The sequence below is a fragment of the Eptesicus fuscus genome, chromosome 4 (genome assembly GCF_027574615.1).
Source record: "Eptesicus fuscus isolate TK198812 chromosome 4, DD_ASM_mEF_20220401, whole genome shotgun sequence".
Classification (NCBI taxonomy): domain Eukaryota; kingdom Metazoa; phylum Chordata; class Mammalia; order Chiroptera; family Vespertilionidae; genus Eptesicus; species Eptesicus fuscus.
In genome coordinates this window covers 8,075,325-8,126,828 of record NC_072476.1, presented here as the reverse complement: position 1 = coordinate 8,126,828, position 51,504 = coordinate 8,075,325, and the positions used below count along the sequence as shown (strand labels likewise).

The window sequence follows — 51,504 nt, the reverse complement described above, 5'->3', positions numbered from 1 at the left end:
ATTTTTTTAAACTTAGACTTTTTTGTTCTCCCCAAAATTGAGGCAGAAAACAGAGTTCTCATATACCCACAACTCTCCCTCAACAATATTCTTTTTTCATGTTTTTTTTTTAATTTTTAATTATTCTTTTACAGGGTCCTTGGAGAATAGGAAAGGATGCTGAAAACACACAAGGACCCCAGTTTGTTAAAACAAGGTTTAGCGGAAGAGTCGGGAAGTATGTAAATAAAAACTACATTTCCCAAGGGGCAGCGCGGCACGTCACATAAAATGGACGGCGCACGCGTAAAGGGGTCCTCCTCGTTGCGACTCGGCTCTTAAAAGGGTAAAAGCATGGTTCTCGAGGTGCCGCGAATCTTCGAACGCAAGCGAGTTATTATCTAGACTTTGAAAAGCATTCGAGGGACGCGCCTACACCCGCCCTCGCAATTTCCAGCGCGCCGTGCTTGTTCCGCCCGCGGATCGGTAGGTGCGGATGGGACCCGAGCTGAGACCCGGGGAGAGTGGCGGGAACGTAGGGCTGGGGTCCTCCCACTGCCTCCCCATTTCCCGGCCTCGCTGAGGCGGCTCCCGAGAGGCGGTGCGCACGCGCCTGGTCTCCCTGGGGAAGGCGGGGCCCGGGAGTGGGGGGGCCCGCGCGGGTTTGTGGAGTCTGCGCGTGCGCCCGCTGGTCCCGCGAAGATGGGCAGCCGCAGTGGGCGGAGTTTGGTGCGGAGGCCGGCCGAGGTGGGGTACTCCGCCCTGGGGCGAGAAGACGACGGCTGAGGATGGGCTCCGAACTCGGGCAGTTTTGTTATATTCTCAAGATGCGCCCCTCTTAACAAAACAGCCTCATTCGCCCCCAGCAGACCTCCAGTTGCCTTCTCTCAACTGCCTCCGTTTGCAGCCACAACTTCAGTCCTGACTAGCAGCGCCCCCGTCAGGCCGCACCACTCCACTGAAATAGCTCTTCCTCAAGGCCACCGGCGACCCATGGGTCCCCCAGTGCGTTGGTCTCAGCCCCAGCGCAGTATTTGATGCAGCTGATCACTGCCCCTTCGTGAATCACCTTCTGCATTTGGTGAGGGGAGCATTCTCGTCCTTGGCCTCAGCGCTCGGGCCTCTCCTCTGCTGATGCTTGCCCCTCTTCCTATAACGCTGGTCTACGGCCTCATCCTAATCTCTTCCCTGCTTTCACTTCCGAGGAGTTACCCGTTTTCAAGGCTTTAACTATGAATGCCACCTGTTGTGACAGCTCTCAGGTGTCTTCAAACCCAGTGCTCCACCCTGAACTCCAGGTTTCCATTCAGCTCTCACGGGGCATCTCTTAAATATCTGAAATTTTGAGTTTTGCCCTTCACCTTCCCCAGTCTTCCCCTCCTTCCAGTTCCCCATGCCAAACACCTTGAGTTATTCTTGATGTCTTTTGCTTCTCCTCTCTCCTCCTCCATCAACCTGCTAGCACATATTTATCCTTGAGGCTTTGAAAGTTCACTGCTGGGTATTTGATTGTAGATATTCTCTTTGGCACTTGGTTGGTTCTTTCTGCCTGAAAATTGTGTGTTTTCAGCTCTCTGATATTCTCTGTCATTATTGAGATTTATCTACTTAACTGTACTCTGCTGTAGATGTCCCTTTTAGAACACTTATTTCACGTACAGGGAAGTATATGGAACTATTTGTTGAATGTCTGTTTGTCTCTCTCACTGTTATATAGCCCACATGCCTGGCACAGAGTTAGGTGCTTGATAAATATTGTTAAATGAATGAATTTATAAAAGGGACGTACCTCTTCTCCATGGGTGGAAAGTAGACAATCCCTCTTAGAGTATGTTGGTAGCAACTCCTTTTTTCTGCAGTCGAGAAGATCCTGAATAGCCCAGCTTCAGAATTGCTGCTGTTTATAACTTGAAAGACCGTTTTAAGAGGTTGCCAGGATTCAGTTCAGCAATCTTTTTGAGGACTTAGTAGCTGCCAGCCCCTGTGTTTGTTGCTGGGAATAGAGAGTGAATAAAATTGCATCCCATTCTGCTGAGAGCTCATGGTTTGGCAGGAGAGACAAGTAAGTGGGACAGTTAGTCTTTCCGTGTATATGTGACAAGAGCAAGAATGAAAGTTTGCGTGTGGTGCGTGGACGTTTGATTGCGCTTGGTGTTGGGGCATATGAGAGGGCCTGGGGCGGCCAGATCCCCCTGCCAGCATTTCTGGCTGGGAGCAGCTTTGTTCTTTACCCCAGGATGCCGTACAAATATTACCATGTTCTCCGTGCGCCGCGGTGTGGAGAAGGTTGGCCAGTACTGCTGTAAAAGTGTTAACGTTGCTGCCCTTTGATTTGGACTCTGGATGACGAGTAAATTTTCGAGATCCAGCGGAGAAGGAAGAATTAAAGGGCATTTCAGGAAAGCATAATGTCTGGGCAGGCATAACGGAAGTATGGAAGTCTGTGCTTGTCTGGGATGGGGGCGCTGGAATTGTTCGGTGTGGGTGTTGCAGGGTAGGGTCAATAGGACAGGTAGATCTGTTTGAGAAGTGCTGTCCAGGGTAAGAAGCATGGTCTTGAAAGTGTTTAATAGACCACAGTGTCCACTTTATAAATACCTGACCCAACCACAAGGCACCCTGTTCTCAGTGGGTGGGTCCATCACAGTCCATAGTTTTTAGTGACCAACTTTCTGGAGTAGAAGCAGAGACATAGTAAGTGACAAGCCTTTGTTTTCTTTTTCTTATTTCTAAATTTGTATACAAAGATTCTTACAAAGGTTTTAAACGTGCTTCTCATTTAGATTTTTGACGAATTGTCTGCAGGATTTGTGGTCACTATATCCTTGGAGTGGAAGGTGGTTTGGTGAACATGAACCACTGGGAGTTGGGCATTGGTGATAATAAGGGCTGTTTGAGGCCTTAAGGCTTAGGTTTAGAGTCAGACACATCTGGATTTAAATCCCACTTTTTATTTGCATGACCTGGATAAAGTCACTTATTTCTCCACAGTACTAAATGAATAGTACTTTCTTTGCAGGATTGTTAGGAGGGTTAAATAGGACAATCTATAGAAACATGCTTAGCACATGGTAGATACTCAATAAGGAATAACTGTCATTATTTTTCTACCTTTTTTTTCAGATGCCACAGTACATCACCATCAGTATAATCATAATAACTAATCTAACAGATGATTGGCAGTTTACAGTGGCAGATGCTTCTATTTCCATGATCTCTTTTGCTATGGAATATGTGACGTTGTGACAAAACGGAATTGGAAGGAAGAGCATAGATTTTAGAGTTTTCAGTCTTGGAATCCCAGCTTAATTGCCAGTATTTTCCTGACTGAGTTACCTAGTACAGTGGTCGGCAAACTCATTAGTCAGCAGAGCCAAATATCAACAGTACAACGATTGAAATTTCTTTTGAGAGCCAAATTTTTTAAACTTAAACTATATAGGTAGGTACATTGTTATTAACTTAATTAGGGTACGCCTAAAAACTCAAGGGGTCAAAGAGTCGCATGTGGCTCGCAAGCCGCAGTTTTCCGACCACTGACCTAGTATAACTTAACCTCTCTGAATTTCAGTTTCCCCAGATAGAAAGAGGCTGTGTGTATAGGATTGCCATAAGGTTAAAATGAGAATCACCTGTTTAAGCTCCATTTCAGAAGGTCCTGCGGGGGGAGGTGGGGTGCAGGGAAAGGAGGGGGAATGTTATTTTCTCCTTAACTTTAAAAAAAAGCCAATTAACGAATGCACATTCTTATTGATGGTGGCTGGATTGAGGGTATGGGGTCTGAGTGTAGGGTTTTAGGTACCTTTCTTCCCTTTGATTCAGAACAAAGCTTGTATTGTCTTAAGCCCTAAGGGATTAATTTTAGAGTGGTTTACATAAAGGAGGTTTGGATTTGTATGAGACCTTGGCTGCTAGCAGAGGGCCAGCGTGTTGTTTTAGGCTGGGCGTTTAGCAGTTAATAATATGCTTCCTTTCTGCAACCTTTGTACCTAAGTGTTAGCTCTTAGGTCCACTTAGTGTGGCCAGACTTCTCAGTTGCAGGTAAGAAAAGGCTAACCCAAACACCAGCCCAGGCGGAAAAGGGAACTTATTACTCTTAACTGAAGAGTCCTGGTGTACCAGCTTCAGGCACAGCTATATCCAGACAACTAAACTATGTCACCAGTATTTTCTGCTTTCCTCCATGTTGGTTTCTCTCTCAGGCAGGCAAAAGCCTTATCAGTTCCAGGCGTCCATGCTATTCTCTTATCCAACAACTGAAAGGTGGTATCTCTTTGCACATAGCTCCAGCAAAAGATCTGAAATTGATTTTTGTCCAGACTTGGCTCACAGATTTCTTCCTAACCAGTCATGGTGGTCAGGGAGAATGTAATATTTTCATTGGCCCAGGCAGGATACGCATCCTTGGAGCCAAGGTGAGAGACAGTTTCCCAAAAAGAAATTGTAGAAAAGGTCCCAGGCAAGACACTGTCATGGTATTAGGCCAGCTTTCCTGCAAATAATGAATTAAACTCTTCACAAGATAATGGAAAAAGAAAAAAAAAAAACCTATTTGAGGGTCCTGGGGAGTAACCAGAAGCAGGCAGTAACTGGATAGGAGTTGGGTACCCAGAAGAAAGGAATGAGACTGGTGAGTTTCCTATTTGTTTGTTGTTGTATTTAATGCCTTGTGGGCATTATAACAAAAGTGCATCTTGGGAAGAAGATAGCCACAGAGAAGGAGTTCCAAATCCTACCTAATAAAAGAGTAATATGCAAATTGACCATACCTTCGCTACAGCCACCAGCCAATCAGAGCGATTATGCAAATAAACCCAACCAAGATGGCTACAGCCACAGAGAGCAGGAGGGAGGCTTGGGTTTCCCAGGCAATGGAGCAAGCCAAGCTTTCCGCCTGCCCTTGCCGGCCTAAGCCTCCACTCAAGGCTACAAAGTTTCAATTATAGAAGGTAAACAAATCCAAAGGCTGGAGAGAGCAGGCTAGGGTTGCCCCCGGCAACGTATGAAGCCAAGCTTTCCACCTGCCCTGGCCGGCCTAGGCCTCCACTCCAGGCTACAAAGTTTCAATTATAGAAGGTGAATTAACCCCAACAGAAATGGCTGCTGCCACAGAGCGAGCAGAAGGTTTGGCTCCGCTCCAGGCTACAAAGTTTCAATTGTAGAAGATAAATGTATCCCAGATACCAGGGCCTCCACTTGGGTCGACCGGGGGGGCATGGCTGGCCTGCAAACCCCACAGGTCCCTTGCTCAGGCCACCCCACTCCCCAAGGAAACCCCACCCTGATCTGGGACACCCTTCAGGGCAAACCAGCTGGCCCCCACCTGTGCACCAAGCCTCTATCTTATCTAATAAAAGAGTAATATGCAGATTGACCATCACTCCAACACACAATATGGCTGCCCCCATGTGGACACAAGATGGCCCCCATGTGGACACAAGATGACCTGCAGGGGAGGGCAGTTGGGAGGCACCAGACCTGCAAGGGAGGGCAGTTGAGAGGGAACAGGCCTGCAAGGGAGGGCAGTTGGAGGCGATCAACCCTGCAGGGGAGGGTAGTTAGGGGTGACCAGGCCGGCAGAAGAGGGAAGTTGGGGGCAAACAGGCTGGCAGGGGAGCAGTTAGGCATCAATCAGGCAGGCAGCGGAGTGGTTAGGGGGTAATCAGGCTGGCAGGCAGAAGCGGTTAGGGGCAATCAGGAAGGCAGGCAGGTGAGCATTTGGGAGCCAGTAGTCCTGGATTGTGAGAGGGATGTCCGACTGCCCGTTTAGGCCCGATCCCGGTGGGCCTAAACGGGCAGTCGGACATCCCTTGAGGGGTCCCAGATTGGAGAGGGTGCAGGCTGGGCTAAGGGACACCCCCCCTTCCTGCATGAATTTCGTGCACGAGGCCTCTAGTCTACATATAAAAAATCGTTTTTGAGCCCTGGCTGGTGTGATTCACTTGGTTGCGCATCGTCCTGTGCACTGAAAGGTCACCAGTTCAATTCCTGGTCAGAGCACATGCCCTGATTGCAGGTTCAGTCCCCAGGTGGGGTGCAGTGCGTACAGGAAGCACTGGTCAATGTTTCTCTCACATCAATGCGTTGTTGTTTTTCCTCTCTCTCCCTCCCCCTCTCCCTCTTCCTGTAAAATCAATTTTAAAAAATATCTTAAAAAGTAGTTTTTTGGGGTGGTAAACACACAATACAGTGTACAGATGAGGTGTTGTAGAATTGTGCACCTGAAACCTGTATAATCTGGTTGACCAGTGTCACCCCAGTAAACTCAGTAAAAAGTAAAAACAACCACAAAAAGTAGTTTTACCCAAATGTCCATCAGCTGATGAATAGATGAACAAAATGAGGTCTATCCATACAGTGGAATATTATTCAGCCATAAAAGAAATGAAGTACTGATACATTCTACAACATGGATGAACCATGAAAACATTCTGCTAAGTGAAAGAAGCCAGTCATAAAAGGCTGCATAGTGTATGATTCTCTTATATGAACTGTCCAAAAATGGGCAAATCCATAAAGACAGAAATAGCATAATGGTTTCCAGTGACTGAGGGGAGGAGGGAATGGGGAGTGACTGCTGGTGGGTAAAAGTTTCTCATTGGGGAGATGAAAATATCCTAAGATAGTGGTAATGGTTACACAGTTTTGTGAATATACTAAAAAACACACAACAACACTGAATTAAACCCTTTGAAAGAGTGAATTAATTATATCTAAATTAAACTGTTCTTTTTAAAAATCTGCCAGATTTCTGAACTAGGCAAGCATGGGCACACCCCGAGCAGCTCAGCTAACGCTGAAAGCGCTGTACAGATTTCAACTGATACCTACCTCAGGGAAGGCGTTGGGAGTTTGAGTTCAGTTATGTTTAAAAATACCAGAATAGTGGTTCCCTCTGTGGGTAGAACTGGATGGTGTGGCCTTCTAAGTCACTGGAAAGAAGAGAGAGTGCTAGGAGCCAAAAAGTTCAGAGCACTGACCTGCGTCTGTGATGCCTGAAACCTTGCAGGACTTGCCAGTCTCATGGTTCAAGAACAGGGATAAAATCACCTGGAACTCTGCACTCTGTTAGCAGGCAGCTGGGAGCTGGTGGCCTCAGTCAGGTGCACATAGGTCGCGTGTAGTTCCAGTCCCCGGTACCTCGTTCCTGCTTGCTTTGCACCAGTAGGCATGGCATTCTCATCGTAGTGAGCCTGAGAAACCTTTGCCTCTGCTTAGAGTGTTTTCTGAGAAGATTCAAGTTCATAACTGACCAGATCTGGAGGTAGCAGTAGTTTGTTGTGAAATCATAAGCGAGGTGGTTCTCCGAGGCAAGGCCCTTCCCAGCAGGCCCAGTGACCCTCCGGAATCCTGCCGCTCCTCTCAGCACTTCAAAATTCTTTCCTGTGGGTGGAAATGAGGTGACATGGAGCATGTTAAGTCACAAGTCACCGTTTATATGTGTGTGGAGCCCGATAATTGGTGGAGGGACTGCGTGTTGGAGGGCCTCCTTTCCCGCTGCTGCCTGTAGTTGTAGGGTTAGGCCCTGCCTGGGTCGGTATATGACCTGCTCCTTCCCCTCCAGGCCATGTGGGCAGCTTTTTCATTTTGGTTTGCTGAACATTTCAGCCTCATCTCGTGTGTCTATCTGTCTCAGCAACCACCGTTTATAAAAGGTTTTAAGAAATACACACTTTTTACCGTGTGTGTGTGTGTGTGTGACACACACACACACACACACACACACACACACACATATTAGTGTGGGGTGTGGGGGTGTACCTCAGCCCAGCCTGCACCTTCTCCAAACTGGGACCCCTCAAGGGATGTCCGACTGCCTGTTTAGGCCCGATCCCACCTACCGGGATCGGGCCTTAACGGGCAGTCGGACATCCCTCTCACAATCCAGGACTGCTGGCTCCCAACTGCTCACCTGCCTGCCTTCCTGATTGCCCCTAACCACTTCTGCCTCCCAGCCTGATCACCCCCTAACCACTCCCCTGCCAGCCTGATTGATGCCTAACTGCTCCCCTGCCAGCCTGATTGCCCTTAACTGCCCTCCCCTGAAGGCCTGGTCCCTCCCAACTGCTCTCCCCTGCAGGCCTGGGTCCCCCACAACTGCCCTTCCCTGCAGGCCCAGTCACCCCCAACTTCCCTCTGCTGCCAGCCTGATCACCTCTAACTGCCCTCCCCTGCAGGCTGATCGCCCCCAACTGCCCTCCCTTGCAGGCCTGGTCCCTCCCAACTGCCCTCTCCTGATGGCCATCTTGTGGCGGCCATCTTGTGGCAGCCATCTTGTGTCCATATGGGGGCAGCCATCTTGTGTGTTGGAGTGATGGTCAATTTACATATTACTCTTATTAGATAGGATAGAGGCTTGGTGCACGGGTGGGGGCCGGCTGGTTTGCCCTGAAGGGTGTCCTGGGTCAGGGTGGGGGTTCCCTTAAGGCGTGGGGTGGCCTGGGCAAGGGGCCTGTGGTGGTTTGCAGGCTGGCCACGCCCCTCCACCCCCCACCCCGGCGACCCAAGCAGAGGCCCTGGTATCTGGGATTTATTTATCTTCTCTAATTGAAACTTTGTAGCCTTGAGCGGAGGCCAGGGCCTGCGGAAAGCTTGGCTTTCTCCATCGCCAGGGAAACCCAAGCCTCCTGCTCGCTCCATGGCTGCAGCCATCTTGGTTGGGTTGATTTGCATATTTGCTCCTGATTGGCTGGTGGGTGTGGCTTATGGGTGTAGCAGAGGTATGGTCAATTTGCATATTACTCTTTTATTAGATAGGATGTGGTATCACTGGAGAAGTAAATACCCAAAAAAACAATAGTGATTGCCTCTAGGGGTGGGAGGTATTGTACTTCTTGAGTTGTGTGAATATTTTTTACCATCTATATATGTTATCTACTCAAAGGGTTTTCCCCTTTGAACCAGGCTTTGTGTCCAGCCACCGTGAGACAGAGATGGGATGATATTGTGATGATATGAGGAGAACCTAAGCTGAGACAGTGGCAGGTGTGGAAGAGAGGGGCTAGGTTTGAGATAAATTTCTGAGGCAAATAGTATTTGAATGGAGACTGATCACAGAGACTGGTGGCTGGAGATGAACAAGAAGGAGGAATCCGTGACTCCAGGATTTCCAGAGTGGGAAGCTGGCTGGACAAGGATGGATGTCTTTAACCCGCATCTGGAAGGCAGAGCAGTGCCAGACAGGAAGAGAGGTGTCTGAGGGGGCCTCTTGGTAGAGCTATTCGGCTGGCAGCTGAGTTTTGCAGCCTGGAGAGAGGTCAGGGCTGTAGATATTGACTTGGAAGTTTCAGAATATGGGGGCTTAAAGCCAATGAGCATGCTCGTGCTTGGAGAACGGAAGAGGATCCCAGGGTGAGCTTACACTGGGCCGAAGGAGGAGGGCAGCAGGAAGGCTATGAAGGTGGTTAGAGAAATAGGGGAGATTGGAGGCCTGGGAACCCAAAGAGCAGAGTTCTGGGAAGCAGTGTGGTCAGGTGCTCGGTGCGGTGGGAAGTTCCAGGCGCTGGCAGGTCACTGAGGACTGGGGGAGAGCCAGCTGTGATGGGGTGAGGATGAATGGGAGTAGAAGGAAGGATGATGGGTTCTGTGTGGCAGCTCTGTGCTAGGTACAGCACATAAAGTGACCCTTGTCCTCAGGAGATTGGACAGGCTAGAGGAGACGGCAAATACAAAGAGAATTTTAAATATATTTTATTGATTTTTTACAGAGAGGAAGAGAGAGGGATAGACAGTTAGAAACATCGATGAGAGAGAAACATCGATCAGCTGCCTCCTGCACACCCCGCACTGGGGATGTGCCCGCAACCAATGTATATGCCCCCGACTGGAATCGAACCTGGGACCCTTGAGTCCGCAGGCCGACGCTCTATCCACTGAGCCAAACCGGTTTCAGCACAAAGAGAATTTTAATATGACTTGGTAGGCACTGTGGTGGAGAGAGGCTCAGGGTATTAAGGGAAAGCAGAGAAGGTAATTTAACCCAGACTCGGATTAGTGGAGCAGGTGACTTGGTAGTAAGCCAGGCCTTAGAGAATAAGTCATTAAAATAGAGGATTAGGGGTGGTCTGGTTGTGGGAAAGACATCCCAGATGGAGGGAACAGTATTGCTGGGATGTAAAATATGAGGCAGACAATGATGAGGTGACGGAGTTGGGCAGAGACGGATGGAAGCCTCTTCGTGGCCCTGCAGCCTCGCTATCTAACCTTGTTATTAGCTCTAACAGTTGTTTAGTGGGTGTAGTGGGATAGGATTTTCTATTACAAGGTCATGTCATCTGCAAATAGAGATAGTTCTACCTGTTCCCTCCCAATCTGGATTGTTTTATTTCACTTTACTGCCCATTTGCCCTAGCTAGAACCTGCTGAACAAGTTTGGCTTGTCCCTGATCTGGGGGAAGCGTTCAGTCTTTCACACTCAGTGTGATATTAGCTGTGGCTGTTCATACATGCCTCTACCAGGCTGGGGAGTCCCCTCTGTTCCTAGTGTGAATATTACTTTTTTAATAAACAGAAGCAGAGATTTTAAGAAGATGTGACTATTTAAGTACATGGAGTTTACAATTTATTACTCAGTGTGAATCTGATCTTTGTGGATATGATAACTTATTCTTTTTGTTACCTTTTATTGTCTTTTATTCTCTTTCTAATTACCTTTTAGTGCATTTTATTTTCATCAATACATTTGTCTTTCCTTAAGTCAGATTTTTTTAGTAATTTCTCTTCCCTCTATCATAAAAAAAAAAGTAGCAGTGCTTTATGACATGGAAATTGTCTTTATATAAAATCTTACTAGAATCCCCCTTTTACAGAATTTTTTAAATGGAGACCAGAATACTGAAATCATTTGTCAGCAGAGCTGGGGCCTGGGCTGCTGCTTTGGGAAGTGACTCAATAAGTGCTCCTTATAACTCGGCTCGACATATGGGATGCAGACATCACTGGCTTCGGGTAGAATTTCAGGGTTACTTGCCACTGCATTCGTTTCCTAGGGCTGCCGTAACATTATCACAGGCTGGGCTGGCTTAACACAGCAGGCATGTATTCTCTCACAGTTCTAGAATTCCAAAATCCAGGGGCTGGCTTGGTTTCACAATCAAGGGTGGGTTTCTTCATGGGTGCTCAGAAGGACAGTCTGTTCCTTGCCTCTCTCCCAGCATCCAGTGGTGGCCAACAGTCCTTGGCAATAATCCTTGGTTTGCAGCTGCCTAAATCTAGTCTCTGCCTCTGTCACATGGCCGCCTTCTCTGTGTGCGTCTCTCCCCCGGGCTGTGTGTGTGTGTGTGTGTGTGTGTGTGTGTGTGTGTCCTCTTCTTATAAGGACACCAGTCATGTTGGATTAAGGGCCCACCTCTACTCTAGTATGACTTGATCTTAACGTACATCTTAATTACACCTACAAAGACCCTGTTGCTAAGTAAGGTCACATTCACAGGTGTCAGGGGTTAGGACTTCAACATATCTTTTATTTTTTTTTTTTTTAATTGACTTCAGAGAGAAGGGAGAGGGAGAGATAGAAACATCAACGATGAGGGAGAAGGAGAGAGAGACAGAGACAGAAACATCAACAATGAGGGAGAGAGAATCATTGATTGGCTGCCTCCTGCATGCCCCACACTGGGGATCGAGCCTGCAACTCGGGCATGTGTCCTTGCCGGGAATTGAACTGTGGTCTCCTGTTCATAGGTCACGATCAACCACTCAGCCACGCCAGCCCGGCAACTATCCTTTCTGAGGGAGTAGTTTAACCCATAATAACACTAACAAGGTTCTCTTCTGTTCCCCCTCCGCCCAGGCGCCATATGTACCATGGCCCTCGTGTCGGCTGATTCCCGCATCGCAGAACTTCTCACCGAGCTCCATCAGCTGATCAAACAAACGCAGGTAAAAGGCCACAGCCCGCCATTCCTGCAGGGGAACGTGGGCTGTGCTGCTGAGCTGTGGAGCAGGGGGTGGGGTTGTGTTGAGAGAGATTGGACGGGCAGGACCCAAGGTGATGTCATGAAGGTGAGAGGAGGGCAGGACTACCATTCCTGTTGGATTATCCATCGTGTGAGATATTAATTCACATGCCTTACAATTCACCCATTTAAAGTCTATGATTCATTTGTTTTTAGTATATTCAAAGAGCTGTGCAACCATCACCATGACAACATTTCACTGCTTGACATATCCAATAGCAGTTATTCCTTTCTCCTTCCACCCTGACCCAGGTAAATAAAGATACTCTTTTGAGGCAAGAATGTCCAAGGGTTTTGAGGTTCTCTCTCAGAAGTTGGTCAAAGGCCAAACCTTTTTTGGAATGTGCGGCGTTTGAAAACCCAGGCTTGCTGAGTTAATCATTTACTGCGTACACCACCCGCTGGCCCTTGGCCTAGGCTCTCCTGCAGCAAAACGATCAAGTTTGAGCATCTGTTTTTAGTATAGCATTTATATCAGAGATACAGCAATAATAGCGGCATGGAGGAGCCTGCGGGGTAGAGATAAACTTAGAGAAATAACTAATCTGTACTTAGAGCCACTGCATCCATTTTCTTTTTTCATATATTTAAATATATTTTTATTGACTTCAGAGAGGAAGGGAGAGAGAGAGAAACATCAATGATGAGAGAGAATGTTAATTGGCTGTCTCCTGCATGCTTCCTACTGGGGATCGAGCCCGCAACCTGGACACGTGTCCTTGACCGGAATTGAACCCAGAACCCTTCAGTCCACGGGCCGATGCTCTATCCACTGAGCCAAACCGGCTAGGATGCATCCATTTTCTTATTGTTGAACTAATTTGATTACTCATTTTCCCCTTCACCTACCACTACTTGTACATTATGATAAATTTGTGTAGAAATATTTAGCACAGAAATGAGCTGGTGGTTAGCAAAATTTAGTTCTTCCTCAGGCCCCTCATTTTCTGTGAGTAAAACACTGAGACTTTGGCTCAGTCTCCCAATTCAGTTGCTCATCAATATCAGTGTTACCATAACACTTACTTACATAAGTAGTTGATCCTTACCAGCAGTGCCCTGTGTTACACCACAGTGAAGTAAGGTCACGGTAAAACTCATTACGGAACGAGTCAGTAAATCATAGGCTCTTCATTATGTCTTCCCAACAGAATTGGCCCTGCCCGTTTACCAGATATTGCTATGGGCAGGCTTTATTACAGTGGCCCTGATTCCGTTATTTTTGGGGTCTAAGACAGCTGGGGATAAGGCCAGTCACCCGTCTCAGCTCAGAGGCTTGCACTGAGCCTGGTTCCCTATGTGTGCTCTCGTACCCCAGCGCCCACCTCCCTCCTAAGGGGAGGACAGGTGGTATTCAGAGTACAAGTCCCAGCTCTGCTAGCTGTTCTTTAGCATATGCCTTATTTTGATCAGCTCTTGGGTCGGGATAGTCATGGTGCATCGTTATAACTTACAGGTGCCCCAGAGGGCTTCCGTAGGTGTGGAGGTCAGAGCATCCCATAGTGGTGCCCCTTGGGGCTCAGCAGACAGCATGGAGAGCCTGTGTCCGTGACTACAGTAGCCTCCATCTGGATTAAAATAGTCAGGAGGCCTGGCAGGTCAGGGTGCGAGCCCTTTCCCAGCAACAGATGGGTCCTGGAATCATCAGCATCGTGTGTGGAGTTGGCCAAACCCATTCACTGAAGCTTTGTCATCCTTCCAGGCTGACTCTCGTCCCTCCCTCCCTCTGGAAAGAGAACTCACTTGTATCTCATACAGCCTTTCAGAAGCTTCCTGGCTCGGGGTGGGCTGTTCCCCAGGGCACTTTGGACCCTGCATGTGGTGCCTAGTGCTTTAATCCTATCGAAACCCATTCCCCCTACTCTTTTTCATAGCTTTTCATTCACAAAACGAGGGCGATGTGTGTCTGTGCACAGCATGCCGCGGCCTGGCGGGCTGCACTGCCCATTGGGCCCGTTGTCCCTTTGTCGGCATTCCATGAGGATGGAGCAGTTCCTAGAAATCCCTTCCCAAACCGTGTCCTCTGTAGCGGCTGTAACCTGAAAACTAAGTCAGGAGATCCTGGCACACACGGTCCTCAGTGAAAGGCCACAGGCTGTGTGATCCCCCCCAGCTGACGTCCCGGAAGAGCCAAAATGAGAGAGTAAAACGATACGGGGCTCGGAGGAGGGAGGCATGAGTAGGGGAGCAGGGGGTTTTTAGGGAGTCGAAGCTATTCTTTATGATACCGTGATGGTGGGTTCCTGACCTGTGCGTTTGTCAAAACCCATGGAATGCACAACACAGAAAGTGAATCTTAATGTCATCTATGGGCTCTAGTTAATAATTATCGGTTTGGTTCATTAACTGTAACACGTGTACCCCACTAATGCAAGAGGTTCATTAGGGAAACTGCAGGGGAAAGCAAGTATCTGGGAACTCTACTACCGGCTCAGCTTCCCTGTAACCCTAAAACTGCTCTAAAGGTGGTTCGTTAATAAAATATTAAAGCTAAAGCATTAACATTAAAGTAGAATTGCTGGAATTCCATTCGGGCTTCAGCACCTAGTCCAGTTTATCTTCAGGTCCTCGGACCAGAGTGCCTCTCAGAGGGCTGCGCCCAGGAGCGAAGGCTCCGTTTGACTTCCTCGGTTCTAAAAGCAGGCGTGCTCTCGGCACATAGATGGCTTCACCCTTTTGGCATCGGGCGCAACTGAGCCAATAGTATCCTCTCCCTCTGAGTCTGTCTGGAGGCGTTAATATAATACTGAATTTACAACATGGCGTAACCCACTCTTATCCTCAGCTACTATTTCTCCTCCTCTCCATGTGTCATTGATTTTTACCCAGACTTTTCCGCCCTTGGAAGGATGTTAGGTTCAGCCACTGTGCCGGTCCAGATTGCAGGCAGCAGTGCCAGTCGAGCAGGTGTCATGTCCTGTCTCCTCCCCCGCCCCCCCTCCTTGGTCATGCCCACTTGGTAGGGTGTGGTTATATAGTACAGAACTAGCGGGCTGTTTACACCACGGGGCAGTATAGCCGCATTCACCACTAACTCCATGTTGCCGAGTATTTGGGAATTCTGACTAAGAATCATCCATGCATCTGGCACCCTCAGTTGCAGCTGTGATCGCAGGCCCACTGATGTGGGGAAGACTTGTACCAGCATCCTTCCCCATCCCCTCTTCCCAGGTGAACTGATCATAGATGTATGTGTTAATTTCTGGACTCCCAGTTCTAGTCCATTGTTCTGTACGCCAGCATCACAGCATTTGACGGCTGTAGCTTTGTCATAAAATTGGAAATCAGGAAATGTGAGTCCTCCAATGTTTTTGTTTTCCTCTTTCAAGATTGTATTGGCTATTCTGAGTTACTTGAATTTCCATATGAATTTTAGATAAGCTTGTCAATCTCTACAAAGAAGTCAGCTGGAATTTTGTTGGGGATTGTATTGAATCTGTAGGTCAGTTTGTCTTTCCTGATCAAGGAGAGCCATAAATCTAGTTTGTGATTTCACTTTAATGCCTTTCGTAATGCTTTCGCAGTAGTGGGGGAGGGGAGTCCTTTTAAACTGGTCCTGAATTCAGATCTAGTAAATGAGGGCCATATGGATGGGCCTGTGGCCTGGGTGCAGGGTGCCCCAGCGGGATGGGGGGCCTCGCTCCTGTCCTGCTGACCTCCTCCTTGCAGGAAGAGCGTTCGCGGAGTGAGCACAACTTGGTGAACATCCAGAAGACCCACGAGCGGATGCAGACCGAGAACAAGAGTGAGTAGCTGGGCTCTGGAGAGAAAGGGGATGAGAAGCGGATGTGGCCAAGATTGCTGTCGTTTCAAAAGGGGCTTTTGCGTGTATCTGCCATCATCCAAGATGAGCTGCTCCTTAGGCCAGAGGGACAGTTTTCCCTTAGGCTGGGTGGCCCAGGGTGACCTAGGAGACAGATACCAGACTGCCTAGCCCTAAGGAACCTTCAAATCCCCCAACTCTAGGGACTAGAAAGTCAGTGAAATGAGGCTGCATCTAGGGAAACACCTTGGAGGGCACAGGCACCCCGGTTAGCGGTGTTTTCTAGGGCGCTTCCCTCCCGGGGTGCACCGAGGGCCCAGCTGGCCAGGCTCCTGGCCTTGGGCTTTCCGGCTCTGAGCAGCTTGAGATCGCTTTCTGTTTTCCCATGTGCTGAGAAGTACCTCCTGTGTGTAGCATGCTGTGGCAAAGGTAAGAAAGTCCTCCCTTGGATGCAGTGATGGCATTTGTACCAAATGAAAATGTGAGCGCGCTGTACATGCGGTTCAGGTCCTCGGGGAGCACTCTGAGCCAGGAGAGCTCATGCCTCGGTCCGTGGCTTCTCTGCCTCCCAAGGCCTGATTCCGATATACGGGAAGCAGTGCCGCAGGACTGCCACTGCGCTCGCCCACGCCCGTCTCCCTGTGCTTCCTCTGCAGTCTCTCCCTATTACCGGACAAAGCTGCGCGGCCTCTATACAACCGCCAAAGCCGATGCAGAGGCCGAGTGCAAGTGAGTACCAGCCCGCTGCCTGCCATCGCCGCCCTGCCGCGCCCAGGTGCTGGGCTGCAGGGACCTGTGGACCATGGCCCCAGGCTGCCTTCCTGGCACAAATGAGCCCCTCCCTAGAACCCACTTCTAAACTGCTCCCCGCTCCCTAGCAGCAGGGCAGGGATCAGGTCCCAGCACTGCCATTTACCTGTCACATGACTTTGGGCAATCACTTCAGCTGAGACTCAGTTGTTCCATCATTAAAATAGGAAACCTGCCCTAACCGGTTTGGCTCAGTGGATAGAGCGTCGGCCTAGCGGACTGAAGGGTCCCAGGTTCGATTCCGGTCAAGGGCATGTACCTTGGTTGCGGGCACATCCCCAGTAGGAGGTGTGCAGGAGGCAGCTGAATCGATGTTTCTCTCTCATCGATGTTTCTAACTCTCTATCCCTCTCCTTTCCTCTCTGTAAAAAATCAATAAAATATAAATAAAATAAAATAAAATAAAATAGGAAACCTATAGAATTGTCAACATAAATGAGATAATGCATATAAAGTGCCTAAGACTAGTGTTTTACAAACTCGTGACCATTACTCACATTAGGAAGTGCATTCTCTATTGTGGTGGCAATAACAGTAACAGTAACAGCTCTTTGTGGCCTTACTCTGTGCCAGGTGCTGGTACAGTGGTTTCTATAGTTACCTCATTTAACCCTCAGAGCAACTCTAAGATGGGATTACCGCCATTTAACAGATGAGGAAACTGAAATACCAGAGGGTTGTGTAATCTGCCGAAAGACACAACTAGTAAGTGGGGGAGCCCAAATTGAAACCCAAAGCCCCTATTCTTTAATGTTTTCTTACTGATTTTTAGAGAGAGGAAGGGAGAGGGAGAGATAGAAACATGATGAGAGAGAATCATTGATGGGCTGCCTCCTGCACAACCCACACTGGGATCAAGCCTGCAACCCGGGCATGTGCCCTGACTGGGAATCGAGCCATAACTCCTGGTTCATAGGTCAATGCTCAGCCACTGAGCCATGCCGCCCAGGCTCACGTCTCTTTTTTAAAAGGCCTTGAGGTCTCCCACCTGCAGCAGGAGTCACAGGGCAGCAAGCTCAAAGACCTCCCTTTTCCATATTCGGGGAGGACAGGTGGCGTTCCCAGGTGGGACCCAGGTACTGACTGACCTCAGTGCAAAGGCATTTCTCCAGGGGCAGCTCGGTAAGGGCGCAGTGAGCAGCATGGGGTGGTGGGCTGCTCCTTTGACTGGAGATAGCGGGTAACTCAGCCCCAGACACTCAGAGTGCCAGCGAGGTGGGGTAAGCCAGCGCACGTGGAGGTCGGTTAGCTCTCCAAGGGCCGGAGGACTCAGCCTAAATGTCACGTCCCTGGAGGAGAGAACGGATGCCTGGGGCCTGGGCCGCAGAACACTTGCTGGTGGGCACCTGCGACATGGCTGTTGGTCCATATTGCTGACCAGAGGGGTGCTCTGGTCTTGACACATCTCAGGAGCGTCTGCTCTCCCTGCTCACCCCTGACACGACACAACGATGGCACAGAAGCCAAGTGCCTGAGGAGCTAACGTTTAGGACCTCGGTCCTCCTACTGCAGCACCTCCCCATGCAGCTCCGCTGGGCGGCCGGGGAGCAGCTGGGCTGCCCCACGTTCCTCCTGCCGTAGGTGGGCAGAGGCGAGGGGCGTGGGGAGGCGGCTGGTTTCACCTGGATAGTGCCCTGGCTTAGCTGCTTTGTGCCCAGCTTTGCGAGCACAACTCCCAGAGAAGAAGACCCAAAAGGAATTAATTTTCTCTTTTGCCTTTTTACAATGTCACCCTGATCAAATAATTACACTGAATCTGTATGCAGCAGTATTAGAGGATTTTAAAGGGCCCTTCCTCCTGGCCAACAGGGAGGTGCTGAGGTCGACGGGAGGATGGTTAGGGCTCAGGGCCCTTGGCTGAATTCCAGCAGAATGTCAGCCAGAAGGAATCCCTCCGCCGCTGGCGCAGGTGAAGCGGCCTCTTGGGGTGGCCTCTCTGCGCGTCGCTGCCAGGCTGGCTGGCTGGCTGCCTGTTGGGGTAGGACCATGCTTTACCTGGCAGGTGACGTGAAGCTTTTATGGTTCTGAGATGGAGAAGTTTCAGTTCCAGAAAACTACTTTTTAAATAGTAACTGATCTTAAAACATTGTTACCTCAAATCTCTGCAGTGGATCTGCAATAACTGTAGAACAGCAGTCGCCAGCTGGTGGTCCGTGAGGTCTGAAAGGTTGGCGACCGCTGGTTTAAGGAAACCTTTGGAGCAGCGGTCACCACGCAGTGGTCCGCGGACCATTGGGGGTCCGTGAGTCCAAAAGGCCGGCGATCCCTGCTTCAGGACACGGAATTACATTCCTCTCCTAGAGATTCATAATACACATTATCAAAGGCTCTGCTAGTTCTGCAAAGAAGTTTTTGAAATATGTTTTTATTGATGTCAGAAGGGAGAGGGAGAGATAGAAACATCAATTATGAGAGAGAATTATTGATCCACTGCCTCCTGCATGCCCCCTACCAGGGATCGAGCCTGCAACCCAGGCATGTGTCCTGACCGGGAATCAAACCATGATCTCCTGGTTCATAGGTTGGTGCTCAACCACGGAGCCACACTGGTCGGGCTGTCTTACCAGCTTTTGTATGCTTTTAAGACTAAAGCCACCTATGTGGGGTTCATAGTTTTCACGAGGTTTGTCTGCGTTCTTGACCAGAAGAGGAAGTCCATGCTTTGTGCCTCATCCAGACCTCTTCTTTCCCTCCTCCCACCCTCAGCATCCTCCGGAAAGCCCTGGATAAGATTGCGGAAATCAAGTCTCTGTTGGAAGAGAGGCGGATCGGTGAGTTAGAGACGACAGTGAGCTCGGTGTTCCTTGACCAGGTGGAGTGAGGGTTCCTGAGAGCAGCAGTCATGTCTTCCTGCGGGGAGCCTGTAACCTCAGCCTGGTGTGGTCGATTGGCCACGGCTGTGACAGGGAGGGCACCAGGGCAGCCTGGGACTGGGGAGGGGTTGGAGGTCAGTCCCAGGGTCAGAGACAAGGCCTCCCCGTTCTCCCTCTGCAAACCACGCTGATTGGCCCCAATCCCTCAGGTTTCTCCAGTCCTCTCCTGCCTGGGGCGGTCACCTGCTACCCCAGGCCCATTTCTTGCTGAAGTGAGAGCCTGGCTGTTAGAGAGCCACAGCGGGATGTCTTGAAGCCAGCCTTTCATGTGGGGCTTACACGGGGTGCTGGCTTCCATATCGCTTCAGACTGCTGCCCCACCTCTCCTCACCCTTCCAGTGAGCCCGGGGGGCAGACTCCGCCCATGAAATGGTCACACTGCCAGTGGGTTGAAGTTGACTGGGTGTATTGAGCCATGCCCGAGGAGGTAAGGGCTCTGTCCACATCTGATAGTTCTTTTAACTTGATGCTTAATTATATTAATAGAAAATACATGTAAGTATACACACAGCTCAGTAAAATTTTCACTAACTTAACAAGTGGATGTAACCAGCACCCAAATAAGAGACAAGACCAGCGCCCCAGAATCCCCCTTTTGCCCTCTTTGGTTCTTTCCCAAAAGGCACCCACTACCCGTCTCTCCAGGTCAGTGTGGCCTGGCGGCCTCTCTCAGGCCAGGGAGCACACCTGGACCCTTGGTGCTAACTCCACGAGAGTGGGGGCGGGGGGCAGGCAGCCCATCCCTGGTGCCTCAGGGCTCACTTCCTTCCCGCAGCGGCCAAGATCGCGGGGCTGTACAATGACTCGGAGCCCCCGCGGAAGACCATGCGCAGGGGCGTGCTGATGACCCTGCTGCAGCAGTCGGCCATGACCCTGCCGCTGTGGATCGGGAAGCCTGGTGACAAGTGAGGGCAGGCCCGGGGAGGGGGAGGGGGCAGGGGAGGGGCTGGGACTGACACGTCATCCCCCCTCAGGCCGCCCCCACTCTGCGGGGCCATTCCGGCCTCTGGGGACTACGTGGCCAAACCTGGAGACAAGGTGGCTGCCCGGGTCAAGGCCGTGGATGGGGATGAGCAGTGGATCCTGGCCGAGGTGGTCAGTTACAGCCATGCCACCAACAAGTGAGTGGACGCCCAGCCCTGTGGGAACTGGGACGCGTGTGAAGAGCCGGCTCCTTGGGCGACTTCCCTCCTCACCCTCCTCGTCAGCCCCGACGGGGTGTGCACCGCCCTGCATCCCCTGCTCTCCTCTCGTTCGCCCGCAGGTACGAGGTCGATGACATTGATGAAGAAGGCAAAGAGTGAGTGTGCTGGCCAGGGCGGGCGAGGGAAGCCGGGGACAGCCCTGCTGCTGGGAAGGAGCCCCCGCCGGCCATGGGTTTGACCTCAGCGCCCCTCCAGGAGACACACCCTGAGCCGGCGGCGCATCATCCCACTGCCCCAGTGGAAGGCCAACCCCGAGACGGACCCCGAAGCCTTATTCCAGAAGGAGCAGCTCGTGCTGGCCCTGTATCCCCAGACCACCTGCTTCTACCGGGCCCTGATCCACACACCCCCACAACGGGTAAGACGGCCCCGGGGGAGAGAGGACACCAGGACCACCCGGCTGGCCAGACTGGTCATGGGGTCGGTCACCTTCTTTCCTTCCTCTTGTCCTGTGGCCTCTTTGAGCTGGGAGGGTCCTGAGCTGTAACCCTCCAGCCTGTCCTCCAGGCAGTGCCAGCCGCCCTGCGGAGCCTTAGCCCCGGTGTGTCCTCTAGTCTAGTTTGCTTTCGCATTGAGGTGGGGAGCCTGAGCCCCGAGATGGAAGCGCCTTGCTCAGGGCCAGTCTTCACCCCCGACCCCTGCACTCTAATCACCCATCACTGATGGCAGTTTAAAGGCTAGTCTCCCTCTTCCCCCAGGACCCCTGCCTGCTGCCCTCTGGTTATCCTAGCTCCCCTTAACATAGGGTCCCCTTCCGTTGTGGCCGCCTGTGTAGCTAGCGAGTCTTTTTCCTTGCTATCCATCCCCGTCCTTGGCCCTGGGTTGCTGAGGGGCTCCGTGGCAGGGAGTAGGTTCAGACATCTAGACTCTTGAGTGAAGGTGACACAGGAAAGGCCAGGAGCCCACACACCAGAGGTTCCTATGGGTCTAGGCTTGGGGGGAAGGGGGACGCCGGCCTGGGGCTTTCTGACCAGCTCCTCCTGTCTTCCTCCTGCCGCAGCCCCAGGATGACTACTCGGTCCTGTTTGAAGACACTTCCTATGCAGATGGTTACTCCCCTCCCCTCAATGTGGCCCAGAGGTACGTGGTGGCTTGTAAGGAGCCCAAGAAAAAGTGATGCAGGCTGGCAGTCTCCTGCCACCTCGAGGGGGCATGCCACAAGACACTCTGTGATGAAATAAATGTTCTTCCCCTTTGCCACGTCTCCTGGGTTCTTACCCCTCCCCGCGCAGGGCAAGTTGGGGAACTGGGCCCTCATTTGGTCCCAGTGGCATTTACTCTTTCTTTCGGCTCAGGTTTGTTTTTCTTCCAATAGACACACTCCACGCAACACAAACTGTACTTTATTCCTGAGGCCCGTGCCGGGCACTCCCACACACACCCTGGGGAGCGGTCCCATGAGCACCGCTCACAGCTCTGATTGGAACTTGAGGTTGCAGCCTGCCATCTTCTCAGCGTAGTGGGCATCAAAGCGCTCATTCTGGGCCACAGTGAACATGGTTTTCCAGTCCCCCGTGATGCCTGGTGCGGGAGGAAGGGAGGAAGGGGGAGGGGGGAGGGAGGGAAACTTGAGGTCCTGGCCGAAGCAGAGGCCCCAAGTGGCTCAGGGTCAGCTCTAGCCGCTACTCCTGCCCTCGCCTCCCCAGCGCCCCTGCTGGTGGGCACTCACCTTTCCTCATGAAGGCGGAAATGCTGTGGTCCATGAACTCCACGGGAAAGGTGCTGTAGTTAGCCATGGGGTTCTTCTTCATCTCCTTGAACGACGTGTGCCGCACAATGTGATCCACGGTCTCCTCTGGCAGGGAGCGTCCCACGAACTCCAGAATCTTCAGAATCTCCCTTTTGGGGTTCTGGAGCAGCAGGGGGGCTCTTCAGTGGAGGCTTGGCTTGTGCATTGGACAACAAAAGGGAGGCCCCACCCGAACCGCATGGCCACTTCCGACCCTGCGCCGTGACCCTGGTCCTGTACTCTGGCCTCCTGGGCAGAGTGAGTTGCCTTCTGCCCTGTGACCTGTTAAGAAGCTGTATCTGGCTCCTTATGGGTGAGGGCAGGGACAGCCCTCTGTCATACTGGGGCCCCGGGAGAAGCAGTAGCAGTAAATGGATGATCGATGACTGCACTTGGCACTGACTCAGGCGCTAGGAGATAAGAGCTGTACGGAGTGTGCTGCCCAAGGGGCAGGGAAGGTGAGGTGGTCTAGAGGACCAGTGTAGGGTCTGCCATAGAGAAGCAGGGCTTAGAAGGTCTGGGCAGTTCCCCATGAGACTCCTGCACCCCTTGTGCAACATGGAGGGAAGTGGTAGCAGTGTCTCACCTCCTGCATGTCCTCGTAGAAGAGGTAGAGAACTGGGTGGGTGCGCCCCAGCTCCCACCACTCCTGCACGTGCTGGTACCAGGACCCATAGGACACTGGGGAGAAGGGCAGGGGGCAGGAACAGGTTGGTTGGTATTCATTCCAGCTGGCTGCCCCTCAGCCCACCCCCTCCTTCCTCCGAGACAGGCCCACCTTCCCCAGCCATGAACTTCTCCAGGAAGCTGTCCCAGGTGCCGGGGTCAGGGTGCACCTTGGCCATGCGGTAAAAGTGGAAATAGGAGACAGCCACATCCTTTGCGTTCCGGGCCACATAGATCACCTGGAGAGGCAGAAGACACACCCCCACCCCGCACCGCACCATCACCGCACAGCACAGCAGGCGTTCTTCTAAGCATCACACTCCACCCTGCAAGGGAGGTTCTCTCTTGGTCTGGCCAAGAGGGAAACAGGCTTAGAGGCTGACTTGGGTGTGACTGAGCTGGGATTTGAAGCCTGCTCTGATGCCAGAGTCCTAGCTGGTTCCAGGAACTGTATTTTACACTAATCCAATCTTCTCAATGCCACTGTGCCGATTTGGAACAAGGCGTGCAGAATTCCTGCCAGCCCCTCCTCCACAGGCCTGTGAGCACCCAGGCCCTGTAGTCTTACTGTCACTGTCCGTCTGTCCCACCAGAGCATGAGGTTGAGGACTCCTCCCCCTTTAAGATGAGACCAGGCTTGGGGAAGTGAGAAGACCTTCCTAGAAGATAGGGCCAAAGCTGGGTTGGTTCTCTAGCTTCCTCTGCCACTCACCTTGACCTTCTGGTCCAGCAGGGCCTGTGGGAGCAGAGCCAGGGGCAAGTGTGTCTTGAGGAGCCGTGGGGCAGGTGTATCTTTCAGAACCTCCATACCTGAGCCATGAGTAGGGAAGGTCCAGTGAGCTGGAGCCCTGGTCCTCCCTCCCTCCACCTCACTGGCCTCCAGCACTCCACCACACACCTGTGGGACACCCTGGACCCTTGAACTCAAGGAAGGGCACCCGGGTTAAGATGGGAGCCCTCTGACACTTCTCCAAGTCGCCACCCTGGTAGATCATGTCCAGAATCTCACTCACCCAGGTGGTGCCTGGAGAGGAAAAGGAGGTAAGCAAGGCTCAGGGCCCACCCCGCTGGCCCAAGGGGGGACTGCAGCCCAGGAGAGGGGTGGGTGGTCCTCATCACCTACCAGATTTGGGGTAGGTGCTGATGAGCAGGTCATCGGGCAAGGGTTGTAAGCTCTGCAGTGGCCCAAGTGCCTCTGCAAAGTACTTGATGAGAGGGACCCCCTTCACGTACTTCAGTGGCGGGCGGGAGGTGTCCTGGACCAGCTCCATGCTGCTGAGTCAGGGGCTGGAGTGGGACCGACCTCCCTTAACATCACAAACAACGTCTTCTGTTTAATTGTTTTGTTTTAAGGTAAGAAACAGGCCGAGCAACTTGCCTACACTCAGAGCCAGTGAGTGCTGGGCTGGATTCCGAGGGATCTAACACATTGGGGCCACACTCTGGAGGCACCCTGGATTTACCCGCAGAACTTTTAAAAATCCCAATGCCTGCCCAGCTAGACTGGCTCCAGGAGGTCAAGGCACATGCCTGCGTTGCCAGCTCGATCCCCAGTAGGGGGAGTGCAGGAGGCACTCAATGATTTTCTCATCATTGATGTTTCCCTCTCTGTCCTCTCTCTGAAATCAATTTTTAAAATATTTATTTTTAAAATCCCAGTGCCTGGGCCACACCCCAAGCCAATTAGATTGCTCTGGTGGTGGGACCCAGGCGCCTGGTCTTTGGAAGCTGACCAGGAGATTCCAGTGTGCACACGAGAAAACTCCTCTGGGGCCTGCCAAGTGTCTTCTTTCCGTACTTCCTGCTGCAGCCCTCCATCTGATCCCAACGGGCTCCTCCCCATCCTTCCCTCCTTGAGCTCCCTAAGCTCCTCACATGCAGAAACCTCCCCAAAGCCAGCTGGGCCTGAGACACAACTTGCTCAGCCACACTCCATCTTGGCTCAGAGATAAACAGCCAACTGAGCAGCTGAGCTTGTTTTGGAAGCCATTCTGGTGTGATGAGCAAAACATGCCTCAGCGGAAGAGGGAAGAGGAACAGGGGTTTCAGGCCAGACTGCAGTTGGTATCGGACTGAGCTGGGATTTCCCTGGGGAAAGGGCAAGGTCAGATTGAGCTGGGATTTCAGGGGAAAGGGCAGGGTCAGTAGAGGCAGGAATAGATCAAGCAGTGGGAGGTCTGGCCCAGCCCACCCTATCCTAGCACTCACCTGACCTCTCCAGACCTTGGCCTGTGGCTCTCTGTTGTGCTGTCACGTAGCGTGAGTGCAGAACTGCAGAGAGCTGCAAGTTTTATAGGTTCAAAGTGGGAGGGACTTGGAGCCAGCGCTGAGCCTTGGCTGTCCTCCAGGAATGGGTGGGGTTTGGGGTGGGAGGGCCCCCTCTCTGCTACCCTCATTAGCACCCCAGCTGACACCAAGATTAGACTGGCCTTAAAACCCAAGATGTGGGTTTAGTGTGAAGAAAATAAGACAGAATCAACACAAAAGGGCCTAATAGCTTTTTTGTGTGTGTTTTTGAGCTGTAATCCCGGCTTCTGGCTTGCCCTCCAAACTCCAGCTCTGCAAGAGCCAACAGCTTTTTCTAATAAACCTGGTCTCCAGAGGACAGAGGAGTGGAGGGGAAAGGTGGCCCCAGGCCAGTCTGAGGACAGAGGTTCAGGTCAGGGGCAGCCCACAGGCCCCCCGACAGCCCAGGCTGGAGTGATGTGGGTGGGCGGGAGACGGGGTTTGGGGCAGGGCACTGCTCAGCAGGCTCTTTGAGGCAGCATAGGATGGGAAAGAGCAAGAACGCTGGGGGCTCGTAATCCTGGGAGTGAGCCCATTCCGCGGTTCCCATGGGCCCTCACCTGGATGGTGGGAGAGCAGCCCCAGAAGGTGCTTTTCTTTCCCTGGGTTAGAAGGGGGCTTGGCCTTTGTCCTTACTGTTTGGATTAAAGTCCAAAGTCCTCTGGGCACTGGAGGCGGGTGAGCTCTGAGTCAAGGGTATGAGTCTCCAAGCCCTCAAGAACTGTGACCTCAGCCAAAACCGGTTTGGCTCAGTGGATAGAGCGTCGGCCTGCAGACTGAGGGGTCCCGGGTTCGATTCCGGTCAAGGGCATGTACCTTAGTTGCGGGCACATCCCCAGTGGGGGGTGTGCAAGAGGCAGCTGATCGATGTTTCTCTCTCATCGATGTTTCTAACTCTCTACCCCTCTCTCTTCCTCAAAAAAATAAAAAAATAAAAAATAAAAGAACTGTGACCTCAGCCCAGCCGGTGTGGCTCAGTGGTTGAGCGTCAACCCAAGAACCAGATCAGGGTTCGATTCCCAGTCGGGGCAGATGCCTGGGTTGTGGACTCAATCCCCAGTAGGGGCCATGAAGGAGGCAGCCGATTAATGATTCTCTCTCATCATTGCTGTTTCTCTCTCCCTTCTCTGAAATCAACAGAAATATATTTAAATAAAATAAAAAGGAACTGTGATCTCAGAGGCAGGCCAGGGGAAAGCTGAGGCAGAAGGGCCTCCAGCAGAGGAGAGGCTGGTCCATCTGGGGTCAGTGGCCCCTCCCCCTTCCTCTGTTCTTCTCGGGCTCCAGTGACTGGCAGGGCCTTTGCCTCCTAACTCCACACACACCCCAGCAAATACCGGAAGATACCCTTAACTCAGACTTTTTATTGTACTCAAGTAAAATTTGCCCAGACCCAAAGGCAGTGGCACAGAAAAGGAATGGGTGGAGGGCTGGGGTGCTGAGGGTCAGATCTCCAGCATGTCTGTCCAGTGTTCCTGTGGAGACAAGAAGGGTGGTCAGAGGCGGCCCAGGGGGTAGGATGGAGCAGGGTCCAAATCCACCTCTCACCTCTTCTAATTCCAAGTTCTCCTCTTCCTCCTCGGAGCCCGTCCGGCACAGCCAGATCAGGTCTCCCCACAGCAGCGAGTTCTTGCAGCTACCAAGGGGTGCAGGTGGTAGGAGACAGAGAGTCAGGGTCACAAGCCTCCTTCAGGCTAGACCCTGGGTGCCAAGATGAGGACTCAGATGCCCTGGGCCGAGGCACTGTCTTCAGAGGTAAACCAGGCTGGGGGGGGGATGGACTTACCCAGGGCATCGGCCCTCCAGGGGCAGAAGCTGCCCTGGCTCCTCCTGCAGGAACTCCTCTGCCAGGCAGGTCATGTGGGCCCTTAGGGAGCAGCCAGGGTGGGGGCAACACAGGGGGCCTTCTTCATCCTGTCGGAGGGTGCGGGCAGGGAAGGGACAAGATGGGGAGTAGTGATGTAACCAACACCCAGAGAATGTCTATGGACCAGACACTGTTCCAGGGGCTTTATGTCACCCATGAGGCACATACTACTCTTACATTATATTGTAGATGAGGAAACAGGATGGAGGAGTTATAATACTTGCCCATAGCGACTAAGCTGGCCAGTTTTCTCTGAGTATTAGCAGTGATTCTACAGCACGGCCACTGCAGCTAGACCTAGAGTTCCTTACAGCTAAGTGATCTCAATGGCTAACCTCTGAATGGCAAGCATGTCACGTGCCGAATCAACCATTGGGTCAAGGACCCACATATGTGATGGAGGTATTCATACAGCCTAGATGTGTAGTAGGCTATACCATCTAGGTGTAAGTGCACTCTATGATGTTCGCACCGTGAAATTGCCTAAGGACACGTTTCTCAGAATGCATTCCCCTAGTTGAGCGGCATGTGAGGTATGCAGTTTACTTACATTTAATGTGAGTGAAAGTCAGACCTGTCATCTCAGTTAATATACTAAATATTTGCTACCTGCTCTGTACCACAGCTTTCTACAGTACTAAATAAAAACTACCCTTGTGGAGTTTAGTATGGGGTGGGAGATGTGTGAGACTGATAATAAAATATAGTTGACCCCTGAAGAACATAGGTTTGAACTGGGGTGGTCCATTTATACAGATTTCTCCCTCCCCCTCCACCTCCCCCGCCAAATACCCAGGGGGCCCTCCATATCCCTGGGTTTTGCATCTGCAGATTCAACCAACCACAATTTAAAAAACAGTATTTTTGAGGTTTTTTGATCCAGGGCTGGGAATCCACAGATGCAGAGGGCTGACTGTATGCACTGTTCTATACCATCTATACTAATAAAAGGGTAATATGCTAATTAGACCAGGAGACCTTCCAGACAAAGCCATGGTGGCAGGGCCAAAGCAGAGGCAGTTAGGGGCAATCAGGCTAGGAGGGGAGGGCAGTTAGGGGTGACCAGGCTGGCGGGGGAGGGGGGGCAGTTGGGGGCAAGCAGGCTGGTGGGGGGGGGCAGTTGAGGGTGAGCAGGCTGGCAGGCGGAAGGCAGTTGGGGGCAAGAAGGCCAGTGGGGGGGGGGGGGGAGGGGGTGGGGGGGGGGTTAGGGGCAATCAGGCAGGCAGGCAGGTAAGTGGTTAGGAGCCAGCGGTCCCAGATTGCGAGAGGGATGTCCCAGATTAGAGAGGGTGCAGGCCAGGCTGAGGGACACCGCCCCCGTGGACGAATTTCATGCACTAGGCCACTAGTTTTATATAAGGGACTTGAAAATCCAAGGAGGTAGGAGGGTCCTGAACCAATCCCCTATGGCCGTGGTCGGCAAACTGCGGCTCGAGAGCCACGTGCAGCTCTTTGGATCCTTGAGGGTGGCTCTTCCACAAAATACCACGGCCTGGGCGAGTCTATTTTGAACAAGTGGCATTAGAAGAAGTTTAAGTTTAAAAAATTTGGCTCTCAAAAGAAATTTCAATCATTGTACTGTTGATATTTGGCTCTGTTGACTAATGAGTTTGCCGACCACTGCCCTATGGATACCGAAGGAGGGCTGTTTGGGGCAAGTAAAAAGTTATATGTGGCTTTTTTACTGCATGGGTTCAGCACCCCTAATCCTCATATTGTTCAAGAGTCAACTGTACATGATACGTTAGACAATAAATATTAACCTTTTGCACTCGGATGTCGAGTGTGACTCGACACGGTTAGCATCGGTAGCAGCTCTTTTTATACTCTTTGAATGTATCAATAATTTGAAATATTAAAAAATCCAAATAAATAAGTTTGTGTGAAAAGAAACTCCAGTTTTTTATTCTACTGCCGCGCTTTGTAAAATCTGGGGTATTTAAAAAATTAAATCCCGAGTAGAATAAAGGAATCGAGAAAAAAGCAAGCGAGTGCAAAGGGTTAAGCCTTAAAAAACAAAAGAAAGGAGCCCTGGCTGGTGTGACTCAGTTGATTGAGCATTGTCCCATGCACCCAGAGGCTGCTGTTTGGATTCTGGTCATGGCACATGCTTGGGTTACCAGGTTGATTCCCACTAGGGGGCGTGCAGGAGGCAGCCTATCAATGTTTCTCCCTCTCCCTTCTAAAATCAATAAAACCATATTTTTTTAAAAGGAAAGCAGTACCAAGAAACTTGCAATTTTAGAGAGAGAGAGCCAAGGAAGACCTCATGGAAGAGAGGTGGCATTTCGTCAAGACCAAGGTCTAGGGAAGAACTTTCCAGTGAACGAAGGGCAAAGGTCCGGAGCAGGAATGGCCGCAAGTACTTTCATCCGCATTTTAGAGATGGAAGCAAAGCGCGCCAAGGATGTCAGTGGGCTTACGACTCCCAATAAACAGCCGGATCCTAAGTCGTCTGAACTCTAGACCTGCCCCAACCTGGAGCCCAGGTGGAGCTCTCACCTGAAGTGCGCGCGCGCACAGGGTGCAGGGGGCCTCAGCGTCCTGGTCCGGCTGGGACTCGGTGTCCGCCAAGGGACCGGCCCGACGCTTGGAGGCCAGCATCCGGGGTGGCGGAGGCCCGAAGGCTACCGGCACGTGAGGCGGGGGTGGCAGGCAGAGCTCCTGGCGGAAGTCGGCGCGCAGCCAGCGCAGGGTGAGCGGGAGGCGCGCCCAGGGCGGCGCGCGCAGCATGTGCGCCAGCACCCGCAGGTGGAAAGCGAAGGCGGCCTCGCTGCGCAGGCGTGGTGCCACGTGCGCCAGGCGGCGCGAGGCCTGCGGGTGCTGCCAGGCCCACTCGAACTGCGGGCAGGAGGGAGGGCTTCAGAGCCGCCCAGGGAGGGTCCCACGCCCCAGCCCATCTTCCTGCCACCCCGTCTCCTTCCTTACCCGAAGGGCGGCCACGGCGGAAGGGAAGCCGTGCACTATGAGCACCATCTCCCTGGGGAAGAGAACGAGGGCGGGGTGCGTAAGACGCCCCCTTCCCGCCCCACCCGCGTCAAGCCCAATCCCCTCGCCACGGTTCGCCTTCAGTCCTGCCAGAGGTGGAGTGCTCACAGCGGGCGTCAAGCCTTGTGCACGAGGCCCTGCCCCTCCTTAGAGGTCCATCCCTCGCATCTCCAACCTCAGCTCCGCCTCCAGTCACAGGGACTTGACTGCCTCCCTCGGTTCCTCTCCTTTCCAGGTTCTCTATCTTCCATCCCAGCCTTGTGCACCGCCCTCTGTCGCGGGACCAAGCTTAAACCATCAGCCCCCTCCTAACATCCTAGTCTCACCGGGCTCCTCCTCCCCACAGGCTCCTCCCCAGAGACAGGTCCACCCCCGTCACTGGCCACTCCAAGGCCCGGTTCTCAGCCCCACACCGGCCCCGCCCCCTGTCGCTGACTCTCCCTCGCGGCCCCGCCTCCTCCTTGAAGCCCTCCTCTTGAGTGACCCACCCCTCTCACCAGGGACCGCGCCCGCTGGTCCGCCAGGCCCCGCCTTTTTTGCGGCCTCCGTTGTGCTGCTGGACACGACGAGCAGGGTTGACGGTGAACCCCACGTAGACACGGCCCCGGTGCCGAGGGTTCAGGCAATAGAGCAGGTAGACGCCGAAGAAGCCCCCGGGCCTCGCCGCACCCGCCTCGGGACCCATCAGGACATGAGGGTTGATTGCTGTGGCCTCTGAGCTCGGGGAGGAGGGGGTTGGGTGGCCAGGGCCGCGATATACTTGTGTGGGGGAAAGCTCTGGGTGGCGGTAACCTGGCGGCTGCAGCAGTGCGGGTTCGGGCACCCTCTCCTGGCTGGAGCCAGGGGGTCCAAACCCGCCGCGGAACCTCAGGCGGCGGCACCAATGAGCGTCGGCGGGGGCGGAGCCCGGCCGTGCGCAGGCTCTGATTGGCTGGCGGGCGGCCGGCGCGGAACCCGGGCGGTTGGAAACCGGGTTTCCGTGAGGGCGGAAGTGCCGGGCTTACGGACGCCTCAGTAAGGGCGGAAGTAGAGGCCTCAGCAGAAGTGGCACCGGTGAGGGTGGAAGCAGCGTGACCCGCGTGGGATCGGGGGTTCTGCCCGCGCCGGGCCGCCCCCGCCGGCCGCCATGGAACTCAGCGCCGAGCACCTGCGGGAGAAGCTGCGGCGGGACCTGCAGGCAGAGCACGTGGTGAGCTGCGCGGCCTGGACCTGCCCGGCGAGGGCAAAAGGGCTTGTGGGTGGGCGGCTTGGCACCACCCACATGATTCTGCCCCTTAGGAAGTGGAGGACACGACTCCCAACCGTTGCGCGTCCAGCTTCCGAGTCCTGGTGGTGTCGGCCAAGTTCGAGGGGAAGCCGCTGCTTCAGAGACACCGGTGAGGCCCGGGGAACCCCTCGCTCAGCGCGGTCCCGGCCCCACAGCCCCGGGACCACAGCCACTCCCCGCAACCCAACTCCCTCGCCCCGGCAATGCGGCCCAGCCCTGTGGGCTACAGCCCTAAGGATTTCGCCTTCTGGGCCCCTGCTGGGAGTATTGAGGCTTAGGCCCCCTCCCTCGCCTGCCCCAGGTCCTGGGCGCTACACCTTGAGGACACCGCCAGCCTTCTGGGTCAACCTAGCTTCGGGGACTGTGACTTAGGCCCCTGCGGTTCCCTAACAGCATCTCTCCCGCAGGCTGGTGAACGAGTGTCTAGCCGAAGAGCTCCCGCATATCCATGCCTTTGAGCAGAAAACCCTGACCCCAGAGCAGTGGGCCCGTGAGCGGCAGAAATAAGAGACCAGCACCTGCACAGCCATTAAATTATGAATGGGGCCAGCTTCCGTGTTGGTGTGTTGTGTGTGGGAGGGGCACTGAGGCTGTCTAGGGCCTGGCTTCTCCCTGCCCTGACATTCTTCATTGTCTCCTCCTTGTTTTAACTTGGGCAAGTCCCTCTCGCACAAAGGCCTCTGTGTCCCCACTTATAAAGTGAAAGTTCAATCCTTAAAATCCCTTTCAGGACAGGCCTCACAGGCTTAGAAGACTCCTACTAACCAACCACCTATTTGTGGACAATTGCTGGGTGTTCCTGCCCTCTGCCAGCCTTCAAGATGCACAGACGAGCCCTGGCCGGTGTAGTTCAGTGGTTAGTGCGTAGGCCTGCAAACCAGTGGGTTCTGGGTTCAATTCCCAATCAAGGGCATGTACCTGGGTCCTTGGGTGAAGATGAACAACAACAAAAATGCACAGATGAGAAAGTGCTCGGAGTTTCGGGGTGCTGGCCAATTTAACAAACCTTTTCCTCTCACCAACATCACCCCATGTCAGAAGCATAATAGAGGATTCCACACTTCCCCTGCAGGTTCCTACAGAGACATAGTACCCCAGCAGGGCTCTCCAACAGCTGGTATGCTGATGTTTTCTGGCCCACAGGAGAAGGTCCAATGACCTTTTTGCCCTGGGCTTGGTGTGGCCAGATGCCCTTGAGAAGACCATGTGGTTTTCCTTTTTTTTTTTTTTTTTTTAATATATTTTTATTGATTTCAGAAAGGAAGGGAGAGGGAGAGAGAAAAACATCAATGATGAGAAAGAATCATTGATCGGTTGCCTCCTGTAACAACCCCCCACACACACCCTCCACTGGGGATCGAGCCTGCAACCCAGGGATGTGCCCTGACCGGTAATCGAACCATGACCTCCTGGTTCATAGGTTGACACTCAACCACTGAGCCACACCGGCTGGGCACCATGTGGTTTGCAAGAATGGAGGTGTGGGCAGAGGATAGGAATTGAAGTAGAACAGGAAAATAAGGCCAACCAGGGCCACCAAATAGGGACAGGTGATGCCTCTAGTATCAGCTTAAACACAAGTACCAGGATTGGTCAGGCCTGGCACGTGAAGTCCAAGACCTAGTGGGGCCAGGGCTTTTGGGAGTATGGATTACAGGTTTCGGCCATCCCACCCACTCTGTTCCCCTGTGTTTTCAAGGCCAGTCTCTTGGCCCCTAAATTATCTCCCCTCCCCCTCCACCCCATCTCCTCCTCTCATTTCTATCAGAGGGAGAGTGGGTGGGGAAAGCTGGAAGTCACGGTGATGACAGGGGAACCCTTCTGGGTTCCAGGGATTCTTTCCTGAGCTGTTCTTCAATTCTCCTGGACCAGGAGAAGGGCCCCTCCCCATTGTTCAGGAGAGGCTCAGGGAAGGCACCTCACCTTCCAGAGTCCAGACTTCCTGATTCTTTCTCTCACACCCCTGACTGGGTCCACACTGTTCACAGGGTTGTGTATCCCTCCCCATTTCGTTGGAAGAAGTAACTTGCCCAGAGTAACGGCTTGCTTAGAGGGTGAGGCCAAAATGGGCAGACAGGGACAGTCTTATGGCTGCCTCACAGCTCTGCCCAGGTGGTTTTCTCTGGCATGCTGAAGAGGCAGAAGGGGCAGCAGATGGGCATTGAGTCCTTGCTGCCCCTGTGTGCTATGAACCAAACTCTGCTGTGGCCAGGACACCTATCGCTAATAGCCTGTGTCCCAACTCAGGAGTCACCTGCTAAGGTGGGTATCAAACCCACTTCCAAGCCCCCACTTGATGGAGCCTGACAGGTTATTCAGGTCCCTGTCGCACAGAGGCCAGGCCCAGGTGAGACCCACCATAAGGGCTCAAGAGGCAGCAGCCCTGCACAGGAAGGCTCCAAACTAGGAGGGGAGACAAGTCATGACTCGGGACCTGCCCTTCAACTACTCAGTGCCTGTTTCCTCGCCTGTAAACTAGGGTTGGGCCTTTGCTTTAGTTCTAAGCTTTCTCCTTACAAAAGGACTCCTCGGGCCTGCAGTTTGAAAGATGTCCTGTAGGAGCTGGTGGTTTCATTTCCCCACAAGCAACAGTGTTGGTACAGTTACATGTAACCTGATGTGGTTAACCGGAAAAGGCAGATTTGGGGTAAACGTGGGAGTTAAGACCCAGGCTAGGGCCTTGAGTAGCTCACACCTGCCAGCTGCAAAACAGCAGGCCCCCAGACCACACCAGAATGGGGTGCTCCCACCCACCAGATCTGTTCTGTGGTTTACTCTAGTATTTGGAAGCATCCCTCAGCCCCTGCCATGGGCCAAGCCCATCAAGGCTTCTGAGGGGGGAGTTCAGAGTCAGTTCAGACTCAGCACTCAGGTGCACAGTCATCAGAGTCTGAGAGGTACCAGAAAATAAAGCCATTTTATTTTATCTGCCACTGTGGCCTAAGGAGTGGGAGGAAAGGAGCGGGGGGAGGGGGGGAAGGACGCGGAGGGAGGCGATGCGGTGGACCCCAGCTAAGGCCCCGGAGTCTCTACTTGGCCAGGACTGTCTCCTCCAGCCTATCCAAGCGCTTCTGGAGCTCCTGCACCGTGGCCTGGAGCTTCCTCACCTCCTCCTCCAGCCGGGACACGACATCCTGGAGGATCCAACGCTGCATTAGGCCCGGCCCCACCCTGGGCTCCCCTTATTCTGGCCAAGAGCCCCAGGGCTGGGGCCCTTCTGTCTCTCAGCCAGTTGTTGCCCACAGAGCTGCAGGCCTACAAGCCTGAAACCTGCTTCTGAGGCCTCAGGATTACCCACGGCCGGCTCCCTGTGAGTCCGGGCTGCCTCAGAGGCCAGCCTCCTCCCCTGGGTCAGTGACCACAGCGATGGCAGCCCCTCCCCACCCTGTCTTCCCATCCTGACTCCAGCCTCCATCCGCCTCTCACCGAGCTCGGAGTGCCACTGGCCTCTGGTGCTGTCCTCCTGCGCCCAGTGTCCAGGCCCCGGTTGACCCTCAGCTCCCGGCTCTTTGAGGGCACGTAGCCATCCTTGAGGGAAATGAGGAGGGGCCCAGCATCCCGACCCCCCAGCCACTCCTCGGCCGTGAGGGCGGCGTCAGGCCCTGCAGTGGGCGGGTACAGGTCCTCCTGGAACAGGTCCGACTGTGGGCAAGACCAAGGCTGGTTAAGAGCGTGCTTGGCCACACCACCACCCTGCAGCTCTGCGAGGTGTGCCCAGCCCCGAGCCCAGGGAGGGACATGGCGTCACCTTTCTGGGCACTGTCATGGCGATGGGCTCACATTTGCGCTCATGCAGCTTGTAGAACCTGTGGAAACAGGAAGGTGAGCAGCGCCCACAGCACAGCTGGGCTGAGACTGAAGGTCAGCATGAGGTCAGCGCTGCCCCAGGAGCATGCTCAGGTCAGGGTCAGGGAACAGTCACCTGGCAATCTCACACTTGTTCACCTCCAGGCCACGTTTGGGCATGTAGCCCATGCCGCGCTGGGACTCCTTGGAGCTGAACATGGAGAGATAGTGCAGGAACGGGGCCTCGGAAGTGATCTCGAAGTAGCGGATGGAGCTGTCACCCTGCGGGTGGTGGGTGCGGGGAGATCAACACCGACGGGTGCCTGCAGCCGTGCTCCTTCCCGACCCCTCTGCCCGCCTCCCTCCCCGGCCCCCGCCACTGGGCCACCTTGCCACAGAGGTAGACAATGTTGGTGTCGGGGTCAAAGAAGGGCAGCAGGACGCCGCTGCTGGTGTCCAGCTCCTGCAGGGACAGCGGCTCCTCCAGCTGCTTCTGTAGAGACAGGTGGGAGGCAATGAGCTGGGCCAGGTCAGGCCCGGGTGGTGCCCTTCACTGAGCAGTAACCGGGGTGGGGGTGACCCTTACAGACCATCCAGTGGAAACCCCCATCTCAGGCGGGCAAACGGGCCCTGGACATAGGGCTCGGGCATGGCAAGACCGGGACTAAGCCTCTGATTCTCTGCGCTCACCGTGTCCCACAGCGCCACCTGCCGCTCGCTCATGCGGCTGAAGCCCGTGGTCAGGATCTTCCCGTCAGAGACAAACACGGCTCGCACCGGCCGGGTCCCCTCGTGAGGACGGTCCTTCTCCTGGAAGGGAAGGGATGTGGTCGGTCAGGCACCCGTACACACGCCCCAAGGGCCTTGCCCCAGGCAGGGGCAAGAAGGCCAGCGTCTAGCAGCCCGGATGTGGTGGGTAGGAGGGGTGAAGGTCCCTGGGTCAAGGGTCGCACAGTCATTGCAACTCACGGCTACTACAGTGCCTTTGCGGGGCTCGATGAGGCGCACGCGCTTGTCGCGGCACGAGGTGCAGATGAGGGCGCCGTCCCGGCTCCAGTCCACGCTGTAGATGGTGTCCGGGTGCACGTCCGCGCCCAGCGTCAGCACTGCCGCCCCGGTGCCCACGTCCCACACCAGGATCACGTTGTCACAACCTGGGCAATGGCCCAGTGTCAGAGCCATGAGCCGCCCCCTCGCTGTCAGAGGCCCGCCCACCCTGCCCCTCCCCCCAGGCACCTGCACTGAGCAGCACATTCTGGGCTGTGGGGTGCCAGGCAACGATGCCCACACGCTTGGTGTGGCCCTCCAGCGTGACCACAGGCTCCCGCATGGGCAGCACCAGGCCCCCATCGGGGATCTCCCATACCTGCAGAGAAGGGGCGAGTGAGTCGGGCACTCCAAATGTCAGATCCCGGCCTGGGGCCCCTCCTCGCCATAACCCCACCACCACTCACCATGACTGTGCAATCTTCAGAGCCACTGGCAATGACGTTATCGTTGTGCGGGCACCAGGCGATGTCCAGCACGGGGGCTGTGTGGCCACAGACCGTGGGCACATTCTTGTCCACACGTCCAGTCTAGAGGGCACAGCAGGGCCTCTGAGGGAGGTGCTTTTGCCCTCCAAGCCCAGTCCAGCCTCCCCACAGCCCTTCAGAGAGGCATGGAGGGCAAGGCCGCGGGAGCCGGGAGGCGGAGCAGGCCAAGGGTGGGAGGAGTTGGTCCTCTGTTTGCCCGAGGCCAGAGTTGTCAGGGCAACTCAGAAGGGCCGGCCACAGGGCCACAGGAAGCACAGATTGGGGGTGTGGGCTGGTCCTGCCTACTGTCAGATCCTGGCCAAGTTCCTCTATCTCAGTTTCTCATTTGTGCCCTGAGGGCCCCCGCCCCCACCCCACATCCCTGAGTGAGGCTTCCAGGCACACAGGCTAAAGCCGGGACAGGTGTGGGGAAGGGGGGTCAACTGCATCGGGCTTAGCGTTCCCAGGCAGGTGTGGGAGAATGGTGGGGTGTGGGCCTGGGCCCTTCTAGGAGAGGGACCGGGAAGTCTGTCATAACTGCCCCCAGACAGGAGCAGAGGTTTGGAAATGGCCACTTCCGGGGACAGCTGTGCAGAAGGGCTTCCTGCATGAAGAGCAGGCCCAGCTCTCACCCTGACAACCACTTCCTCTTCTCTTTGCTTCCATCGGTCCTTTTTTGGTAACAACTTAGGGCCCATCTCCCCTTCCTGTGTCACCCGCTAGAGCACAGCAGTGTGCTGGGAGTAGGGGTCAGCAGACAGCAGGGCAGGGGGACAGGGTCAGAGGCAGGCAGGGCTGGGGCCAGGAGAGGGCCCTCTATATCATCCCTGCCCGGGAGCTGGGGCCAGAACTTGCTGGGTTCCCAAGGGCTCTGACAGGCCCAGACATGGAGTGCCCCCAATTCTAAGAGCACTGCTGGGCCTGCCCAGACCCCAGCCCATCCCTGTCTGTGCTCCTGAAGGGTGAAGGCCCCAGGCTGAGACTTGGGAGACCCTGAGTCTCAGAACTCACTGTGTGACCCTTCTCATGCCGTCTCCCCTCTGAGACTCAACTTCCATTTCTTTTTTAAATACATTTTTATTGATTTCAGAGAGGAAGGGAGAGGGAGAGAGAAGCATCAATGATGAGAGAGAATCATTGATCGGCTGCCTCCTGCACACCCCTCACTGGGATTGAGCCCCAACCCAGGCATGTGCCCTTGACCAGAATCAAACTCAGGACCCTTCAGAACACAGGCCAACGTTCTATCCACTGAGCCAAACCAGCGAGGGCTCAATTTCCGTTTAAGAGCTGGCAAAAGCTTACAGCTCCTTTAGCCCAGCTCAGTTTTACAGATCACAACACTGGGGCCCAGGGAAGCTCGGTGACAGTCACCTAATCAGGACCACTCAGGGGGCTCCTGGACGGCCAGAGGCTCACCTTGCCCAGGGGCAGCACCAGGAAGGCCCCTCCCCCGCTGGCTTCACAGATCAGGGCCACAAACTTGGGGTTGACAGCGCAGAAGCCACTGTCCCAGGTGGTCTGTGACACGCGTACATCCTCATAGCACTGGTCGGCCTTGGCCGGTTGTCCAAACACGTGGCGGAACTTGCTGGAGCGGACCACCTGGCGGCTCATCCTGGGTGTGGGGGGGTGGGGATAGGGGGGCAGAGGTTGAGAACTTTTCTCCCTTCAGGCCAACTGTGACCTTCCAGTTCCTGTCTCCCCCAGGAACCCCTCGGCCTGACATTTAAGGTCTCCGCTAACTTCCCCAGCAGCACCACCCAGGACTCCCCGCCCCGGCTCTCGGTAACTGACATCCTGCTACCCTCACACCCTCTCAGCTTCTGCAGCCCTCGCCCCAGCTAACCTGCAAGGCCCACCTTCTCCTCACCCCTCGGCTCTTGCTTGTGCAGCCCGGAGCCGGAGCCGGGGCCTCGCAGCAGAGCCGGGTGTGGGGCAGCAGCTAGTGCGCTTGGTCAGGGGACTGGCTGACGGACAGAGAGAGCACCTCTGCCCTGGCTCACACTGGGCGGCTTCAGCGCAGGCAGTGTGGAGAGGGCTTCTCTCAGCCTCGGCACGCAGACCGCGCGGCCCTCACTCCCACACGGGGAGCCTCCTAAAGGCAGGGGCCGGCCTGGCCCCCTCGCCTCCTGGCACAGCGTGGACACGCGGAGGGACTAGCACGGGGCCGGCCCAGGAGCCACGCTCTTTGCTCTCCGGGGTCAGGATGGCTTCCCCAGCAGGTCTCTGGGCACCACAAACGGGCAGGGGGCCGGGGGCCGGGTTTCTCCTCCTCCCACTCCTCTACCTCGTGCCTCTACTTGAGCAGGTGCCCTGAGTGCCACCTCCACACACACACACACATGCACACGCACACACATGCACACACACATGCACACGCACACACGCACTGGAACTCCACACAGGAAGGGAGAGCGGCCGACTGCTCTGAGGTCCAGCTGAGATGGTCCCCCGTTGGCTGGGCAGAGAGAAGTGAAGCGGCGGGGCCCGCCTCTGGCCCCCCAGGTGCAGGATCGGGGTTCCTGGGGAGGACAGGGGCCGTGCTGCCTGCTGGGAGGGCCTCTAGCTGCTCCCCAGCTTCACCAGGTCGCCCCACTTTAGGGCCTGGTCCTTCTCTGCGGGGCTCCAGCGCCCTCGCCCACCCGGTGCCTCCCCGGAGCCTGCAGCGAGGAGCATGTCTGAGGGTGTGAGGAGAAGCAGTCCCAGGTGAGAAGCCTGGGTTTGGGGAGCAGGGAGCCCCAAACCGGAGGTTGGAGGACAGGAAGCCATCGCCCCACCCTGCCGCCTCCCCCGCCGCAGGTACCAGGCCCAGAAACCACGGAAAGGGGAACTTGGTCTTTTCTTGTTTTGCTCTCAACCCCTTCCTGTCTCCAAGCCCAGGGCAGCCGCTCGGCTCACCCCACCCTGCCCCCACCCCACCCAAAGACTCCCATTCCGGGGAGAGTCGGGGCCCCCACGTGTCCTGACCCCCCACGTCCACCTTGGCCGCCGTGGCCCCTCACCCTCGCCTCCCCTCGGAGCTCTGGGCCCACAGATGGACCCTCCCACGCGCACCCACACGCTCAGGCGAGTCCCTCGCGCAGGGCTCGGTCCCCATCTCGGCGCTGACAGTCTGCCGCCCCCACAGCGGCTGTGCCCGGCTCCCGCCGCCCCACAGGTGGCCCAGGACCGCGATGCCCGGCCCCTTCCCGGGGCAGGACCGCAGGCTTACCTGCTGCGGAGACCTCCCCAATGGAGGAGGGCGAGAGCGAGGAGGAAGCGCCGGAGGAGCGGGAGACGGCCCGCTGAGGATGCTCTTGTCAAGACAATGAATGAGACGCCGGGCCACCCGCCTCCTTAGGGGTGGCAGCGCCCCTTTGGGCGGAGCTCCTACAGGACAGAGCCCTTCCCTCCGCGGAGGCGCCGCCTCGCCCCGCCAGCCCGCAGCCGCCCGCCCCGCCCGCCCCGGTCGCTCAGCGCCCTGCGCTGCCAATTCCCAGCCAGAGCAGATGCTGCTGGCCAGTCGCTGACGATCTCATCTGCACTTTTTAATGTCAAAATGCAAAAATACTCTGCTCCCTCTCCCCTCCTGCAGTCTACTCGCCATCCTCCCCTTTGTACAGGCCCCACGCCCACCCCCAGCCACACTGCGTGCCGCTCCCCGCACCGCAGGGACCGAGGGAGCACCGGCCGGGCCGAGGAGGGCGAGCCCTGCTTGTCCAGGCTCCTACGTTTACAAGTGGGTGGCCCTGGAGGAGCCCCTGAACCTCAGGTCTCATGTCTTCGTGGAGGAGCACTCTGCTCTGCCTGCCGGGGGGGATGCGGGGGAGGGGGGAGGGGTGCGGCTGGGGGGGGGGGTAAGGGGGGGCGGCAAATGAAATAATTTGGCACGTGGAGCCCCTCCTGTGCAGGGCTAACAGACAGGTGACCTGCCCTGGGAGCGCTCAGGCTACTGGAAGGAGAGGAGCAAGCAGCCCCAAGGGAGCCGGGCGGGGCAGAAGCCTGGACTTCAGACTCAAAGGCTTTGTGCCCGTCCTTGGCCTCAGAGGCCACATCCAGCCGGCAAGAAAGGCCTGCTCCCGAACCAGAGGCTCTGCGAGTTTCACTCCCACTGTCACACCTGCTGAGTGACCTTGGGCAGGTTACTTAACCTCTCTGAGCCTCAGTTCCTCCCTCTATAACAGTGATACTTACCTCGTAAGATCACGGGGAAGGGAAAGCCTTAGGCGTCTCCTGTGGAGTGGGGCGAGTGCTTAATAAATGTTACTCTGACCACTATTGCTGTTTGCAGGGTGTTTGACCAGGACCTGAAAGGATGAGGAGGAGCCAACAGGCCTGACTACAGAAGGTCTTGCAGGCTGAGCGGCAGCCTGAGCAAAGGTCCCAAAACATGAATTTCAAGGGACTGATTCAAATCCTGCCTCCACCACTGATTGGCTGAGTGATCCTGGGCAAGAGGTGTAATCTCTCTAAGCCTCAGTTCCTTCATCTGTAAGTGGGGGAGCCATACAACTTGTCCCGCCCACCCCACAAAGCTCTGAGGCTCAAATGAGACCGTGTGTTCTACGGATTGTTCCGTTGTAGACACCGGTGGCTGTACTGGGCCTGAGAGCCCGCGACTGCTACTGGGCTGGGGCAGCGGCCTCCAGCTGCAGCGGGGAGAGGAGCAGCTGCGGGTACTGAGCCTGCGGGGTGCCGGGCACGGTTCATAACGCGGTAGGCTTTCTACACTCGTTTAACACACAGCACCCCCGTGGCAGCTGCCGCCTCCGTTTCACAGAGAGGAACCGGGCACCACTGCCTTCAGCCCCGGAGCCCTCAGTGAGGGACCTGGAAACCATGCCCCAAAGGCAACGAACCCCAACCCAGCAGGCCTGAGAGGGGACGGTGGGGGCCCAGATGCTGCTTTCACCCTGCAGTTGGCCTGCAGCGCGGGCGGGGGCGGGGGCGGGGGCTGCTGCAGGGGACAGAGGCAAGGCCAGTGGGAAGATGAGGAAGCAGCGTCCCTCGGACAGAGTGAGAGTCAGCTCAGCGGTGGGTGGTGAAGGGGGTGAGCTGGCCCCGCATTCACCACCTTCCCTTTGGGAACCAAACCTTCCCTCCTGGCAATCCCTGAGGTTCAAGAGGAGGTTCTGGACGGTGTTGATTCAAGCCTTTGCAGTGAGAAGCAGACTCGGTGGCGCTGCTAGGAAAAAGAAGCCCTCTTTCCTCCGGGGTCAGTAAGCTGCTAGCTGGACGCCCAGCGCGGGCCGTGACCGTCTTGTCACCACGCAGGAAAAGCCCGGCAGAATGAGCCCAGGCCGAGGGCCGCAGAGGCGAGCTGTGAGGACAGAGTCGTGACAGCACCGAGGATCTGGATCAGGCTGTGCCTGAACTCCTTAGCTTTCCTGCTACATGAGGCATAACTTCCTTTTTCCACATAAGACAAGAAGTTTGAGTTGGATTTCTGGTGCTTGGGACTGAATGAGTTTAACTGGAACACCTGCCAAGAGGGAGGCAGGACCAGGGCCCCTTCCATGGTGCCAGTCGTACAGGAAAGAGGGGCTGAAATGCTGAGCATGGGCCAAAGGCCCGACTCCCAGCAAGGCCTCCTCTGGGCTGTCCCCCCTAAACAGGCTGCAGAGCATGAGGGCGTCGGACAGACCTGCAGAGCTGTGGCTGCATCCCCTGCCACCCCACCTAAGATGAGCGCTCTTTGCTCAGCTTACAAGGAGCATGGCCCTGCTCTCTGTCTAGACTATGAGGGAAGGAGGGGGGAGGGGGGAAACATCAAAGTGAGAGAGAGAGACATTGATCGGTTGCCTCCCGCATGCGCCCCTGGGGCCAGGGATCCAACCTGCAACCTAAGTGAATGCCTTGACCAGGAGTTGAACCTGCAACCTAGGTACCCCGGCTGATGCTCTAACCACTGAGTCACACGGATCAGGGCTTGAAATAATCCCAAACATCACAGCATTTCAACTTAAATACTTTAGTATTTAATACTCTGTCTTAGAGATAAAGATTTTTTCAAAACTCTTAGTTTTTTTGTTTTTTGTGTTTTTTTAATTATATTTTATTGATTTTTTACAGAGAGGAAGGGAGAGGGATAGAGAGTTAGAAACATCGATGAGAGAGAAACATCAATCAGCTGCCTCCTGCACACCCCCGACTGGGGATGTGCCCGCGACCAAGGTACATGCCCTTGACCGGAATCGAACCTGGGACCCTTCAGTCTGCAGGCCAACACTCTATCCACTGAGCCAAACCAGTTTGGGCAAAACTCTTAGTTTTTAATAAAATTGCATTAACTGTATAGATTAATTTGGGAAGAATATTAAGACTTCTACCCATGAATATGGTGTATTTCTCTATATGTTTATATGTTCTTTTCTGTTCTTTAATATAATTTTATAACTTTCTCTGTAAAGGTGTTGTATAACGTTAGATTATTTTTCCCATAGTTACCAGTATATTATAGGTATAGTATAGTTTTATAGCTGTTTTTTAAATATGTTTTTATTGATTTTTACAGAGAGAGCAAGGGAGAGGGATAAAGAGATAGAAACATCGATGGGAGAGGAACATCATCGATCAGCCGCCTCCTACACTCCCACACCGGGGATGGAGCCTACAACCCGGGCATGCCCCGGCCGGGAATCAAACATCTGACTTCTTGGTTCCTGGGTCAACGCTCAACTGCTGAGCCACACCAGCGGGGCAGTTTTGTAGCTGTTTTGAATGGATTCTCTTTATTCTAGTTGTAACTGTATTTTATTTCTGTTTAAAATCAACTTTATCTATATACAATAAAATACATTTTTACTTCCATACAATAAAACACACTCATTTTAAGTGCATGGTTCAATTAGTTTTGACAAATGTATATACCCATGTAATTACCATTGTAATCAAGATATGAAATATCCTATCACCCCTAAAAGTTCCCTCATGCCCTTCTACAGTCATTTTCCACCCTCAGCCCCAGGCAACCACTGATAAGCTCTCTGTCAGTATAAATTAGCTTCTCCTGTTCTAGAATGTTCCATGCAAATGAAATAATACATAATGGGTCTGGCTTTTTTCACTAGTATAATGTTTTGAGACTCATCCATGTTACTGCATGTCAGATAATAATTTTTATTTTACCTAAGCACAATACCATTATGTAATAAATACAGTATACCTTAAAAAATTAGTGGTGATTTCTTCACATCATCTAATACCCAAGTTATGTGCAAATTTCCACGATTGCCTAAAAAAAGAATCCAGTGGTCAATCTTAACATCACCAAAAGTAGGACAACCTGACATTATGTGCCGCCGATAAAATGATGCAATAAGTATGCAATAGTACCTTTTAGTGTTATCACCAAAATCACTATCATAAGCATCTTCTTGAATGTAACCAAGTCTCTAGATCTAACTAGTAGTTCATAGTAAATAAGGAAGATAGAGGGACAGGTTAAATAATACCACAAGGAAGCAAATACCTAAATCTAGAATGTGGAAAATTTTATAGGACAAATGACCTAGCTTCAACAAATAAATGGCATTAAGAGAAAAAGGAGGGAAATATTAAAAGAGTTTAACAAATATATCAACCAACTGTGACATGTAAACCTTCTTTGGATCCTTATTTAAACAAATCAGCTGTAAAAGGAGATTTTAAAAATTAAGATTGTCACAACCAAGAGTCCTAGCCCCTCGGTGCTGCACTAACATTCCATCACTAAAGAATCTTAAAAGCCCTATGAGGCATCTTGTCCCTTTTCACAGACAGCAACATGGAGGCTCAGAAGAGAAAAACAGCCTACCCCAGGTCACACAAACTGGGATTCAAATACATGTCTGCCTGCCTCTGAAGCCCCTGCGTCCATTCGAACGGTCCAGGTGGCCTCTGGCAGCAGGGGTGTGCACAAAGCGGGAGGGCAGAGCAGTCAGGAGGGCGAACCGGGCTGAAGCCTCGCTGGGCCGTCCACAGGTGGTGGAACGGATGGATGATGTTACGTTTAAACCGGGTCTTGAGTAGGAGTTTGCCGGGCAGAGAAGGGAGGGGAAAGGGAGAAAAGCACTTCAGATAGAGACCATGACTGGAGCCTCAAGTGCTTGGGATGAAGGAGGAAGTGATGGAGCCGGAAGACCAGCAGGAGGCAGATCGTGAGAGTCCTCAACCTGTGTCTTCCTTTTTTTTTTTTTTAGAGTGGAAGGGATGGGGGGAGACAGAGAGAGAAACATCAATTGGTTGCCTCACGCAGGTGCCCAACCAGAGGCCGGGGATTGAGCCTGCATCGAGGTAAGTGACCAGAATCATACCCGAGACCCTTCAGTCCTCACTCTTTTTTTTTTTTTTAATTTAAGTGAGTCTTTTTTTTTTTTTTAAGGTATTATATGTGTACATATCTTACCATTGCCACCCCCCACCCCACTCCCATATATGCCCTCACCCCCCAGAGTTTTGCATCCGTTGGTTATGCTTATATGCATGCATACAAGTCCTTTGATTGATCTCTTATCTCCCAGTCCTCACTCTTAAGGACTGAGCAAAATGGCTCGGCAACCTGTGTCTTCTTAAGGAGTTTGCTCCCACAGGGAAGGAGCAGCCCACACAAGTCTCTAAGTGAAGAGGCGTTAGGGTCTCATTGCAAGAGGTTACAGGCCTTCTCCCAGCTATGATCTTCCCTCCAACTGCAGGCTCGCCCTGACCCACACTCAGGAACCAACCCCAGCCTTAAGGCACAGAGGATGCCAGGTCCCCAGGCTCAGGCCCACGTCAATCATACGAGCCACTTCGCACTAGCCGTCTAACTCTTTATGAGATGATCTTGGCTTCTGTTCTATGGAGAAAAGAGGTGAGAACTCTTTCAACCCACCAGCAATGGCATCTCCTATAAACAGCCATTCACTTTAATCACAGAGGAGGGCCCATCGCCCGTTCCTCCTCCTTGGGACACATCCCTTCCCCCTTCCACAGTGAGCGCACTCCGTCCCGTACCCCCTCACCCGCTCTGCCCGCTTCCCCTCTTCAGACCCTCTCTCTCCTGCATATGAAAACAAGCTTCCGTCCCCTGTGTGTTTGGGAGGACCTCTCTCAATGTGGCAACCTCAAACCACTTCCCTATCGCGCTCTTACCGTTCACAATAGTTTCTTGAAAGAGCTGTTTACACTCCCTCCACTTCCTCGTCTCCTACTCACTCTTCCACCTGCATGAGTCTGGCTTCTGCTCCTACCTCTCCACGCAGACTTGCCCTCGCAAGGCCACCAGTCACCTCCTGAACATGAACCGGAAGAGCACGTTTTGGTGATTATCTGATGCTACCGCCTACTCTCCCTCCGGAATCATTCTTTTCTTTGGCCCCAGGGCCCGTTTCTCTGCTTTGCTCTGCAGTGCTCATCTCAATTCCCTGCTGAGTGTCCTCTCTCTGCTCAACACACTGTGAAGGTAATTGGCCAGGACTCCACCCAGACTCCCCACACCATCCCACCCGCATCCCCAGCTTTAACTAGACACTTTGACACCCGCTACTCTGAACTGTGGCCAAATCTGCTCCCATTGCTCCCTAGTTCTGACTGCCCACGATACGTGGCTCAGCCTGCATGTCCCTTTAGCACCTCGGGGAGGGCCTCCCAGAGAAGGAAGTCTTGACCTTGAATCTCTCCCTTCCTCTCCCTGCCCACCACCACTGCCTGAGTTGTGTTGCTTGGACCACTGGGTCCCTGACCTTCCTCTCGTTCATCTTTTATGGCGTCTCTAGAGTCGCCTTCCGGTCTTAATGGGGCGACCTTACAAAATCCCACCAGCTCCTGCAGGAGGAAGTTGAAACTCCCTCGGCCTGGTGTGCAAAGCCCCTGATGACCTTCCCCATCCACCTGTCTGGCCTCGCTGCTCCTTACCCAGCTCCCCAGCGCCCTCACTCCTCTGGTTCTGAGGCTGAGCCCTCAGATGTCTACAGGGGAAGGGCAGACGTGGGTGTCCCGGCCACCTCCTGTGGACTAAACCACTCCAAAACTTGTGCTGGGCCAGCACGGCCGAGGGTGAACCTGAGGAGGGGCGGTTAAAGGTTAAAGAAGACAGACAAAGAGAATACAGCTGGGCCCCGCGGATCTCCCCCGCCTGGAGACCCAGCCTGCAAGCCGATGCTTTATTTTATAGTCTGATTAAAACTAGGGTGGATTAACATGTATACAAATGTTCTTGTTTGGCAACACTTGCTGCACCTCCCACAGCCCATTAGCTGCTTAGGAAGGAATGAGGGAGGGCTACCAGGTCAGGCTTACTTATGCTAGGAGAGCTCTGCCCTCCGGGCTGGGACTTGTCTGTGGCCCTGCCACGGATCAGCCCGAGGCTTAATCCTATAGCCGCTCCCTACAAAAACTTAGTGACTTAAATGGACGACCACTCCATTATCTCTCATTATCTCAGAGGAAGGCAGGTATGTGAGTAGTTGATGTGGGCAGATGAATTATAACAGGAACTGCATTTGGTGGTCATGCGGGAATGTGGGCCTTGTGTAGCTAAATCTGGTTTTCCAAGATGTTACAAATACGGATTTTTATATTAAAGTTCCAGATCCTTCAATGTTGCAACTAATTTAGAAGTTTCTAAAAATGTTATATGAGCAAAACTAAATATGTCTTTGGTTTGGATGTCGTTTTCCTGGTCAACAATTTTTTGGACTCTGTTGTTTGCCCTCGGCACAGGCTCACAATTTCTTACCCCTTTTTGCTACCACACTCTTGCAGCCCCTACTTATCCTTTAAGATCCAGGTCAAAATTTCCTTGTCGCCCTAACCAGTTTGGCTCAGTGGATAGAGCATTGGCCTACGGACTCAAGGGTCCCAGGTTCAATTCTGGTCAAGGGCATGTACCTTGGTTGCGGGCACATCCCCAGTAGGGAGTGTGCAGGAGGCAGCTGATCGATGTTTCTAACTCTCTATCCCTCTCCCTTTCTCTCTGTAAAAAATTAATAAAATGTATATATTTTTAAATTTCCTTGTGTGTGAAGTCTTCCCTGACACCCCCTCCCCCACAGCAAGTCCTTACATGGTTTCTTCTCTCCCCTGCGCTAGCGGCCCCTGCTGCATCCCTCTGTTGCGGTAATCAGCACACTGGAGAGTAATTGTTTACAGTCCAGCTCCTCCACAGACTGAGTTTAATTTCCCCAGCACTTGGTGTTCAATAAACATAAATACTTCTTTCTTCCCACCAACACTGCTCAGCAACCACCAGGTCTTATATATTCTACCTTCCCCATTTTCTTTCCTGGCTACTGCATCCTCTGTCCCCAAAGCCTTACCCTAGTCCAGCTCCTCCTACTTCTGCCCAGAATGATTCCACACCCCGCTAACAAGTCTCCCCAACTCGTCTCCTCCAGTGCCCCAATCCCTGTTCCTCAGCCAGGCTCCTCCCTAACGCACAGATCTGACCATGTCAACCCCATTCCAAGATTCCGCCTTTACTCCTCAGAATAAAACCCAAACTCCATGAGCCGCACTGGTGGGTCTAGGACTTGTGCCCGCCCAGCGCAGCGGGTCCCGGTTGAAAGCAGGGCCAATCAGTGTGTGCTTTCTGTCCGGAGCCATTTCTGTCGCTCTGTGGGGGAAACCTTCCTGAGAACGAAGTCAACAGAAACCGGGTGGGCGTGAGGAATGGGGGGAGAGCCGGAGACTGAGGTGATGACCTTGAGCTCCGTGATCCAGTTGTGCATGGAGCCAGGTCCACCCCTGGCTTTCCCGCTCTCAGAGTCCCGGTGAGATGAACAGCCCGCTGGGTAGTCTCGGAGGCCGGTCTGACTGATCTGAAAAGCAGAACTGATATGCATGTAAAGCAAAGGGCATTCAGCAAAGAAGACCCAGCTTGACTTATTTCCACCGTGCTGCATTCTCAAGACTCCCCACTGATCAACTTCCGTTTCCGAGTTGACGACCCAAGCTCACCACACATGACCTCAGGGAGAATTTTATCCCAAAGTCTTGTCAGCCCCAGCTAGGTCTCTCCAAATGGTACTACTCCCTCCTGCAGCCTCCCTAGGGACCTCTGCAATAGACTCCTGGACAGCAGTACTAGAAGGGATCTTAACCCAGCTCCCTCTTCTTATGGGTGATGAAACCAAGCCCCAGTGACCACAGTTAGAGTCTGAACACAACCCTGGGTCTGAACTCCCACAGTACCATGTCACCAAGATTGAGACAAGATCCCTGTCTCTTTGTCACACTCAGCTGAAGCTTCGACACAAAATGAATAGACACCAAGTCTGTAGGTGTTTTCAAATACACGTACGGGGTCCTGTTTCCTTCCTATGGTAAACCCATCAGGGAAAGAAGAGGGGATGCAGTAGCTCTTGAGTAAAATAACTGTAACTTTTTTCACTTTGTATGTGGCTATTTCTGAACCCATTTCTTTTTATCTATCTCCAGATCTTACTCGCGTATTTATACAGCATCAGAGCATTTAATCCGAGCTCTGAGCAAGAAATTTGTCTCTATTAGTCAGGTATTTCTGGGTGGCAAGTTACAGAAACAGTGGAGGCAAAATCAAAGGACTTTAATGGCTTACATCACTGACGAGTCCACAGACTGGATCCAGACGCTCGCATGATGCTATCAAGATCACCAAGGTTCTGTTTCGCCTTGACGTGTTTCATTCTGGGGCAGGTTCTCGCCATCGGTGTCAGAGATGAGCACCAGAGCCTCCAGGTTTACACCTTTCCAGAGGGGCAACCCCAGGAAAAAGAGCTTCTCTTCCCAGCAAGAGCCACGAGCTGACTCTCATTGGGCCAGCGTGGGTCACTTGTCCATCCTTGAACCAATCCCTGTGGCCAGAGGGATGGAATAGACCGAGTGGCCAAGCCTCGGTCAAGTGGCCATCCCTCAAGTTGGGAGGCGGAGTCAACCACATCCAAACTACTTGGGCTGCCCTAGCCAGTTTGGCTCAGTGGATAGAGCAAAGGCCTGCAGACCAACAGGTCCCAGGTTCGATTCCAGTCAAGGGCATGTACTTTGGTTGCAGGCTCCTCCCCGGCCCAGACCCTGGTCAGGGCTCGCACAGGAGGCAACCAATCGATGTGCTTCTCTCACATCGATGTTTCTTTCTGTCTTTCCCTCTCTCTTCCACTCTCTCTAAAAGTCAATGGGAAAATATCCTCTGGTGAGAATTAACAAAAACAAAACAAACTACTTGGACTGAGAAGGGGCCTTAGAATGGATGTTGAGAGGCAAATATCATGACCACTACAGTCCCCCAAAGTAAAACAGAAACACAGACTAACCTGCATGATTTATACAGCTATTGGCACTGTAGGGGGTGTGCAGGAAACAGCCAATCAATGATTCCCTCTCATCATTGATGTTTCTATCTCTCTCTTCCTCTCCCTTCCTCTCTGAAATCAATAAAAATATATTTTTAAAAATAAAAAATAAGCAAAGATCTTATATGCATATATGTATTACCTATGGACGCAGGCAATAGGGTGGCAAAGGCCTGGGGCAGGGTGGGAACTGGGCAGAGGGGCCAATGGGGAAGGGAAAAAGAGGGACATCTGTAATAATCTCAACAATAAAGATTTTTTTAAAAAGAAATTGACTTTAATTAAAGGAAAAATGAAAAAAATATATAAATGAAAGCTGAAGTAAATCACTTGAACCTAAAATAAACTTTGGGGGCCCTAACCAGTTTGGCTCAGTGGATAGAGCATTGGCCTGCGGACTGAAGGGTCCCAGGTTCAATTCCGGTCAAGGTCATGTACCTTGGTTGTGGGCACATCCCCAGTAGGGAGGTGTGCAAGAGGCAGCTGATCGATGTTTCTCTCTCATCCATGTTTCTAACTCTCTATCCCTCTCCCTTCCTCTCTGTAAAAATCAATAAAATATATTTAAATTTAAAATATATATATATATTTAAAATAACTTTTGGGGAATCAGATACTACTAGCATGTTTTGATTTTTTTTTCACTCTTCTGACAAGAAGAGCTGCCTGCAAAATTGAATTAAAAAATTAATCAGATTTGCCCAAGCCAGTTTGACTCAGTGGATAGAGCATCGGCCTGTGGACTCAAGGGTCCCAGTTCGATTCCAGTCAAGGGCACATGCTTGGTTGCAGGCTCAATCCCCAGTGGTGTGCATGCAGGAGGCAGCCAGTCAATGATTCTCTCTCATCATTGATGTTTCTATCTATCTTTCCCTCTTCCTTCCTCTCTAAAATCAATAAAAATATATGTTTAAAAAAATTAAGTGTTCAGTTTAGTGATTTGGTCCTTGGTATATTCACAAAGTTGTGCATCAATCACCACAATCTAATTCCAGAACATTCTTATCACCCCAAGAAACCCTCCTACTCATTAGCAGCCATTCCCCAGTCCCTCTTCACATCCCAAGTCCCTGGAAACCACTACTATAATTTTCATCTCTAGGGATTTGCCTATCCTGAGTAGGCCACATGTAAAGTTTTCATTTAATCTGATTAATTTCTTTTTTTAAATATATTTTTATTGATTTCAGATAGGAAGGGAGAGAGAGATAGAAACATCAATGATGAGAGAGAATCATTGATTGGCTGACTCCTGCTCACCCCGCACTGGGGACCGAGCCTGCAACCCAGGCATGTTCCCTGACCTGGAATCAAACCATGACCTCCTGGTTCATAGGTTGACATTCAACCACTGAGCCACACTGGCTGGGCTGCTGTTGTTCTTTTAAGATTATATATGACCTTGCTCTGATCTTAATTTTAAGGAACTAAATGCTCTATTTTCCTACCATTCAATGAAAAGAGATAAGCGTTCTCTTGCTGTCAACTTATTTTATTACCCTTCTAAAATATAAACATGATTTTATAAGATTGTGAAATATCTATA

At 53.1% G+C, this 51,504-nt stretch overlaps 5 protein-coding genes across 13 annotated transcripts; 2 read left to right on the top strand and 3 right to left on the bottom strand.

Moving 5' to 3' along the window:
• The first annotated feature begins 260 nt into the window (after window positions 1–260).
• Window positions 261–21,783, top strand: SGF29 (SAGA complex associated factor 29). 7 transcript variants are annotated; one of them, XM_008152873.3, is made up of 10 exons: window positions 261–465; window positions 11,771–11,859; window positions 15,606–15,681; window positions 16,356–16,428; window positions 19,216–19,280; window positions 20,158–20,287; window positions 20,357–20,503; window positions 20,647–20,682; window positions 20,783–20,945; window positions 21,588–21,783. In XM_008152873.3, the coding sequence occupies exons 2-10, from the start codon at window positions 11,785–11,787 to the stop codon at window positions 21,702–21,704; spliced, it is 882 nt and encodes a 293-aa protein (XP_008151095.1). In that variant the 5' UTR covers window positions 261–465; window positions 11,771–11,784; the 3' UTR covers window positions 21,705–21,783. The 7 variants fall into 7 exon arrangements, with proteins under 7 accessions (XP_008151095.1, XP_054570489.1, XP_054570488.1 ...); XM_054714514.1 differs by having other exon boundaries at window positions 261–469; XM_054714513.1 differs by lacking the exon at window positions 261–465 and adding an exon at window positions 673–1,060.
• A 131-nt stretch (window positions 21,784–21,914) lies between these two features.
• LOC103296286 (sulfotransferase 1A1) lies at window positions 21,915–25,262 on the bottom strand. The gene is made up of 8 exons (XM_008152872.3): window positions 25,191–25,262; window positions 24,106–24,289; window positions 23,881–24,006; window positions 23,695–23,792; window positions 23,095–23,221; window positions 22,903–22,997; window positions 22,257–22,437; window positions 21,915–22,108 (listed from the first exon to the last, which is right to left on the bottom strand). The coding sequence occupies exons 2-8, from the start codon at window positions 24,251–24,253 to the stop codon at window positions 21,996–21,998; spliced, it is 888 nt and encodes a 295-aa protein (XP_008151094.2). The 5' UTR covers window positions 24,254–24,289; window positions 25,191–25,262; the 3' UTR covers window positions 21,915–21,995.
• Window positions 25,263–26,612: 1,350 nt separating this feature from the next.
• On the bottom strand, window positions 26,613–30,810 carry SLX1A (SLX1 homolog A, structure-specific endonuclease subunit). Of its 2 annotated transcripts, XM_008152918.3 has the most exons (6): window positions 30,621–30,810; window positions 30,064–30,115; window positions 29,638–29,976; window positions 27,055–27,182; window positions 26,817–26,904; window positions 26,613–26,743 (listed from the first exon to the last, which is right to left on the bottom strand). In XM_008152918.3, the coding sequence occupies exons 1-6, from the start codon at window positions 30,806–30,808 to the stop codon at window positions 26,714–26,716; spliced, it is 825 nt and encodes a 274-aa protein (XP_008151140.2). In that variant the 5' UTR covers window positions 30,809–30,810; the 3' UTR covers window positions 26,613–26,713. The 2 variants fall into 2 exon arrangements, with proteins under 2 accessions (XP_008151140.2, XP_027983359.2); XM_028127558.2 differs by lacking the exon at window positions 29,638–29,976.
• A 326-nt stretch (window positions 30,811–31,136) lies between these two features.
• BOLA2B (bolA family member 2B) lies at window positions 31,137–31,939 on the top strand. 2 transcript variants are annotated; one of them, XM_028127559.2, is made up of 3 exons: window positions 31,137–31,312; window positions 31,402–31,499; window positions 31,798–31,939. In XM_028127559.2, the coding sequence occupies exons 1-3, from the start codon at window positions 31,250–31,252 to the stop codon at window positions 31,895–31,897; spliced, it is 261 nt and encodes an 86-aa protein (XP_027983360.1). In that variant the 5' UTR covers window positions 31,137–31,249; the 3' UTR covers window positions 31,898–31,939. The 2 variants fall into 2 exon arrangements, with proteins under 2 accessions (XP_027983360.1, XP_054570493.1); XM_054714518.1 differs by having other exon boundaries at window positions 31,250–31,312; window positions 31,440–31,499; window positions 31,798–31,931.
• Window positions 31,940–34,288: 2,349 nt separating this feature from the next.
• CORO1A (coronin 1A) lies at window positions 34,289–40,040 on the bottom strand. Its single transcript, XM_008152871.3, has 11 exons — window positions 39,905–40,040; window positions 38,110–38,308; window positions 36,631–36,753; window positions 36,413–36,542; window positions 36,146–36,330; window positions 35,867–35,986; window positions 35,565–35,669; window positions 35,313–35,458; window positions 35,139–35,196; window positions 34,817–35,032; window positions 34,289–34,524 (listed from the first exon to the last, which is right to left on the bottom strand). The coding sequence occupies exons 2-11, from the start codon at window positions 38,305–38,307 to the stop codon at window positions 34,420–34,422; spliced, it is 1,386 nt and encodes a 461-aa protein (XP_008151093.1). The 5' UTR covers window position 38,308; window positions 39,905–40,040; the 3' UTR covers window positions 34,289–34,419.
• Between the last annotated feature and the right edge of the window lie 11,464 nt (window positions 40,041–51,504).

What these genes read in the sequence shown, in the direction of transcription:
- SGF29 (XM_008152873.3), top strand. Translation starts at nt 11,785, where the DNA reads ATGGCCCTCGTGTCGGCTGATTCCCGCATCGCAGAACTTCTCACCGAG. An exon ending in AGCTGATCAAACAAACGCAG is followed by an intron (nt 11,860 to 15,605) that starts GTAAAAGGCCAC and finishes TCCTCCTTGCAG; the next exon opens with GAAGAGCGTTCGCGGAGTGA. An exon ending in GTTGGAAGAGAGGCGGATCG is followed by an intron (nt 19,281 to 20,157) that starts GTGAGTTAGAGA and finishes TCCTTCCCGCAG; the next exon opens with CGGCCAAGATCGCGGGGCTG.
- CORO1A (XM_008152871.3), bottom strand. Translation starts at nt 38,307, where the DNA reads ATGAGCCGCCAGGTGGTCCGCTCCAGCAAGTTCCGCCACGTGTTTGGA. An exon ending in GAATGTGCTGCTCAGTGCAG is followed by an intron (nt 36,331 to 36,412) that starts GTGCCTGGGGGG and finishes GCCATTGCCCAG; the next exon opens with GTTGTGACAACGTGATCCTG. An exon ending in AGGTGGCGCTGTGGGACACG is followed by an intron (nt 35,670 to 35,866) that starts GTGAGCGCAGAG and finishes CTGTCTCTACAG; the next exon opens with AAGCAGCTGGAGGAGCCGCT.
- SLX1A (XM_008152918.3), bottom strand. Translation starts at nt 30,808, where the DNA reads ATGGGTCCCGAGGCGGGTGCGGCGAGGCCCGGGGGCTTCTTCGGCGTC. An exon ending in CCGCCGTGGCCGCCCTTCGG is followed by an intron (nt 29,977 to 30,063) that starts GTAAGGAAGGAG and finishes TCCTGCCCGCAG; the next exon opens with TTCGAGTGGGCCTGGCAGCA. An exon ending in CTGGAGGGCCGATGCCCTGG is followed by an intron (nt 26,905 to 27,054) that starts GTAAGTCCATCC and finishes ACCCCTTGGTAG; the next exon opens with CTGCAAGAACTCGCTGCTGT.
- BOLA2B (XM_028127559.2), top strand. Translation starts at nt 31,250, where the DNA reads ATGGAACTCAGCGCCGAGCACCTGCGGGAGAAGCTGCGGCGGGACCTG. An exon ending in ACCTGCAGGCAGAGCACGTG is followed by an intron (nt 31,313 to 31,401) that starts GTGAGCTGCGCG and finishes TCTGCCCCTTAG; the next exon opens with GAAGTGGAGGACACGACTCC. An exon ending in CCGCTGCTTCAGAGACACCG is followed by an intron (nt 31,500 to 31,797) that starts GTGAGGCCCGGG and finishes TCTCTCCCGCAG; the next exon opens with GCTGGTGAACGAGTGTCTAG.
- LOC103296286 (XM_008152872.3), bottom strand. Translation starts at nt 24,253, where the DNA reads ATGGAGCTGGTCCAGGACACCTCCCGCCCGCCACTGAAGTACGTGAAG. An exon ending in TGCTGGACCAGAAGGTCAAG is followed by an intron (nt 23,222 to 23,694) that starts GTGAGTGGCAGA and finishes CTGCCTCTCCAG; the next exon opens with GTGATCTATGTGGCCCGGAA. An exon ending in TCTACGAGGACATGCAGGAG is followed by an intron (nt 22,438 to 22,902) that starts GTGAGACACTGC and finishes CTGCTGCTCCAG; the next exon opens with AACCCCAAAAGGGAGATTCT.